General features: G+C 37.1%; 5 protein-coding genes, 1 long non-coding RNA gene and 1 pseudogene across 8 annotated transcripts in view; 5 read left to right on the top strand and 2 right to left on the bottom strand.

Moving 5' to 3' along the window:
- The first annotated feature begins 1,171 nt into the window (after window positions 1-1,171).
- On the top strand, window positions 1,172-3,088 carry LOC132154150 (C-C motif chemokine 20-like). The gene is made up of 4 exons (XM_059562761.1): window positions 1,172-1,435; window positions 1,608-1,725; window positions 2,717-2,794; window positions 2,958-3,088. Exons 1-4 carry the CDS (start codon window positions 1,366-1,368, stop codon window positions 3,046-3,048), a joined length of 357 nt encoding a protein of 118 aa, XP_059418744.1. The 5' UTR covers window positions 1,172-1,365; the 3' UTR covers window positions 3,049-3,088.
- si:ch211-122l24.6 (uncharacterized protein LOC557261 homolog) lies at window positions 2,894-5,147 on the bottom strand. The gene is made up of 6 exons (XM_059562760.1): window positions 4,938-5,147; window positions 4,313-4,420; window positions 3,961-4,102; window positions 3,703-3,817; window positions 3,273-3,520; window positions 2,894-3,206 (listed from the first exon to the last, which is right to left on the bottom strand). The coding sequence occupies exons 1-5, from the start codon at window positions 5,011-5,013 to the stop codon at window positions 3,383-3,385; spliced, it is 579 nt and encodes a 192-aa protein (XP_059418743.1). The 5' UTR covers window positions 5,014-5,147; the 3' UTR covers window positions 2,894-3,206; window positions 3,273-3,382.
- Window positions 5,148-12,093: 6,946 nt separating this feature from the next.
- Window positions 12,094-15,932, bottom strand: ccl34a.3 (chemokine (C-C motif) ligand 34a, duplicate 3). 3 transcript variants are annotated; one of them, XM_059563327.1, is made up of 4 exons: window positions 15,708-15,932; window positions 12,688-12,808; window positions 12,477-12,569; window positions 12,094-12,330 (listed from the first exon to the last, which is right to left on the bottom strand). In XM_059563327.1, the coding sequence occupies exons 1-4, from the start codon at window positions 15,781-15,783 to the stop codon at window positions 12,249-12,251; spliced, it is 372 nt and encodes a 123-aa protein (XP_059419310.1). In that variant the 5' UTR covers window positions 15,784-15,932; the 3' UTR covers window positions 12,094-12,248. The 3 variants fall into 3 exon arrangements, with proteins under 3 accessions (XP_059419310.1, XP_059419311.1, XP_059419312.1); XM_059563328.1 differs by lacking the exon at window positions 15,708-15,932 and adding an exon at window positions 12,896-13,096 and having other exon boundaries at window positions 12,097-12,330; XM_059563329.1 differs by lacking the exons at window positions 12,094-12,330; window positions 12,477-12,569; window positions 12,688-12,808 and adding exons at window positions 15,034-15,222; window positions 15,320-15,376; window positions 15,506-15,620 and having other exon boundaries at window positions 15,708-15,929.
- Window positions 15,933-22,145: 6,213 nt separating this feature from the next.
- On the top strand, window positions 22,146-23,243 carry xcl32a.1 (chemokine (C motif) ligand 32a, duplicate 1). The gene is made up of 3 exons (XM_059563326.1): window positions 22,146-22,293; window positions 22,432-22,546; window positions 22,694-23,243. Exons 1-3 carry the CDS (start codon window positions 22,224-22,226, stop codon window positions 22,881-22,883), a joined length of 375 nt encoding a protein of 124 aa, XP_059419309.1. The 5' UTR covers window positions 22,146-22,223; the 3' UTR covers window positions 22,884-23,243.
- A 14,665-nt stretch (window positions 23,244-37,908) lies between these two features.
- On the top strand, window positions 37,909-38,908 carry LOC132155333 (C-C motif chemokine 2-like; annotated as a pseudogene).
- A 3,119-nt stretch (window positions 38,909-42,027) lies between these two features.
- LOC132154148 (eotaxin-like) lies at window positions 42,028-45,145 on the top strand. Its single transcript, XM_059562759.1, has 6 exons — window positions 42,028-42,146; window positions 43,165-43,318; window positions 44,051-44,168; window positions 44,280-44,455; window positions 44,539-44,617; window positions 44,741-45,145. The coding sequence occupies exons 2-6, from the start codon at window positions 43,240-43,242 to the stop codon at window positions 44,784-44,786; spliced, it is 498 nt and encodes a 165-aa protein (XP_059418742.1). The 5' UTR covers window positions 42,028-42,146; window positions 43,165-43,239; the 3' UTR covers window positions 44,787-45,145.
- Window positions 45,146-69,624: 24,479 nt separating this feature from the next.
- LOC132154147 (uncharacterized) overlaps window positions 69,625-71,354 on the top strand; it is a 3,387-nt gene continuing 1,657 nt past the window's right edge. Inside the window, exons 1-2 of the long non-coding RNA XR_009437085.1 lie at window positions 69,625-69,824; window positions 69,944-70,061. This is a non-coding gene — a long non-coding RNA (uncharacterized LOC132154147). The remainder of the gene's footprint in view (window positions 69,825-69,943; window positions 70,062-71,354) is intronic.

Below are 71,354 nucleotides of genomic sequence, written 5' to 3'. Positions count from 1 at the left end.
TCCTGGAAATAAAGAATAAATTATTTATTAGTCGACAGGAATAGAATTTGCTCACAACAGACAGCTTGCACCTTGCATGAGATGTTTTCTAAATATATACAATTCGTGTCTCATGATTTTTTCAGTTATGCAGCACTTACACAGAAATGCAACCTGCGGCAATTTTACATGACAAAACCTCTATTTCACGATTAATAGTGTGTTACACTCAAAGGTACACATACTAGCAAGATAAACTAAATATATGATCTTCACATTAACTTTCCCCCTTGATGCTTAGATTCCAGTATTGAGATGTTTTCTAGGTCACAGAAGCCGTGCATGTTCATTTGTTCTTTTGCTCAGAGAGGAACAATGCCATTCTCACCACTAAATGGGTCATGGTAAAGAAGAGGTTTAGCTAATCCTCACATTACACAATAAACAACTTCCCCTATAAAAATATTTGGTAGCTTGAAGTAAGGTACACACTGATGTCAATGGTCTCAAAATGTCTAAATCACCTGTAATCATCTAATGTCATAAGATGAAGTAAATTAATCTCAAATATTTGAACAAATGATCTAAAATAGATTAAAAACAATGATATGCACGCCCATATAAATATTAGTCATGAAAGGGACAAAAAATGAATTGCATAACAAAGTAGCAAAAAATAGATCATAATACTAAAGCTACTTTAACTTTTTACAGGGTTTTTTCATGGATTGCATTCCTAGCCCCATTCTGTATGTTGAACCCCTGACAATTTTCAAGCGACAAAACTTGTCTCTTTCATCAGCATTTTACTGCATCCTTAAATAAAAGCTAACAACTGCTCTCTCTTTCATTAATACCCCATTTAATTCTTGTACTAATCTAAATTTTGTCTTGTTGAAACTTTGTATTTCGAGCAATTCCTGTAATGACTCATTTGTTGTATTCCTAAATTGTAAGTCACTTTGGATAAAAGCATCTGCTAAATGAATAACTGTAAATGTATTACACACAGGATGTTGATTTACATCATTCACAACAACGGCAGTTATACTTAAGGCAAAATGTAAACAAAAATGTATGCAAATACTAGCATATGCACAACAACTTCTCACATGGGATGTGCGTAATTGCTTGAGATACTAAAAAGAAACAGTCACAGATCAATCTGCAACACATCTGTGGTTGGAACTTGCCTTGTAAGCACTGTAATATCGCAATATTGGGTTTCCTGTCCTCTTTTTCCATGGCTGCTGCTGTCCCCGTTTTAGAGCCTGCATCTGATTTGTTATTTTAAAATACATGTGCAACTGATCTTGTCACTCATTAGTATATAAGGCCCTGCAGTGCTATAGCAAACATCTTTGACTGACTGAAATCTGCTGCGTAATGTCTCTTCTCACCACCACTCTCATCAGCAGCATTCTTCTAAGCCTGTTTCCACACACTCCAGCAGCATGTAAGTTTCTTATGGAGACCTTACTGCTTTTTTGCATTGTTTTGGTAATTGCTGTGACTTCGGCTAATTTTTTTTCTGTGTCATTTTAATGGGTACTATATAGTACATGCAATAAACTGAGATACTTTATGTGGGTCTATGACTATAAGAAATATGTTGTGTGTGATGTCAGATGGGCCGCTGAATTATGCCTGCTGTGTGAAATACACTCGAAATCCTCTGCCCTTAAGAGTGATCAAGGGCTTCATTGAGCAGAGCTCCCGCGAGGTGTGTCGCATAGATGCCATCATGTAAGTTACTGTAATCTAACCGCAGGAATGAGTCGGGGTTCACCCATTTACCCACACAATGTGGTTACACCAAAAGAAACACATTTTAACCATACATTTAAATATATGAGGGCACAGTACAAAAAATAAATAAAATCCCACAGCATAAACACATACATACACAGTTACTAATTTTACACAAATACATTTGTACAAACAGTCATGCTCTTTGAATCATTCTCAAATCATGCTAAAGAACAAACTTCTGTAGTTACTGCCGTTGAAGAAAACCAAGGAAAAAAAAAAAAATTATCCTTAAATTAACATTTATTAAATCCTTAATAATTCGTGTTAATGTTGACAATATAATTTACAATGAAAACTAAATAATTACATCCACTAAATAAAAAAATTTAAAAACATTACATAAATATATAATACACTACTGATCAAACGGTCAGGGTCGATAAGCCTTTTTAAATGTTTCTGAAATATGTTTTTTTTAATGCTCACCAAGGCTACACTTATTTGATAAAAAATACAGTAAAAACAATTACAATGTGAAATGTTTAAACAATTTAAAATACAAGTTTTCTATTTTAATATATTTTAAAAATGAATTATTCCTGTCATGACAAAACAGAATTTTCAGCAGCCTAATGGCATGATTCTTCAGATAACTATATTATTCTTATTATTAAATATGTTAAAAACTTTATATTTTTTTAAACATTTTCTTTCAGGATTCTTTTGAACAAGAAGTTCAAAATAAGAGCATTCATTTGAAATAGAAATATTTTGTAACACTGTAAATGTTTGATCAATTTAATGCGTCATTGCTGAATAAACAAAGTATTATTAAAATTTATTTAAAATCAGTCTTTAGCTCCCTAATATATTGCAAATACAGAAACAACTGCCTGTGATGTTCAATAATAATCACTATAAACTACCTTCAGAAGAAAGTTTGCCATTATTGCACTCTAAAATCGTCATGATCTTTCTCTTTAAGCTTTTTCACCAAGAACAAGAAGAAGGTATGCGCGAGTGTCGAGGATCAGTGGGTGAGAGCAGCGCTTGCAAGTCTGAGGTAAGAAAGACAGTGTGTGACATTTAAAAAAAAAAGTCAGCTCAAATTTTTTGCAAACATACCATGTATGCAGTAAATAATGTGACAAACTGGAATTCATATTGATTTATTATTTTATGATGACCAATGCAACAAATGACTTGGATTTATATTTTCTTTGTAGGTCAAAAATAAATAAATTGACAGTAAAGGGAGCTCCACGTCTCACCACTGGACTGAAACAGTTGATTCACACAACCACCAAAAGCCCATGAAGCTCTTGCAAATCATATGACTTTAGACATAACATATGCTGGCAGATTCCATTAATTACTGATGCTTATCACAGATCATGCTTTAAATTCTATTCTGATTATATCCTTAACAATAAATAAAAAAAACTGTTTTATACTAACTATATTTTTCTACTTTTATGTATTAAAAAATTATAATACAGTCTGGGATGCTGTATTTATTTGTCTTAAACAGCAATACAAATTTTTTAAACTGAAATAAAAAATGAATAAAAATATTTTTCTTTGCATGCTACTTACTGCAAAACACAACCCCAGTTGGAAAAGAATATAACTACAGTTAAAACTCATTACTTTAGAACAAACCATAGCATATCTGTGAAAAGGTGTAAGCTTCTGATAAATCTGAGACTAAATTCATAATCTCATCTCTGTCGTCTTCAATTCCGGGAGGTCTGGGTACAGGAGTCCCAATGTTAATATTGTTCATCAGCTAAAAGAAAGAGACAGAGAGTGAAAAAGATGTGAGACAAACATAAAGCAAACAACAGCTATATTCTCCTAACTTCTGATTTGCGCTTATTAAATTATAATGTGACAAACTGTTTTTGATGTTAAATGATTCACAGCAAAAATTCGTAATGAAAAATATGTGCTTCAAGGTATTTATATAACCTGAAGATACTCCTCAAAGTTGATGGCGTTGTACTGACGAGTGTCTACACTGTCAAACATCGCTCTGCGCTGCTCGGGAGAAGTGGCATCTTGAAAGACGTCAAGCATCTCATTGCTGTCCCAGAGTTCATGATGGGATGGTACAGAAAGAAAGAAAAGGAGAGTGAGAGAGATCATCAGTATTTCATGATTTTATATAATCTGGTCTATTGGAGTGTGAAACCACTGCTGTTAGAGATTCATGTGACTATCACTTACAAGGTAGCGTAGTGAAGAAGATAGCCTTGATCTCTGACAAAAACCTCAAACTGATATCTAAGGTTCAAGATGTCTTCAGATGTCCACTGTGGGTATTTCTCCTTCAACTTTTCAACCACTTCACTCCAGTGACGTCTATATTCTGAAAAACAAGTGATTTACTGAAAAAAATGTCATCACCATGTGGATCGACATTGTGCCAGTTTCCACGATGAACACCAACAGGAGATTCTAGACATACTTTGGTTTTGTGCAATGCATCATGTACAATAAAATCAAAAGTGCTGCTTTTAGGTTACTGCTGGCAAACTATTAAATGTCCCTCACATTTCAGAAATTGTAATACTCATACCATAAAACATGGCCACTTCCTTTTTGGAGCGCATATTCTGCCGATGCATGGTTTCGCAGAACTTCACATTGATTGTATGACATTCCGCATAAACATCTTCTTTATCAGCTGTAATATCACATTTACATTTACACAGTGGAAGCAATCAAAAACAACAAAAAGAGCAATGATATAGAAGTGCTATAAAAAGTCTCATTTAGCTTAACACAGTACACGTAGCATGGGCTTTTAAATAATATAAATAAATAAAAAGAAAACGAAAAAGAATAGAGCAAGCTAGTGTTATCAATAAGATCAACTTGTAGTACATCAAATGTTATATATCCCAAACAAATCTGTAAGCTTACTTACAGTAGCCTACACTTACTCTTGCTTTACACTAAGCTGGTGTAGCCTACTGTTGATATCTATATTGTTAATAATGATCAATCACTTGTGGTTTACAAATAAGAAAAATAACATGAGGGAAAAAACATGTAAGATTACATTCATAAATTAACTAAACAAATGATTTACAACGGTAAAAAAAAATAAAAAAATAAATAAATAAAAAAATCCAGTAACGTTAACCAACAGCATATTGAACTTTAGTTTCAACGGTTAATTCAGTTTTTCGGTCACTGACCCTCTATAAGAGCAGAATCGGGAAGATCGAATATCTCAGGCGGTTTCGCCAGTGGAAAAGCAAGGAATGAGCCCATTATCCGCTGTTTGTGGACAGTCTGTCAAAATGTTTGTTGTTTGTTTTGATTTGAGAAATCACAATGAATGATACGTGTGCATCTGAAAGAAGAACGCACGTCGAGGAGATCGCGTCCAAGTAACTGCGCGCGCACTTCAAACACGTGATGAGAATGAGACGTTTTTCATTTGCTCTGATGAACTGTACATGTAAATTAGTGAGTGAACGTAATAAGTAATGACTCATTAATGAAAGTGCATCTCGAAAAATTACAAGCAAGGCTGTTTGAAAAAGAAAAATCTACCAAGTTCTTATAAAATATAACTTTATAGCAACTAATATAGGATAATAAACACAAATACAAAACGTGCAGAAAACAGTGACTATAATGAATGAATGAATGCATAAACAAACAAACAAACAAACATACCTATTAATTTAACAAACAATTAATAATAAAAAACTAATACATATTATTAATTAAATTAAATGTAAATTAAATGTATATTAAATTTAAATTAAATTAAATGTAATTAAATTTATTATTCATGAGTAAAATAAATAGGCCTATAGCCTATACAAATAATTTAATCCCAGAACTAATTTACATAAAATGAACAGAAACATCTTCAATGACTAGCCCATAAAAGCATGGCAGCAGTATAGCCAGGCTTTGGAAATTATTGAGGTCCAGGGGTTTAAATAATAACGCCCTTTTTATAGAATTGTGGTATAGTAACCCCCATAACTAATTATATTAACACTTTAAAAGAGACAGAAGTTTGTGAAAGATGTTTTCTCTGTTTAGGAGGGATGAACATTTTTAAACCATGCCCTATTTATTGCATCAAAATCTGTTAATAGGCCTACTTTACTATATTTATGGGTTGGATCATTTTATCAGTTGTTTATTATTCAGGCAACCATCCTACATATTGCTGTTAGAGTTTTTATTTATAACCATAGCCTAGCTGATAACTTTGTCTAGATTTGTGAAAATGTAACTACTAGGCTATTCTGAATAACTTAAATAGCATAGACCTCTTCATGGCTAGTGTTTGCATATTTAATTTCATTCTGTAACCTACTTGTTCTACAGATATCTGCACTAGTGTTAAATGCTACAGATTTTGACAGCTCTTATGACGTTTCTGATAAATAATATAATGATTTTTTAAATCAATTAATTATTATTATTATTTTTTTTATTATTATTATTATTTTGCATTTCCCTTACCGTATGAAATAAAATAACATTTTCCAGAAAAAGCTGGTGTTTATCTGGCCTCATGGCAGATATGGTGTATTGATACGAAAATAAAAATAGATTTTGGTACAAATAGTAGCAGGATTCCTTTAGAAATACTGTAGCAGAGGTATATGGGATTTAAATGCTGCCATGATTCAAAACTGAAAATACAGGTCTGAAAGGTTGAAACTAAGTGTTCGAAAACTCAAAATCAAAAAAAGTTTTGCAAGATCGAAAAATAAGATTTGCAAGCTTGCAAAATGTAAAAAAAAAAAAAAAATATCTCTGCAAACATTATGTTGTTTTTGAGATTTCCTTCTTCAGAACTGCAACATTTTTTTACGATGTTGCGCAAATAATTTTTCAGAGTTTCAAATTTGTCAGTGTTCTCCCACTGTATTAGATTGTTTTCCAGGTTTGAAACCTTATAAATGGTGATCTGAAAACATATACATATATATATATATATATATATATATATATATATAATATATGAAAATACAGATGTTAAGATTATAATTCAGGTTTATTTTTACAAAATATAGATTTTAAAACGTCTCAATACATATAGCCTATAGTGATTGCAGAAAAAAGTTAACCATGCATTCATAAATTTGTAATAGGCAATTATTTATAATTTTACTGAAATATTTTAATAAAAGTACAAAATACACTGTACACCTTTCTGAATATTTCAATATAATATCTAAAAATTCTTTTGGATGCACTATTGAAGTCACTTTAATTGTAATATTCCGTCTCTACATGAAGAGAGAGTCAGTGGTCCACTGCGTGAGGAAAGTGAGTCGTGAGGAAAGTGAATCGTTCGCTGCTTGAGGAACGTGAGTCGCCAGCTGAGGAAAGTGAGGTGAGTGTGTAGTGATGCACCTCCGGCCTATCAGTGGTAAACTCAGTGGCTACTGGCAATTGTATGGTGAATTTCAGCGATAAGTGGGTAAACCTTTATTTTAGAACTGGACCGCGACGGGACCGCCTTGTGGACAGAAATCCGTGCATCCTCTGTTTGCGTATCCTGTGCGCTTTTGTCATTGGCGGAGCAGTCGGTCAATCCCACCTTTACAGTAAATACGACTTGTGATTGGACTGTACGTCAGCAGACAGCAAAGCATTGGCCAAGAGCAGAAGGCCCTCCCTCCAGGCTTTTTTTTAGTTGTGAGGTTGCGAAGCTTCATTTTCGCTCAGTCTGAGTTTCAGAGTTTCAGAGCAGAGCTGCGTGACAACACTGCCACAAATCACGTGGCACGCAAGCTCGCAACTGTGTGTGCGTATCTCCGCAAAGTGGGTGTTGTAAACTCAGCTCTGAAAAAATAGTCTGCAATAGGAGTGCAAATGTAATGTAATGTAATAAGTTTCGCCCTTTCGAACCTCAGTTTTCAGAGTTTGAAAACTTTTTTTCACCTATTCGCTCACCAGTTTTCAGATCACTATTTACAAGGTTTCAAATCTTGAAAACAAACTATACACTGGGAGAACAGTGACAAATTCGAAACTCTGAAAAAATGATTGCACAACACCATAAAAAAGAGTGTTGCACTTCTGAAGAGGGAAAACTCAAAAACAAAATTACGTTTGAAGAGATGTAATTTTTTTTACCACTTTGCAAGCCTGCAAAGCTCTGTTTTCAGAGTTTCAAAAAAAATTTTCACACATTCGCACACCAGTTTTCAGATCACCATTTACAAGGTTTCAAACCTGGAAAACAATCTAATACAGTGCGAGAACACTGACAAATTTGAAACTCTGAAAAATTATTTGCGCAACATCGTAAAAAAATGTTGCAGTTCTGAAGAAGGAAATCTCAAAAACAACATAATGTTTGCAGAGATATTTTTATTTTTTTTACATTTTGCAAGCTTGCAAATCTTATTTTTCGATCTTGCAAAACTTTTTTTTGTAAGATTTTGAGTTTTCGAACACTTAGTTTCAACCTTTCAGACCTGTATTTTCAGTTTTGAATCATGGCAGCATTTAAATCCCATAGAGGTAAGATTGGTAAAGCAGTTTATTGTTTAACCTGTTAACAAATGCTGTACTTTTTAACCCCATATTAATTCTCCACTAGTTCTTAATTGATTTTCTAATCAGACACTGTGCTTCTAACACTATGGTTAAAAAATGTGGGGTCGGTAAGAATTCTTAATGTCCGTTATGCTCACTAAGGCTGCATGAATTTGATCAAAAATGCAACACTCTGAAATATAACAATTTTAAATATCTGTTTGTTCCCCTTCAGGAACTCGAGCTGCATCCGAGAACGCTTTTTGGGAACGCCCTTCAGCGTGACCAGCTCTGAATAACATGTGTAATCAGTTTTATGAATGGGCGTGACGTCATAGGCGGGTGACGTAGTGACCAGGAAGCTATAAAAGCATGTGAGGTGGAACAAGCGTCAGCTTTCTGTCATTCAGCGAAGCTCTGTGTGTGTGTCAGTTATGAAGCAAATTACGTGTCTGTCAGTCTTATTTACTGTTGTCTGTCTTGAAAAGTTGCACAAGCATATCATGGCAAGAAAGGCTGATAGTAAGACGAAGCTTTTGGGCGAAAGTGGATCGCGTTTCAAGCTGTGTGTTCCTCCCTGCTCTCGCTACATCACGAGCGGGGATACACACAGTTTGTGTGTGTACTGCTTGGGAGCAGAGCACGCAGAGTCGGCTCTCGAGGGAGCCGACTGTCCGCACTGTGAACAGCTTCCCCTGTGTATGCTCCGCTCTCGGAGGGCTCTCTTTGAGGAGTGAGTTTTCACCAGCGTTCTTCGCGGTGCTGGCCCCGCTTTCGCCGAGGCAGAGCGGCAGCTGCACTCGTGGGGATCGCAATTGGATCTGGTGGAGGGAATGCAGATGGGTGAGTCCCTATCTTCGTCCTCACCTGCCAGATCCAGCGTACGCTCTCTGGGATCGGAATAGCGCTCCGGCGCTACTTTCCCCCGGGAAGCGGACGCAATGCTCCGCGTATCTGCCTCCGATGAGGTGGACAAGGAGAGCGTCGATGAATCGCCCTGTCAGTCACCACAGTATGAGTTGTTGGAGGTGATAACTCGCGCGGTAGCCAAGTTAAACATTGATTGGTCTGCCGAGAAGAAAAGGCGAACTGCAGAAAAGTAAAATAGATGAGCGGTTTTTACGATCTTATCCACCACCTCCACGCCGGAGCCTGCCTTTTTCCCCCGATCTCCACACCGAGGTGTCGAGATCGTAGGTGAAACCATTCTCGTCCCATTTATTTGTCCCCGCCTCTATTTATTATGCCAATGTTGCACAGTTAGATGATTATGGATATAAATCAATGCCCCAGGTAGATATCTGTGGTTGACCCTGTCTTTGCCTTCTGGTCTGTTCGGTGACGCCGTCAATTCCGTCGTTGACAGATACCAGAAGGCTCGTAAACAGGCGGCGGCGTTCCAGCGGTTCCTCCCTCGCCGTTCTCTAGCTCAGGGGGCTGCTGGGCAGGAGCAGCCCCGGCCGTGTACCAGTTCCTCATACAGAAAGGTGCAAAAAGTGAGCGTCGCCTCTCGTGCTCCCCCACAAAGGGACCGAGGTCAGTGGCGCTCTAAGCAGGAGGCTTCTAAGACGAGGCCCGATCTGAGGGTCGTGCTTCAGTCCAGGAAGCCCTCGACAAAGCGGTCCTGACAACCAACATCAAAAAGCAGGACCGCTGAGGGTGACCCCTACTGGGTAAGAGCGGGATGCACCGCATTATACGGTGTCCATCTCTCCTCAGAGCCCTCAACAGCAGCTCGTTCAGTTGTTTCCTGCCGATCCTCCGCTTCAGGGCACTGAGCTAGCAGCTCAAAGTACATCAGAGACCAGCCTCGAGAGACTGGTTCCCTTAGTAGACTATTTAGCAGCGTGGAAGCTACTGCCAAATGTGTCTCGTTGGGTCCTGCAGACTGTAGAAAAAGGTTATCGAATTCAATTCAGTGCTCTGCCGCCACCTTTCAACAGGGTGTTTCCCACACTAGTGGGCCCCGAGCAGGCTCTGATATTGGAACAGGAAGTAAATACCCTCTTGAGGAAGGAGGCCATCGAGGTGGTCCCTCCTCACGCCAGAGAGTCTGGGTTCTACAGCCAATACTTTATAGTTCCAAAGATGGATGGGGGGTTGTGTCCGATTTTAGATCTGCGTCAGTTAAACCACTCAGTCATGCGACTGAAGTTCAAGATGCTTACTATCAGGCAGGTCGTGTCTCAGATCAGGTCCGAGGACTGGTTTGTCACAATAGATCTAAAAGATGCTTATTTTCATATCTCCATCCTTCCCAATCACAGGAAGTTCCTAAGGTTTGCTTTGGGGAAGTCGTGGCCTAATGGTTAGAGAGTTGTACTTGCAATCAAAGGGTTGTGAGTTTGAGTCTCGGGCTGGCAGGAATTGTATGTGGGGGGAGTGCATGTACAGTACTCTCTCCACCTTCAATACCAAAACTTAGGTTCCCTTGAGCAAGGCACTGAACCCCCAACTGCTCCCTGGGTGCTGCAGCATAAATGGCTGCCCACTGCTCTGGGTGTGTCTTCATGGTGTGTGTGTCCACTTTGGATGGGTTAAAAGCAGAGCAAGTATGTCACTTCACTTTCAGGGGCGAAGCTTACCAGTATTGAGATTTTCCTTTTGGCCTAGCACTCTCACCCCGAACTTTCACGAAGTGTGTGGATGCTGCGCTGGCTCCACTGCAACTCAAGGGCATCCGCATACTAAATTATATAGACGATTGGTTGATTTTGGCTCAATCAGAGCAGATGGTGGTTCGGCATCGAGATGTCGTTCTCGCCAACATAAAAAAGTCGGGGTTAAGATTAAATGGCAAGAAAAGTGTGCTTTCTCCATTACAGAGGACCACTTATCTGGGTGTGGTGTGGGATTCAACCGCGATGCAGACACGTCTGTCCCCTGCTCGTATCGAGTCGATCCTCACGTCAGTCAAGAGAGTCCGAGAAGGCCAGTCACTCACTGTCAAGCAGTTTCAGAAACAATATACAATACATACATACAACCCGCAGTATGGCGGATTCCAAGGCCTTCTTGTCAGGTGTGTCCATGCAGGACATCTGCAACGCAGCTGGATGGTCCACGCCCCTCACATTTGTCAGATTTTAAGATCTAGATCTGTGAGCCACTCCCAGCTCTTCTACTCTCTTGCCTTAGCTATTATTATTATTCAGAGCTGGTCACGCTGAAGGGCGTTCCCAAAAAGCGTCCCTTCGGAGAACCATGGTTACACATGTAACCTGGGACGTTATTTTAGTACGTTTTAAATTGATTTTTATTCCTGTGATGGCAAAGCTAAATCATTTAAATAGATGCTGATTTGGTCCTCATCATTTTTTTTTTTTACTTTTAATTTTATTATTCTTTTTTTTATCAATTTTGAAAACAGCTTTTGGAAATTATTATTATTATTATTTTCAGAATTATCTGATGAATATAAAAACAACAGAATTCATTTGAAATAGAAGTCTTTGTGACATTATAAATGTCTTTACTGTCACTTTTGATTAGCTGTGTTATTGCTGAATTAAAGTTTTACTCGAGAGTCCACATAATGTCTAAATTTCATCAAATCCTAATTTACTCCCTTCAGAAAATATTGCAATATTGATATCACAAATTATATTAAGATTATTTATAATAGATATTTGTCTAGCAGTTGACCCATAAAGTAATGCAGTGAATGACAATGAGACATTGTCATTGTCTGACAATGAGACAATGAGACAAAGACTTTCCACCATCTTCTTTATTTAAATATAATTCTCCTTTTACAGACTTGTGTTGCATAAATATATCAATATCATGACAAAAATATAGATTGTAACTGATGAGAACTGTTGGTCAGTTCATACAGTATAATAAATGGCTTTAGTCATCAAATTATTGCAGCTCCAAATACTTTAAAAAAATCTAATAAATACATGTAATGCCACATTTTTATACAATGTTAAATTACATTGTAATAAATAAAAAATGGTATATACTTTAAAAATGAATGAAATCTATTTATGCAGTCGAAGCAGATGTACTGTAGAGTTGTATGGAGAGGGTGTAGAGTCAGTGCTGTTCATCTTCGTCCCCCTTCTGAGAAAAAGAGAACACATTGGCATTTTTGTATGTAAAAATTTCCATTCTTTCTGATGAGACAGTTTTTATGTTGTCAAATGTATATATATATTTATATTTCATGTCATGTCTCTTGCATCAGTGTGCGTTCATCAGTGACTTACTCTTGAAGTTGAATTTTTTTGAGCTCCTGGATTTTTTGCTTCACCCAGCTCTCCTTCCAGTGGCTACATCTCTGACCTTCAGCTGTGAAGAAACTGTTTGGCAAGAAAGGTCGAGAGATTTAGAAATGACATTTAAAAAAAGAAAGAAAAAAAAGGCGATGCTGTAAAGACAAAATAGATATTATTTATAGAGAATACAGAGAATACTTACATGACAGCATTGACACAAGGAGGATTTCTTTTCTGAAGTCTGAATCCTGTTATAGGTAACGTGATTTCCTTGTCGGAGACGCTTGTGCAGCATTCAATGGGCTTGTTGTGGATTTGTCCATCTAATGAACAGAGGAGTTTGATTAGATACCTTTCTGTAATTCAGCCAGCATACATGAATTCTGAAGTAAAATGCCATAGATACTTACTCGTCCCTGAAAATATCACTGACATAATGACAGCAATGGCAGCAAGACTCATCATCTGGTTGAACTGCATGTTGTCTTCTTCGCTGAGACCCTGAATCTTCCGAATCTTCCGAGTTAGAAATGCACACTGAAACCTCAGTAGCACGACCTTTATATATCATCAAAAAGAGGAACTGTCGGTAAGATTTACCACAGAAATTGCACACATCTTCATGACATTTTCTAGATAAACTCCCTCCCTTAATTCTGCTTACTTCATGTTTTAGTTTTTTTTTCCGGATATTTGATGGTGCAATTATTTGCTTGAGGAACAGATTAAAGGAAAGACCCTAAGTCAGTGATGCAGGCATTTTTCTAAAGAAAAGAAAATTTGAGGATGTACTTTGGTCATGTGAAAAACCTGATGTCATTGAGGACAGTGAATCATGGATATTGCAAGTTGTTTAGTTGCCAATGCAACTTATCTAAGATAAGAAGAACAAATTGAATGATCTTTATCTCAGTGAAATTAACAAACAGGCATCCTTATGTATTTACTGTAGTCATGCTTTTGTTTTTATGTTTTCATATTTTAGTTTTAAACAACACTACCTGGATTTAATTGTCTTTCCAGGTCTGACAATAAACAGCATGCACCTTAAAGCGGCTGGAAGAAACTATACATTTCTAAAATGCCGCTTTGCAGATTAATGGTTTTAAATAATCCATCTGATTATTATTAATTACAGGTGAATATTCTCTACCACTTTAGACCTGGTCTTTTTTAACCGTAGTGTTGGTGCAGTACTTCACATAAATTCTAATTTGAGTATTTACAGTCCTTACCTAACATCTAAACTCACAATGAGATTTATCTTAAATTTTATTAATCATATCTAATCATATCTCAGTTTGAAATTACAATATGTGAATTATGAACAAAACGAGATTTAATTGAATGATGAAAATCTTAGGGCCTTCTCTATCTCACTTTCAGAGTAGTAACAGAAACAACACAGGAATCAAATGTGAAGTTGTCTTTACTTTTATATGAATATCCATAATGCTGCAGTTTAGAGCGAAACTATAGCCCATATGTTGAAGAGTGCTTACTGCATCAAATATTATATCCAGCCACTGGGTCTTTGTCATCCTCAGTTTTACAAGTGTTTTCATTTTAATATCAGCTGTTAGTGAGAAACATCCGTATATAGCCTATATTTTCATTTTACTGGTCAAATATTAATGATGTGGAGTTGATTTAGTTGGTCAGTAAGAAATAAATCAATTTTACATTTTTCTGAATCAGTTCATTAGAAAAGAGATGACTTTTAAGGTTGTAATATTATTACAATATGAAGATCCTGAAAGTTGCTAGCATACCACTGAGTGTCACTGTCAAACATGATCTGCTCTTCTCAGGAGAAGCTTTATCCTGATGAGAATAAGTGCCTCAATACTGAGTTTTATAGGAGTAGATTTAAAGTAATATAAAAACTATTTAAGCTAAATGCATCAAGATAATTATGCACAAAGCTGATTTTTAAGTCACTAGATGAGCATGACAGCTTGTAATATTAGAGAGTGCTGCCTCCTAGAGGTGAAACAGATAAAACACATGAGAAAGCCTTTAACTTTACAACCTCACCACTATTGTTAATGGAATCAAAATTGACCAGTGTCTCTAGAAGTATGTAACTAAAATGATTAACAAGAACTCTTAATGTCTCATTATTAGCCTATAATCGGACCACAGATGTAGTTATTTAAGAGTCAGACATATACATTCAAACTTGGTCTGTTCATATCTGATGGACATCCTCTGCTTGAACATGTTGAAACAAAACCTCTAGTTAACTGAATCTGTAATGCGCAAATCTTCAACATCAGATTCAACATTGCAAAACCAGCAGGGACACATTATCTTATGACAACATATGAATCAAATTTCACTTCAATTTAGTTTTCCTTTGTTGACTTTCCTTGCTTGTGTTCATTTATTTATTTGGGTGATGTGAGTTTGAGTCTAGTTTATCCTGATCACTCATCAGTGTAACAACAAACACAACTTCCACTTTATGTACAACTTTATTTGAGCACAAGCAGTCTTTTGCTTTCAATTTAGATTATAACAGATATGGATTGTGACATACAATAAATGGCTTTTGTGAGCAAAATTCCAAATAAATATTTATGAATAAATACATCAATTCTTCATACAATAAGTTACATCCCTATAAATAACACAATTTTTCAGCAGAGCCCATGATGATCAGTGTAGGTATCTTAAGAGTTATTAAGGAGATGAGGTAGAGAGAGGTGTAGAGACAGTGCTGTTCGTCTTCCGTCTAAGAAAAAGAGAGATAAATAAAAGCATTATTCTATTGAAAAATCCATTTCATCCAACAGTCTTTATTGTTGCATTGTAGTATTTCTCTGTCTTACCTGTGAAGTTCTGAGAACTCCCGTATTTTCTGCCTCACCCAGCCCTGCTTCCAGTGGCTGCATCTCTGGCCCTCAGCTGTCAAGAAATTGTGTGCAAAGAAAGATAGGTAGAATTAAAAACAATACATGAAAAATGATTGATGCCATAAAGACATGATATATATTTATCTAAAAGAGAATACTTACACGACTGCTCTGACACAAGGCAGATTTCTTTGCTGAAGTCTGAATCCTGTTATAGGTAAAGTGATTTCCTTGGTGGAGACGGATGTGCAACATTCAATAGGCCGGTTTTGTCCATCTAATCAATAGAAGAGTTTGATTAAATGATTTTCTGATGGTCAAACAGCACAGATTCATTCTGAAGTTAAACATCAGAGATACTTACTCGTCCCTGAGAGCATCACTGACATAATGACAGCAATGGCAGCAAGACTCATCGTCATAATCTGGTTGAACTGCATGTTGGGTTCTTCACTGAGGCCCTGAATCTTCAGAATCTTCTATCAGTGAAGGGACAGAAATGCTCACTGAACCCTCACTAAAACCACCTCTTTTAATATCATGAAAAGCAGGAAATGACTGTCAGTTTTTTTACACCGGATTTGCAGTTTTTCATTATTTTTTCTAAACGTTTTCTGGAAGAACAACTCCTACATTTGTGCTCACTCAGTGGTCCAGATATTTTATGTTGCAATCCTGTGGTTAAGGAATTAATGGAAGTAAGGACTGTTGTGAAATACTGGATTGCAGCTTTTGCGGTTTACTTTTAGGCAACCATATATTTGTTGTATTCTCTCCCACATTCAGACTCTATTAATTTGTTTTCTTTAATAAATTTCATTCTATAGATTAATAAATATTTTAAAATGATTTTTTTAGACTCATGATGGGGACATCCTAGTAGATGCTTCCTGTTGCTGCAGGATACTGTACCATCAGAGAAGAAAAGAGGAAGGATGCAAAGCTTCCAGAAGAATTATGCATCAGTGTTGGGTAAGAAAGAACCACAGAAACAATGACTGTATCAGGTGGGTTATGCATTCTTAGACTTTATATTCTGAGAAGTCAAGAGTTACTACAAGTACAAATATTTATACAATGCATGAAAGCCATTTGGAAATAAATACCATAATACCATATTAGACACCCATACTATTTACCGTATTAGACAACTGCCATCCAATGTATTGTGCATAGCCCTATGAAATGATCACAACACTAAGTCAGAGATTAAATACTCCACTTTTTTTTTCCTTTTTCTTTTTTTTTTACTAGACTTTAACATTCAGTATATGCACTTTGTAAGATTTTTTTCAGCTGTTTACTCATGCAGTTATTTATTCTTTTTTAATACTCATTATTTATGAAGTTAGTTATACAGTTTATAAAACAAATAGTTCTACTCTGAATTCTGATTGACCTGTTTATTGTCCATCGGCTTCTCTTATCATATTACCATTGGGATCATTTTATAAAAGCAATAAGCTACTGGAGTCTGTGTGTTGTATTGACTTTACCAAGCAGTAAAATGCAATAGCATAGTAAAATTGCTGTAATTAATGGCCTTTTTATGGCTTATTGCTTTAATACACTGTAGCTATATGCTGTCTTTATCTACATATAAGAGGTTAACGCATCTGAATATATTAATTTATGCTCAAGCTTAATCGGTGATCATATAACTATTTATTTTAATTGTACGTTTCTATATTTTTTTTACTTGCTGTCTTCATTATCCATTCATTATCCATGTGTCATCAGTGTGATAGACCAGTATCTTTGAAATAAGGAAACCTCAAGACACCACTTCCACTTCTGGTTTTTGGGTCCAAGGCATAGATTTTTTCATTAAAAAAGAGGATGCGATACTTTATCTGTCTGCCTTTTTAGACTTAATTGGGAAAATAGTAGACTGCTGTCAGAAAATACAGGATGCAAATAGATTTCTTTGTTACCCACAGATACTATGAGATCATGGATTTTTGGTTCACAATGCACAAGTGGCTCTTATGTGCAGATAACCCAAGTTTGGGTCGGTCTTGTGTTGTTTCTCGATCCCATTCTTTTGGAGTCAGTAAATAGTGTTGAATGGCCTCTAAAATGTTAATAAACATACATGCATACATACATACATGTATATACACACACACACACACACACAACGTCTTAACCAATAGCTCTTAAATATTATTCAGAATATGACGGAAGTCTGTTGCGTAATTGTCCTCTCATTTTTAGTCTTGTTAGAGACCATGTGCCTTACATACTTTCACATGAATTGATGCAACAGTTTTGTTCAGCAGTGCACAATGTTTCCGACACATCAAATCAGGCCACTAGGCTCTACTGACCTAGAAAAAAAAAAAATCGTTCTAGTTTCACTTACTAGGGGTCGCCACTGTGTTTCTACCTAAAAGCTTAGCATCTGGTGGATATTGGATGCTTCTTGTCATAGTAAAGACATCTTTCTTCTGCGGAGGCTTATAAAGTCTTGCCAAGATTGACGTTTGAAATGTGCTTTACAATTTTGGTTCACAAGTTTGACCTCAAATGAAGTGTTAAACGATGGGAAATGTGGTTTAAACAAAAACTTCCACTTTCACCCCCACGTCAACCCACATTTCTCATGCACAACCATTATTCAAGAGTTGGCGAATAACAATAATAATCCAGAAGGATGCTGCATTCTGTTAGCTTTTAGGAAATATTCCTTTTTTGTTTTTTTTGGCTTCCCCTTTCTTCCCCTTTTCACTTAGGTTTGTCTGTATAGAAACCCCATTAACTCCAAATCTTTACAGAATATTCTAATTATTGTAAGATTGAATGTGTGTGTGTGTGTGTGTGTGTGTGTGTGTGTGTGTGTGTGTGTGTGTGTGTGTGTGTGTGTGTGTGTGTGTGTGTGTGTGTGTGTGTGCTCTTCCTAACTGCTCCTTGCAATTCCTGGTTTGTTTTACGTCAAACATTCTAATAATAAATGAAAAGCTGATTAAAGGTTTAAATTTTGGTTCACAAGTCTGACCTCAAATGAAGTGTTAAATGATGGGAAATGTGGTTTAAACAAAAACTTCCACTTTCACCCCCTCGTCAACCCACATTTCTTGTGTCTTTTGTATGCAGAGTCATGATTCAAGTGTTGGCAATTATTAACTATAATAATCCAAAAGGATACTGCATTCTGATAAAATTATTAGTAGATTGAGAGTGTGTGTGTGTGTGTGTGTGTGTGTGTGTGTGTGTGTGTGTGTGTGTGTTTGCTTTTCCTAACTGTTCCTTACAATTCTTGATTTGTATTACATCAAACATTCCAATAATAAATTAAAAGCTGATTAAAAGTTTAATAAAATAAATAAATAATAATGTTCAAATCAAATTAAATGTCAAACAGACAGATGCACTACATTCAAAAGAGAAACAGTTTGAGACAAAAAGGCTTTACATTCAGCCACAAAGATCTGATATGTTGCCGATTGCGACAGCAGCAACACGGTACAGACCCCTAGTCTGTGGTTGGAGAAAAAGAGTAGGCCGCCATGACCTAGAAAATCAGGAAATGCATCAACAGGACTAGTAAATATGCTGTTAACACATTTAAAATACTGATTGCATTTGATGTTCTCCTTTCAAACTTTGATAGCTAAACAAATACCAAAATATTTGTCTCACATCTGGGTCACTCACATATACATTATCAGTTTGTTTGACTTTTTGTTTCACATCCACTAAATAAGCATCTTGGCTATTACATCCTCTGTGACATTTGAACGTTGTGATGTTGAGTCTTTACCCTTATGAGTATTCTGGTTAGTTTTGGTATAACTCTGGTATTATTTTGCCTCTGAGGTAAAAGTGCAGCCATGACAGTGTGCGAAAACACATTTGGTTCCTTAATGGGTATTAGTTAAAGACAAGCTTAAAGAGACTGGAAATAACTGGATGACTGAGGGGAAAATACTGTATTTCTCGTCCGTTCTGTTCTGACCTGATATTAAAATGTGTTTGACAGATTCTTATGAGGGGTTTGTCAGTAATATGCTGCTGTTGAAGGTGGGGATGTTAATAATACTACTAATAACTTCTTCATTGATAGTGATTCATTTCCATATACTGTGAAATAATATATAATGTGGATGGATTAGGCTCTCTGACTACTACAGATACTAAAGTTCCTCAGAAGAATCTGCATAGCTACACAATCCAGTGCAAACCCCTTTTCCCTGTGGATGCTGTGAGGTGAGAATCCATTCAGATATTGGCGGAGTAGGTATACAGTACTAGCATTCATCTCTGACAAAGGAGGAATACGAACAATTTATTTTACTGATTACATCATCCTAATGAAGTAAAGATGAGAATATTAAAGGGTCATTACTTCCACATATCTCTGTTTCTATCAAAGATAGATAATTGGATAGGCTTCTCTAGAAACCAAAAGCATTTTGACGGCATGTTCTCTTTCATTCTATAGATTTCTTACAATCAAACAGAAAGTAATCTGCTGGGATCCAACATGGGCCATTAAATCAATGAAGTACCTGGATGCAACTCCAGTCAGTATCAAACAATACAGCTCGTCAATCTGCGACACCAGTTCCTAAGAACATCAGCACAGATGTAACATGGTTAACACACCTTTGAATGATACATTTTCAATGGCCAATAAATGACCTTGTCTGTAATAGAAGAAACCATTTTTCCATGAAAACTAATTCCAAATTTCAAGAAAACAATTGTGCACTATTGTGATTTATTAACCTTTACAATTACGATTCAGTGAAATGTGTATGTTGTTATATTATGGTTAGTCTAAGAATATATTCAAATATTCATAGAAAATAAAAATGTGTACATTTGCTTATTTGTAGCTCTGAAACTGCAAAATGCACTTCTCCAGTGCAGAACTCAGTTTATAATTATATATAGATATATAAAAAATTCAATAATAATATGTTAATCATTAGTGAAAAAAAAGGTGAGTGAAGTGACATGTGGCTGTGTATGGTGACCTATACATAGAATTGGTGCGCTGCATTTAACCCATTCAAGTGAACACACACCCGGAGCAGTGGGAAGCCATATTGCTGTGGTGCAGGGGGAACTGTTGGGGGTTTCGGTGCCTTACTCAAGGGTCTCACCTCAGTCGTGGTATTGAGGGTGGAAGAGAGCGCTGGTGATTCAGTCCTGCCGGACCTGAGACTAGAACCCACAGAAGTCTGACTCTCTAACCATTAGGCTACATGAATAAATATTAACTAACAATCTGTTAAGCATATAATGTTTGTTAATGATCTATCAATTAAAGTTATTATAAAATGTAACCAAATTTTGTCATCAGTAAGGGTATGTTTTGATTATGGGGCATTCCAGACAACTTTGTTTACTGGACCTGTGCACAGTCTGGCCTGTGATGATCGAGCCCAGCCATGTTATATTTTGAATCCAGCCGTGATGCAATATTATGGTGTATAGCTACATATGCCCTAGCATGTGTTTGACTGGAACACATTTTGGAAGTTCAAAATTTAAACTTGGGTATTCCCACTTCTGTCTTCATCCTGATTCAGGCTAATTATATTGAATGCTGTACTATCATGTTCATCAGTAACACTGATATGGTGAAATTGGTTGCCTAGTATGTCTTTCTGGCTAATCTGGTTTACCATGGTTGTTGAAATCAATTGTAACTGTGAACACAAATAATTGTCTTTATAATACTGGACTGAACTGCACATATGTGCTTTGTTTATTCTTGCAATAACCTGGGTGTAAAGTCCTGATTGTGCAGTGATGTTGACGTTTAGTTTTTAGTTTTGCTTGTTTGAATATGAATTTTGTTAGTCCCATTACCGCTTTTATAATGCTGGAAAGATGATATTTATGAGTTGAATTCACGTGAATGGACCCACAGAGTATTAATTATGAGTAGAAAACTCAAAGGCCCAAGATTCGAAGTTGTGGGCTTGTTAGTGAGAAAACATGTTGGGTACAATGAATGCAGTGTTTGTACTGACAATACATTTGTTGAAATGAATACAATTATTATTATTTTATTCTATTCACAATAAAACTATTTAAGCTGCGGGTACGGAATTTGATTGTACAATTTTGCAGTATTGTACAGTTACAATATAATTTACAATATCAGTTATTGTTCATAAATGTGCTTATGAAACATAAGCCTAATGTTTCCTGTCTTCATTTTTGTGTCTTGTCCTTTCATGGTTGGATGTTTAGTTATATTTTATGCTATCTTTGTTTCCTGTTTTTATTATTAATATTAATTATTATTATAACATTAATAAAACACTCTGCGTTAAGTGGTCGTTACACCCATTACTTTCTCATGACTAAAAAAAAAAAAGCATTCAACCACATTTCAACCAATGTGAAATGCACTCTGATACTGCTTACATGGTAAAAAAAAACTGTGTGCGTGGGGTAAGAAGCAGACCACCATGACCTAAAAAAAAAAAAAAAAGAAAAAGCATCACCCAGAGTGAAAAGTACTGCAAAGGCTTGATTTATCACACGTAAATGATACCATTCACATATTAAAATCACCTGTTTCAAATACAGATTGTGTTCTTCTTTCCAAATCTGATAGCTAATAAATGTGTAAATATTGATTTCATATTGTATTTGGATCGCACACAGATAACAACAGTTCATCAGACATTTTTGTTATAGCGTAAAGCAATTAAACATAATGTGACCATGTTAATACTAATACACACCTTGACCAGTGTTCTGGGCATTGGCTTGTCAAGTATTTTCTTCCTGTGGTGGCGTGAGAGTGGAGCTCTGTCAGTGGGTGTTTGTTCCATGTGTCTCACTTCAGGGCTGAGCTTAAACAGACGGCGTCTTTTCTTGTGGGTCACATCACAGGTGACAGTCAAGCTAGAGAATGAAGTCGCAGATGTTGGGTTTCCATGCAGTTCTGCTGCTGTGGCTTCTGGTCTCCCCCTCAGCGCAAGGTGGGTTTCACACATTCTTACCAATATTTAGAAAGTCTTGTATGTCTTGCCACTAGATTCCTTACTTATGATGAAAAAACTGATGCTAATTGCATTTTTTTATTTGTTTGTTTGTGATATTTAAAATTAATACATTAGAGTATAATGTAAACCTATCAGGCTGTCTGACTACCTCAAATACCAAAGTTCCTCAGAGGAATCTGGTTAGCTACAAACACCAGCACAAACCCTTGTTCCCTGTGGATGCTGTAAGGTGAGAAATCATTCAGATTGTTGCAGCTTTATCTTGTATTATTAAGACAAAGAAACACTAAATACAAACTAAATGAAAGCTTTATTTTATCTGATATTGTTCAGACTGGAAAATTGTAATAATAGCTTGTTCTGTTTGATTCTGTAGATTTCTTACAATCAGAGATAAAGTAATCTGTTCGGATCCCTCCTCACCATGGGCCAAAAAATCAATGAAGTACCTGGATGCAAAGAACAAACCTCAGCCAGTATCAAACAATGCAGCACGTCAATCTTCAACAAAGGTTCCTGTGAAAACATCAACCACAAATAAGACTCGGTTATTGGCACAGATTTAAACGCAGACCCTTTGGATGAAAATTATTGATGGACAGTATGATTTTGTATTTTTAAAGGCTTTCTAGTTATTTAACTTTATTGTACATCACACACTTAATAAGTTAATTTTTTTAAGTGTCAATTTATATGATACATTTTTTAAAAGGACTGTATTTGATATGTTTTATATCTACAAAGCTGTTTGCACCGTGTTCTTTTGTCACTTAATATTATATTTTGTCTATTAAATAATTTAGTATGAAACCATGATCTGGACTCACAAAATCGCACTGAAGAAGGCCTTGAGCTGAAATGTTTTTGATTTGTCCTGCTGGTGAATAATTTAAAATAAAACAAAAGAACTTCAGTTCATGGTTTCATATTATATATAACTATAAAATGTTATTGTATTAAAATTATTAAAAGATGCAATTAAGTTTTTATATTATTATTATTATAATTTTACTGTACGTGTAGAGATAATGGTGTCAAATAAACTGAAATCCTCTGAGTCATAATATTTTGAAGTGATTGTTTAATCCATGTAGCCGTAAATATCAATATTTAGTTATTAAGTTATATTAAGTTATTGTTCAGAAAATAGATGGACCGCTGTCTGGGCATTTGAAGAAAACTTAAATGTTATTTTCCACAAACAAAAGCACTCTAGAAAAACGTAGAAATCAATATGTTACAGTAGTGGGCAATGAAACATCATAAACCAAATTTAGATGCCTCTGACTAAATTCTACCCAGTACAGAAAACATGAAAACCCCCAAAGACATCAAGAACTATACAAGACTTTTTTGGGGTAAATTTAGAGGCCTCTTATTATGCTCTTTTACAAAGTCTTGGTTTCGTTTTGGGGGGGTTCTAGAAAAGGCTCTCATACTATGTTGTTCATAAAACACATTATTTTTCACATATTATACATTATTACAATACCTCTCTCCACAGTCTGGCATGAATGGCTCTAATGGTTCCTGTATCAAATGAAGGCACCTTATACAAAATACAAAATGTGCGGTGAGTGATTGGCTACAGTAGGTCAGTGTGTGTTGTGATTGGCAGCACTCTGTGCCTGGTCGGGAAATGTCATGACCCTTACCATAGCCGCCTGCGAGCTTCAGTGTAAATATTGCATCAAAATCAAATCAGTTTGAGCTCGATTTAAACCCAGATGATTGTAAGCACTCTAAGTTTGTCTGCTTTGGGAAAGCTAGTGTGTCTCCGACAAAGTGATAACACTAGCAGCTCAACCAGGTCTCGTCCTATTTGTCTGTATTTGTGATATCACAAAACCCCAGAAAATATGCATTGTAGTCCAAACCGGTTGTTAAAGTTGAAAAAGTGAAAAGCACAAGAATTTGCCTTGAACAGAAAAATAAAATACAGTTATATATTTATATTTTGGTTGTGCATTGTGTTAGCAGCGTTCGTGTTGTGTTGTGGGTTCGATTCCCAGGCGGCACATGTTGGGTAAAAAAAAATAAAAAAAATGTATAGCCTGAATGCAGTGCTTTGGGTAAAAGCATCTGCTAAATTCATAAATGGTATAGTAGGTGTCTATTTCCAAAAGTACAAACAGCCAACTGTACAAATGCTGTTTTGACACATATAAACTAATATATAATTTATCACTATTTGCACTTAGTGTAAAAAAAAGTTTAACTGTTGCTTGGTTCAAGTAGTATCATTTATTCTGAGTGTGCTATACAGCATCTACCTTTTTTACACTAAGTGTAAATTGCTGCTAGTTTTAAATTGATCATGATTTTTGAATATGATTTTTATTATTTTGTAGTAGAAATAAGGAGGCAGAACTAAAAAAAACAAATTCTAACTGTTCTTCTAGCACACAAATAATAAATTAGTATGCGCTTAAGTAGGTCATTGTGTTTATATATACCCACTTCCCCAATTCTGAGGAATAGCGAATGTCCTCGTTTCTTTCCTATGGTTAATTTGGCCAGTCATCATCTTACATACCTCCTTGTGGTTTTCCAGCTGTGCTAAATGGCAAGTAGACAACTTTCTACCAGCTCTCGTTTAACACCCATGGGGCACAGAATGAAGCGAAAGATGAGTATTTTGTCGAAAGTATTATTCAAGTTAAGCAACAGAACAACACACCCAGAATAACACTACTAAAGCTGTATTCCATTCTACTAGACATCTGCCAGCCACAACATTTACATTTATTAATTTAGCAGATGATTTTATCCAAAGTGACTTACAAAAGATGAACATTATAAGCAGTTTATCAAAGATTACCTTATTAATGAACAGTCAAAGATGGGTACAAACTAGATGGCATGATGGAACAGTACATCTTTGGCCTACTGATGCTCCACAATGGCTGAAATTAAAGACTCAATGCTTTCCACAGTAGTAGTATGGAGGTTGTGAGAGAGCAAAACCTCACTGTGAGAGCTCAATATGAGGGTTCATGCAGGGGATGTGGAGCACCTGCCACTGCATGAGTGTTGCAGACCAAATTGTAGGAGGAAGAACCTGCTAATACACAGAGCTAGCTTTGGTTTGGATGGTTTTTCCCCCTTGTTTAGTTTCCACGTGTGTTATTTCCATGACATGTGCTTAAAAATTCTCTTTTAGCTAAGCAAATTCTATCAAATACTATATGACACCAAATATATGTTCTATTTATTGACTTAGTATTCATCATAGCATGTTAATCTAGAGGCATAAAAGACATTAACACATTTTCGACCGATGTTGTATGTGTGATGACACAGGAAGTACAGGTGTAGATAAGCTCAGGAGCAGTTTCACATGGGAGGGCTGCATTTGGTTTAGAGTGACGGTGAAAGTGTACCTGTGGCTTATTGACGGATGAGCTGTTTTACATATTTGGATGTGTTTTTTCTTTTACGCCTCTCATTTTCCTCTCTTGTTGATGGTTCACTCTTTAGTCTTTAGTCATTTAGTCACGAAATGTTATTATTTGACTTTATATATGCAAAACCCATGCTGGTTATTATAAATGTATTGTACTGAGTATCGAAAGGCAACACAAATCACTGTTCACAACTAGTTTTACTTCTGTAATTTGACAGAGACTGATTGGATCAAACATTTGGGACAGTGGTTGGTGGGAAGGGTCGAAAGGTATTGTTTCAGGTCGAGAAATAGGATTGTTTCAGAGGCAGACGATGTAAGGACAAGGACAAAGCAATGAAAAGAGAATTATGCACAATAAGACCCAAAACTTGCATTAATATTGTAATTTACACTACTGTTCAAAAGGTTTGCTCAGTAAGATTTTTTTATTTATTTTAGAAAACTCAGCAAGGATTAATTAAATAGATCAATGGTGACATTAAAGACATCTATAAGGTTAAGAAAGATTTCTGTTTTAATTAAAAAAATATATATATCACAATTTCCACAAAAAAAATAAGCAGCACAACTGCTTTCAACATTTACAGTAAAAAATGTTTCATATTAGAATGATTTCTGAAAGATCATCTGGCACTGAAAACTGGAGTACTGGCTGCTGAAAATACAGCTTTGACATCCCAGAAATAAATTACTTTTGAAGTATATTAAAGTAGAAAACGTCTCAGGTTACGAATGTAACCATGGTTCCCTGAGAGGGAACGAGACACTGCGTCCTCTGAGGGGACACTATGGGGAACACCTCGTTGTGACCAGTGTCTGAAGCATACTTTGAAAAACGCCAACGTGCTGGCCGGCGACAGCCTCTGACGTCACTACCAGCGCGACTATAAATACGCGCCCGTAGGACCCGTCACTATCTTCTTCGTGAAGCTTGCGTCCGAAGCATGGCAGGGAGCTAGAGGACGCAGTGTCTCGTTCCCTCTCAGGGAACCATGGTTACATTCGTAACCTGAGACGTTCCCTTTCAAGGGAACTTCGAACTGCGTCCTCTGAGGGGACACTATGGGGAACAGTATACCCACGCCACCATGCTGAGGGGAGTGCAGACTAGAATCATGGCAAACACTAAGTAACAACTCTACCGCTTTTCTCTTCACCGGGAATCACCCCTGGGACGGTCTGACGGCTGCCTTATGACATTATCCCTTACGGCCAAAGGCCTAAGCTACATACCCAACTTATCCTGTAGGGCCCTGGCCCGGGGTAGAGCTAAAGGCTTGGAATCACAAAGATTCCTTTAAAGGGATACGGCTAAGAGCCTGGCACTTTTTTTTGGCACTCTACCAAGTCTTTGCCTGTCACACAGGGGCTACTGCTAGCTTTCGCAAAACTTGCCGAAATGGCTGTCCCCACAGCACTCTAGTAGTGGCACCCTGTTCTAGATAGGTATCCGAGGATACCTAGGTGGAATGGTGCCCAAGATGAATGGGGCTTAAACCAACTCAAGAAAGGGCACGAAGCAGCAGCGCGAAGCCCTTACCATCTAGGGTTTTTAGAAAGAACGCAGAGACTAGCGTGCGAACTTACCACAATGTGGATTTCAGAAAGTGTGCAAAGACTTCACGTGCACACTTACCATAACATGGATTTACAAATACTGTTCTAAGGAGGGGCTCTCGTGGAACTCTGTCAGAGCAGCTCATAGAAGAATGGCCCGGGAGCAGGCAATTGGAGGCCTCAGCCCCTGCCTCAGCAGGATGCCTGCTCTCACAGAGCGTCTCAAACAGTATGTGGTACTGGAGCGCTCTGAAGAACCAGGAATCAGTCTCCCAAGAGAGGAAGACTCCGAGCTCCGAGCAGCATGCTCATAGGTGATCCTTTCAGAAAAGGGGAGCGCTGCTAAACTACCCGAGAATTGCCCACACAGCCCCCCCAAGTTGAGGGGGCTTGGGGTGTACAATCAGTACACACCGGTTGGATGAAGCCCAAGGAACACCGGGGCAAATCATCCCAAGAAAGGGAACGAAGCGGAGCGCGTAACCCTTACCATACAGGATTTTAGAAAGTGTGCAGAGTCTTGCGTGCACACTTACCACTTTACGTGGATTTCAGACAGTGCGCAAAGCGTTAACGTGCACACTGACCCCCATGTGGATTTGAGAAAGGAACACCGGGGCAAATCATCCCAAGAAAGGGAACGAAGCGGAGCGCGTAACCCTTACCATACAGGATTTTAGAAAGTGTGCAGAGTCTTGCGTGCACACTTACCACTTTACGTGGATTTCAGACAGTGCGCAAAGCGTTAACGTGCACACTGACCACCATGTGGATTTGAGAAAGTACACAGGCCTAGCGTGTGTACTGAAAGGTACCTGACAACCACCGTATGTGGGAGCTCACATTCAGAGAGGCCTGTGAAGCCTGCTACCTGATAACCACAATATGTGGGAGTTCACCTACAGAGAGGCCTAGAGAGGCCTACTATCTGTTACCAGATAACCACCTCAGTGGAAACTGAAAGCAATATGGAACTCGACTCCAGGGAGGCCTGGTGAGGCCTACTACCTGACAACCACAAATCGCGGGAGCTCGCTTTTTAGGAAACGCACAGTATGTGGGAGCTAAATCTCCAGGGAGGCCTGGTGAGGCCTACTACCTGGCAACCACAGTATGTGGGAGCTCGTCTTCAGAGAGACCTGATGAAGCCTACTATCTGAAAACCACAATGTGCTATTTAGTGGAATGCACAATATGTGGGAGCTAAATCTCCAGGGAGGCCTGGTGAGGCCTACTACCTGGCAACCACAGTATGTGGGAGCTCGTCTTCAGAGAGACATGATGAAGCCTACTATCTGAAAACCACAATGTGCTATTCCGTAGAAACGCATAGTATGTGGGAGCTAAATCTCCAGGGAGGCCTGGTAAGGCCTACTACCTGGCAACCACAGTATGTGGGAGCTCGTCTTCAGAGAGACCTGGTGAAGCCTACTATCTGAAAAAGCCACAATATGCTATTCCGTGGAAACGCATAGTATGTGGGAGCTAAATCTCCAGGGAGGCCTGGTGAGGCCTACTACCTGGCAACCACAGTATGTGGGAGCATGTCTTCAGAGAGACCTGGTGAAGCCTACTATCTGAAAAAGCCACAACATGCTATTCCGTGGAAACGCATAGTATGTGGGAGCAAAATCTCCAGGGAGGCCTGGTGAGGCCTACTACCTGGCGACCACCGAACGTGGGAGCTCACCTTCAGAGAGACCTGGTGAAGCCTACTATCTGAAAACCACAATATGTTATATAGAGGAGACGCACAGTATGTGGGAGCTAAATCTCCAGGGAGGCCTGGTGAGGCCTACTACCTGGCAACCACAGTAAGTGGGAGCTCGTCTTCAGAGAGACCTGATGAAGCCTACTATCTGAAAAAACCACAATATGCTACCCCGTGGAAACGCATAGTATGTGGGAGCTAAATCTCCAGGGAGGCCTGGTGAGGCCTACTACCTGGCGACCACAGTATGTGGGAGCTCACCATCAGGGAAGCCTGATGAAGCCTACCACCTGATAACCACAATATGTGGGAGTCCACCCAGCCCCTCATGTTGAGGGAAGCGATGCTTGAGGTGTATAACAAATACACACTGGTTGAATGAAGCCCATGGAACCCAGGGCTAATCATCATAAGAAAGGGAGCGAATCGCGTAACCCCTACCGTACAGGATTTTAGAAAGTGCGCAAAGTCATGCGTGCACACTTACCACTTTACGTGGATTTCAGAAAGTGTGCAGAGTCTTGCGTGCACACTTACCACTTTACGTGGATTTCAGACAGTGCGCAAAGCGTTAACGTGCACACTGACCACTATGTGGTTTTGAGAAAGTACACAGGCAAGCGTGTGTACAGAGAGGTTCCCAAGCATCGCAGAGGCGCTGGATCGCACCAACCCTCTTTTCTAGGCGAGGGGAGCACCACCTGAGGCAGTAAATACAGAGCTTCTTGCCATAACCACCACCTCCCCGGATGCGCCAAGCGGCCAGGCGGCCCCTCAGGGTGACCTTGCCGGACATCTATGGAATTCCCTGCAGTGCTGTGCCAATTCTTTGGCCACCTAGCTACTGTAAAGGAAACTCACAGAGATTGTTAGTAGACATATAACCACCAGCAACATAACGTCCATAAACAGGTAGAGCAAGGGTTATGTACTCACCCACCCTCCTGTACTGGAGTCCCGCTTGCGGGGCGCCCCCTTCTGGTCCGGACCGTCAATAAGGTGGTTGCTATGAACATAGACCCAACCAAAAACATCATCGGTCCAGGTAGGAGACTGTTATGTGAGAGACTGTCCACCTAACCTCGATCAGGTGGAAAGCTGGTGGCTACAGGGGAATTATGCAGGGGAGGACAAAAAACAGAGGTTAAAACAGAGGTTAAAACATCCGGAGCTACTAGGTCTTCCTACCGCTCTGACCCGGACGAGGACGCAGCCTTGCTTACCACACCGTGACCCGTGGTTCCTCTTGCCCCTGCCCGTAGGCGGGGGAGGAGCGCGAGCCACAACACTAGCCTTCTGTGCCCATCTAAGATCCTCAGATCGAGATGGGTCAGGACCACTGTGTTGTTCGGGCTCGGACCTGGACTCCTTTCTTTCGACGGTATCCAGGTCCTTCAGCAGGCCAGCCTGGTAAGCCTGAAGCACTGCCATCATGTGCAACGAAGCCACCGCCTGACCTGGTGCTGCGTAAGTTTTGCCATTTAAGCGGGATCTAAAAAAGGGGTAATTGAGAGAGGACGTTTCCCCCACAGAGAGATAGCTAGCCAGCATCTCCCTACAGGGGGCATCCTCTCATAGCCGCTTTCGTGCATGCCCCCGATATCAGCATAACTTGTATGCTGAAACCGATGGATGTGAGAGAAAAACAGCCTCTTCCATTCCCTTTCGACTTCTGCAGCTAACAGCTCCCCATACGCAGGGCAGGAGGATTGAGAAAGGCTCAGCCTCAGCTTCTTCTCCACTCTCAGACATCTCCTGCTCTTCCTGGGAAAAAACCCAGCAGAGCACTAACTTCAGTACAAGAAAGGGTTAATGACAACGCATCTTCCTCCGGAAGTTCCTCCCTCTCTACACTCCTCAGCGAGATCCACCTGTAATCCCCCCGAGCTCATCCTCCTCCGTGCCTCGGCAACGGTGGGTCCTGAGCCGCGGGATCCAGATGGCTGTCCCTCTTTCCTCGAAAAGAGAGGCAAACGAGAGAGGAGCTTTTTCACCGAAAAACGCTCGCAGTGCACGCAGATTGCCCCCTCGAGGACATCACGCGCGTGCTCTCCGCCCAAACAAGAGACGCAAAGAGTGTGTGTGCCGTATAACACTGACACGGATGTACACACTGTTTAAACGCCTGCTAGTGGATGCCATGACAACAATAATAGATCGCTCTTACCATTTTGGTCGTTTCTCAGATGCACGCTTCAAACAAAACAGTCAATGAAGAAGAAGAAGATAGTGACGGGTCCTACGGGCGCGTATTTATAGTCGCGCTGGTAGTGACGTCAGAGGCTGTCGCCGGCCAACACGTTGGCGTTTTTCAAAGTATGCTTCAGACACGGGTCACGACGAGGTGTTCCCTATAGTGTCCCCTCAGAGGACCCAGTTCGAAGTTCCCTTGAAAGGGAACAACTATTTTGAATGATAGCCTAATAATATTTCAAAATATTACTGTGTGGCGAGGGGGGGCATGGTTTGGCGGACTCTGTAGCGGGAGAGAGAGGACGGAGCAGAGCGAGGCATAAGTAGGTCAAGTGCAGATGATGAACACCTGTGTCTGATTTCAGTAATTGGCGTGGAGAGACCGGATATAAGCCGGAGCACGACAGAGAGAGAGAGAGAGACAAGCTGGGACCTCGTTGGCGCTGCTGGGAGTGATTGCAAGAAAAGAAGTTTGAGTTATTTTTGTGCATGAGCACGCTGATCACGATTGATGCGCATCGTTTTTTTTGGGTTAAAGAATAAAAGAGAGTCCCAGCCTCAAGCCGACCCCTGTCTTCTTTCGTCCTTATCAAAACTGAGCCGAACCACATCACACTGGTGCCGAAACCCGGGAAGGAAGAAGATCGCCGCCGCCATGCAGTCCCCGTCAGGTACACCATTTGCGGACATCATCCAGTCGCTCGCTGGTCTTCACCAGGAACAACATCAACATATGCTGGCGATCAAGGAGGAGCAAGACAAACGCTTCGAGGCGCTCCTCCGAGCCCAGCATGAAGACCGTGAGCTGTTCCGGAGCTGGGTGGACCGGGAGGTTCGGGCCATCCCCTCATCCAAGGACAGCACGTCTCCTCTGCCGCTCAACAAGATGGGGCCTCACGACGATCCGGAGGCCTTCCTGGATCTATTTGAGAAGTCGGCAGAGGCTCGAGGATGGCCCACCAGGGACCCATGCGGCTTATCCCCCTTCTGTCAGGAGAAGCGCAGGTAGCCGCCCACCAACTGCCAGTCCAAAACCTCCTGGTCTACCAGGACCTCAAGCGTGCCATCCTCCAGCGGGTCGGTCGGACACCGGAGCAACATCGACAGAGGTTCAGGACCCTGACACTGGAAGAGTCTGTCCGACCCTTCGTGATGGCACAGCAGCTCCGGGACTCCTGCCGCAAATGGTTGATGGCCGACAGTAGCGACGTCGAGGATGTGATCGATCGTGTGGTACTGCATTTATATTGCAATAAAGACAATATAAATATTTTAATATGAAGTTATCTTTGCTAGAATAAATGAGCTCTAATTACAAAGTATCCTTCCTTTCCAGGATCCAGACTGTATCTGGGAAAAGACTCTGTTCTGATCCTTACAATGCCTGGACAAAGAGAGCCATGCGGAAGGTGGATGAAGCAAAGATGAAGCACAGAGAGCAGGATCCTGTCCCGGCAGAAGGAGCATCATCGGAAAGGAGAAGAGGAAGGGCAGAACCGATAACAGCAACAGAGCTGCCACTCAATAGGCAGTGGAACAGAGTGACAACCAGAAAGACAGAAGAGTATACGGAAAAGCCAAAGACAACCACATATATAAGGGTCCCAAAGAAATGAGATCAGATTGTAAAATGGAAGAAAAGGAAGTGTGAGGACAAAAACTGTGGAAAATGTTGTTCTAAATGTTTTTATTATATATAACTATAACTTTAATAATTTATTTTCTTAATTTATTATTATTACTATGAACATAAAAATATTTATTTAATGAAATAATAAACTAAAACTGGCAATAGGTGGTGGTAACTGTCTTAATGATTAAGTTATTGAGTCATTTTTTCATTTATTTGATTTGTTCAAATTGCTGATTCATTCAGGAGTGACGTAAATGGTTCTTTATGAATGGTTCATTGAATCATTAGGCTTGTTGAACTTGAAGCAGGTCATCAGACCATTATATATATTATATAGACCCATAATATATATATATATATATATATATATATATATATATATATATATATATATATATATAGGCTAGTAATTTAGTGCGTTACTTAGATTAATTAATTATGGAGAAAAATTATGCATTAAAATTATTAACGCATTTAACGCACTTGCCCTGCCCGAGACCTATGTGGATCATCTGCCATTTCATACAGTCGACTGATGACTAATATGAGGCAGAGCAACAACTTACTGCCTGATGGAGCCTAGAGAATATCCCTAAAATTCAAGATATGGAGCAAAATGCCTAATTGTGTCTCATACAGTATTTACATCACATAGTTCAGAAACATCACATGAGCTGTAGACTAAGTGCAATATCATACTAGTGCAAATGTTATACTCATCTTATACAACAGTTCAGAAGTTAATATTTTTCTATTTTAGACACAAGTTTGTCTGTTTTGCATAATTTTGCCAACCAAAATATAAAGACAAATCAGAACCTTTCATCTCCGAGCAACCCACATTAGCATTTAATTTCTTAATCCACGCTTTGAATGAATTGGTGAACCATTTGGTACACTGAACCATTGGCCATAGTCACGTTGGCTTTGAAGTGCCAAGTACCTAAAGTGGCGCTGCACAGACCGATTGGTGTATGACATCAAAGTACCGCGAGAATGATTCAAAAGCACAAGGAGTTGTCTGCTCTCTAAGCTCTTGCAATACTTTGAAGTCACACACGGATCTGTCTGATGCTGATGACCCGCTTCAAGTTGAACAAGCCTAATGATTCAATGAACCATTCATAAAGAACCATTTACTTCACTCCTGAATGAATCAGCAATTTGAACAAATCAAATGAATGAAAAAATGACTCCACTTAATCATCAAGACATTTACCACCACTTACTGGCAGTTTTAGTTTATTATTAATGAAAATTATTGATTGACCAGAATGATTTTGTATTTTTTAAGGTTTTCTATATTTTATATGTTTTATATCTACAAAGCTGTTTGCACCATGCTCTTTTGTCACTTAATATTATATTTTGCTGTATCAGTCTATTAAATCACTTAGTATATGAAACCATGATCCGCACTCACAAAAACGCACAAGAAGGCATTAAGCTGAAATTTTTTTGATTTGTCCTGCTGGTGAATAATGTAAAATAAAACAAAAGAACTGCAGATCATGGTTTCATATTATATATATCTATAAATGTTATTTTATTAAAATTATTAAAAGATGCAATTAAGTTTTTATATTATTATAATTTTACTGTACGTGTAGAGATAATGGTGTCAAATAAACTGAAATCCTCTGAGTCATAATACTTTGAAGTGATTGTTTAATCCATGTAGCCTTAAAAATCAATATTTAGTCAAATGAAATTATTGAAGTGATTGTTCAGAAAATAGATGGACCGCTGTCTGGGCATTTGAAGAAAACTTAAATGTTATTTTCCACAAACATAAGCACTCTACAAAACGGTAGAAATCCATATGTTACAGTAGTGGGCAATGAAACATCATAAACCAAATTTAGATGCCTCTGACTAAATTCTACACAGCACAGAAAGCATGAAAACCCCCAAAGACATCAAGAACTATACAAGACTTTTTGGGGTAAATTTAGAGGCCTCTTATTATGCTCTTTTACAAAGTCTTGGTTTTGTTTTGGGGGTGTACTAGATGATTCTCTCAATAGGTTGTTCAAAAAACATTATTTTTCATATATTATACATTATTACAACACCTCTCTCCCCAGTCTGGCATGAATGGCTCTAATGGTTCCTGTATCAAATGAAGGCCAGCCTTTACAAAATACAAAATGTGCGGTGAGTGATTGGCTACAGTAGGTCAGTGTGTGTTGTGATTGGCACCACTCTGTGCCTGGTCAGGAAATGTTATGCCCCTTACCATAGCCGCCTGCGAGCTTTAGTGTAAATATTGCGTCAAAATCAAATCAATTTGAGCATGATTTAAACCTGGATGATAGTAACCACTCTAAGTTTGTCTGCCTTGGGAAAGCTAGCGTGTCTCTGACATAGTGATAACACTAGCAGCTCAACCAGGTCTCGTCCTATTTGTTGGTATTTGTGACATCACAAAACCCCGGAAAATATACGTTGTAGTCCAAACCGGTTGTTAAAGTTGAAAATGTGAAAAAGCATAATAGCTCAGTAGTAAAGCATTGTGTTAGAAGTGCAAAAGGTTGTGGGTTTGATTCCCAGGGAACACATGTTAGGTAAAAAAAAAAAATTGTATAGCCTGAATGCACTGCTTTGGATAAAAGTGTCTGCTAAATGCATTTAATGTAAATGGTATAGTAAGTGTCTATTTCCAAAAGTACAAACAGCCAACCGTACAAAGGCTGTTTTGACTAAGATAACAGATATTTAACCTTTAGAACAAATAGCATGTTACTTTTATTTACACATTTATACATAATTTATCACTATTTGCACTTAGTGTAAACAACTGCTGCTTGGTTCAAGTAGTATAATTTACACTGAGTGTGCTATATAGCATCTACCTTTTTACAATAAGTGTAAATTGCTGCTAGTTTTAAATTGATCAAAATATGATTTTTATTCTTTTCTAGTTAAAATAAGGAGGCAGAACTAAAATAACATTTTCTAACTGTTCTTCTAGCACACAAATAATAAATTAGTATGCGCTTAAGTAGGTCATTGTGTTTATATATACCCACTTCCCCAATTCTGAGGAATAGCGAATGTCCTCGTTTCTTTCCTATGGTTAATTTGGCCAGTCATCATCTTACATACCTCCTTGTGGTTTTCCAGCTGTGCTAAATGGCAAGTAGACAACTTTCTACCAGCTCTCGTTTAACACCCATGGGGCACAGAATGAAGCGAAAGATGAGTATTTTGTCGAACGTATTATTCAAGTTGAGCAACAGAACAACACACCCAGAATAACACTACTAAAGCTGTATTCCATTCTACTAGACATCTGCCAGCCACAACATTTACATTTATTAATTTAGCAGATGATTTTATCCAAAATGACTTACAAAAGATGAACATTATAAGCAGTTTATCAAAGATTACCTTATTAATGAACAGTCAAAGATGGGTGCAAACTAGATGGCATGATGGAACAGTACATCTTTGGCCTACTGATGCTCCACAATGGCTGAAATTAAAGACTCAATGCTTTCCACAGTAGTAGTATGGAGGTTGTGAGAGAGCAAAACCTCACTGTGAGAGCTCAATATGAGGGTTCATGCAGGGGATGTGGAGCACCTGCCACTGCATGAGTGTTGCAGACCAAATTGTAGGAGGAAGAACCTGCTAATACACAGAGCTAGCTTTGGTTTGGATGGTTTTTCCCCCTTGTTTAGTTTCCACGTGTGTTATTTCCATGACATGCGCTTAAAAATGGTCTTTTAACTAAGCAAATTCTATCAAATTCTTTATGACACCAAATATATGTTCTATTTATTGACTTAGTATTCATCATAGCATGTTAATCTAGAGGCATAAAAGACATTAACACATTTTCGACCGATGTTGTATGTGTGATGACACAGGAAGTACAGTCAGGTGTAGATAAGCTCAGGAGCAGTTTCACATGGGAGGGCTGCATTTGGTTTAGAGTGAGGGTGAAAGTGTACCTGTGGCTTATTGACGGATGAGCTGTTTTACATATTTGGATGTGGTTTGTCTTTTACGCCTCTCATTTTCCTCTCTTATTTAGTCACGTTGGCCGTCAGTGGACAGTGAAAGATGAAATGTTATTATTTGACTTTATATATGCAAAACCCATACTGGTTATTAGAAGTTTATTGTACTTATCGTAAGGCAACACATATCACTGTTCAAAACTAGTTTTACTTCTGTAATTTGACAGAGACTGATTGGATCAAACATTTGGGACAGTGGTTGGTGGGAAGGGTCGAAAGGTATTGTTTCAGGTCGAGAAATAGGATTGTTTCAGAGGCAGACGATGTAAGGACAAGGACAAAGCAATGAAAAGAGAATTATGCACAATAAGACCCAAAACTTGCATTAATATTGTAATTTACACTACTGTTCAAAAGTTTTGCTCAGTAAGATTTTTATTTTTATTTTCGAAAACTTATATTCAGCAAGGATTAATTAAATAGATCAATGGTGACATTAAAGACATTAATAAGATTAACAAAGATTTCTGTTTTAAATCAATTTTCAATAATTGCTGTTGTTTTGCAGTTTACTTTTATCAAGAATCCTGAAAAAAATATATCACAGTTTCCACAAAAATATTAAGAAGCACAACTGCTTTCAACATTTATAATAATAAAATATGTTTCATACTAGAATGGTTTCTGAAAGATCATCTGGCACTGAAAACTGGAGTACTGGCTGCTGAAAATACAGCTTTGACATCTCAGAAATAAATTACTTTTGAAGTATATTAAAAAAGAAAACAACTATTTTGAATGATAGCCTAATAATATTTCAAAATATTACTGTTTTTGCTGTATTTTTGATCAAAACAAATTCAGTCAGGTGAGCATAAGATACTGCTTTCAAAAAATATTATAAAATGTTGTTGTTTTTTATAATATTTATTATATAATATTAGCCTTTATTTTATTTATTATACTTAGATTTATTGTATTATCACAGCTTTCATTCCAGTCTGTTGGTAAATGAATTACCAGCATATAGTCATGTCTTCCACTGGGCAGCCATGTTACCACAAATACTATTTGTCTAGCAGGTAGGCAGCTGTGTGGTTTCCTCTTTAATAACACATTTGTCTAAGTTGGTCAAAACAGTTGAGCAGTCGACTTGATCAAGGTGATGCTGATTTTCACGGCTTGTGTTTTTTGGGTCAGTTTGGGGTCCTTCAGTGCATTCGCTGGTAAGTTTTTCTCTGCGAACAAGTTGCCTTTATGACTTGTAGAATGGTGCACTTGAAATAGAAAGAGTAAAGTTAAAGCTTGCAAATGTGGTTTTGAGACTTTACCTCCGTAGCTCTGATGTAGAACCGAGTGGTTTTGTGTATATGTTGACTTGTGTGAGAATAAAATGAATACTCACTAAAACATTACTACTAAAACATTCAATCAACATGAAGTATGAACGATAAATAATCAACCATTGAAATTAATTTGTCATTATTGTGTTTACATGTACAGATGGACCTACATTGAGTTGTTGCCTCAAACTAGGTCGCAGCAGACTGCCTTTGGACAAAGTATTGAGCTACAGGATACAAACTAAAGAACTATGTCCTATAACAGCAGTTGTGTAAGTAAGTCCCTAAAAGGACAAAGTCATAAGATAAACTAGACTGTCCATTTGACTTTGCTAAAAAATACATAAATTGCAATAAAGGCAATATAAATATTTTAATATAAAGTTATCTTTGCTAGAAGTACAGAAAAAAATTAATCTACTAAAATGAGCCCTTTCCATGCTTCCTTTCCAGGATCCAGACTGTATCTGGGAAAAGACTCTGTTCTGATCCTAACAATGCCTGGACAAAGAGAGCCATGCGGAAGGTGGATGAAGCAAAGATGAAGCACAGAGAGCAGGATCCTGTCCCTGCAGAAGGAGCATCATCGGAGAGGAGAAGAGGAAGGGCAGAACCGATAACAGCAACAGAGCTGCCACTCAATAGCCAGTGGAACAGAGTGACAACCAGAAAGACAGAAGAGTATACGGAAAAGCCAAAGACAACCACAAATGGGTCTCATATAAGGGTCCCAAAGAAATGAAATCAGATTATAAACAGGAAGAAAAGGAAGTGTGAGGACAAAAACTGTGGGAAATGTTGTTCTAAGTGTTTTTATTTTATATTTTCTATGTATTTTTCTTTCTTTTTTTAAAAAAAAGCTAGGCTTTATTTTAAATGTAAACTTTATGTCTGTCACTGGTAATGTTATTTCTGAGTAAAAACAAACTCTTTCATAATTCCTGGCAGCGAGAATTTTTACACTGGTTAATAAATCACAATAATAAAGTAATAAAGTATATGATATATTATTATGTTAAATATATATACTACTTAGAATCAGAGGTGGAAAGAGTACAAAAATATTCTACTCAAGTAAAAGTACCATTACATTAATGAAATTTTACTTAAGTACAAGTAAAAGTACCAGTCTAAAAAATCTACTCAAGTAAAAGTAAAAAGTAGCTCATTTAAAATTTACTCAGAGTAAAAATTACTTAGTTACATTTTAACAGTGGGAGGGAGTCAAAAATGGGACAGGCCAAGGTTGTCAAACTCAGTTCCTGGAGGGCCACAGTCCTGCACAGTTTAGATATAACCCTAATTAAACACACCTGATCCAGCTAATCTAATCATTTAGGTTTATTTGAAAACTACATGATATGTGTGCTGGAGCAGGGTTAGAACTAAACTCTGCAGGGCTACTGCCCTCCAGGAACTGAGTTTGACACCCCTGGGATAGGTCTATTAATCTCAAACTACAACCCGAATTCCGGAAAAGTTGGGACGTTTTTTAAATTTTAATAAAATGAAAACTAAAGGAATTTCAAATCACATGAGCCAATATTTTATTCACAATAGAACATAGATAACATAGCAAATGTTTAAACTGAGAAATTTTACACTTTTATCCACTTAATTAGCTCATTTAAAATTTAATGCCTGCTACAGGTCTCAAAAAAGTTGGCACGGGGCAACAAATGGCTAAAAAAGCAAGCATTTTTGAAAAGATTCAGCTGGGAGAACATCTAGTGATTAATTAAGTTAATTGATATCAGGTCTGTAACATGATTAGCTATAAAAGCTTTGTCTTAGAGAAGCAGAGTCTCTCGGAAGTAAAGATGGGCAGAGGCTCTCCAATCTGTGAATGACTGCGTAAAAAAATTGTGGAAAACTTTAAAAACAATGTTCCTCAACGTCAAATTGCAAAGGCTTTGCAAATCTCATCATCTACAGTGCATAACATCATCAAAAGATTCAGAGAAACTGGAGAAATCTCTGTGCGTAAGGGACAAGGCCGGAGACCTTTATTGGATGCCCGTGGTCTTCGGGCTCTCAGACGACACTGCATCACTCATCGGCATGATTGTGTCAATGACATTACTAAATGGGCCCAGGAATACTTTCAGAAACCACTGTCGGTAAACACAATCCGCCGTGCCATCAGCAGATGCCAACTAAAGCTCTATCATGCAAAAAGGAAGCCATATGTGAACATGGTCCAGAAGCGCCGTCGTGTCCTGTGGGCCAAGGCTCATTTAAAATGGACTATTTCAAAGTGGAATAGTGTTTTATGGTCAGACGAGTCCAAATTTGACATTCTTGTTGGAAATCACGGACGCCGTGTCCTCCGGGCTAAAGAGGAGGGAGACCTTCCAGCATGTTATCAGCGTTCAGTTCAAAAGCCAGCATCTCTGATGGTATGGGGGTGCATAAGTGCATACGGTATGGGCAGCTTGCATGTTTTGGAAGGCTCTGTGAATGCTGAAAGGTATATAAAGGTTTTAGAGCAACATATGCTTCCCTCCAAACAACGTCTATTTCAGGGAAGGCCTTGTTTATTTCAGCAGGACGATGCAAAACCACATACTGCAGCTATAACAACAGCATGGCTTCGTCGTAGCAGAGTCCGGGTGCTAACCTGGCCTGCCTGCAGTCCAGATCTTTCACCTATAGAGAACATTTGGCGCATCATTAAACGAAAAATATGTCAAAGACGACCACGAACTCTTCAGCAGCTGGAAATCTATATAAGGCAAGAATGGGACCAAATTCCAACAGCAAAACTCCAGCAATTCATAGCCTCAATGCCCAGACGTCTTCAAACTGTTTTGAAAAGAAAAGGAGATGCTAAACCATGGTAAACATGCCCCGTCCCAACTATTTTGAGACCTGTAGCAGAAATCAAAATTGAAATGAGCTCATTTTGTGCATAAAATTGTAAACTTTCTCAGTTTAAACATTTGCTATGTTATCTATATATATATATATATATATATATATATATATATATATATATATATATATATATATATATTCCCTAGTGTCCCACTTTAGGAAATATGGTTTCGAAAAGTGGGACAGTATACCTAATGTGGGACAGTCCTTCAGTCAGTCAAAAGTGTGAGAGGTAGGTTTAGGTATGGCAAGAATTTATATTTTGCCTTCAAAAAGACCTAGCCTATGCCTGTTGTTAAATGAACTAGAGAACAGTCAAGAAATTTTGACTGTGCATTTAACACTTTTCTATCTACATGACAACATAGGCTTTTCATAATAGTTTCTTAATGTCTTTATAATAAATTCATTATTGCATCATATTGTATTATTTGTCTGAGAATGTTCAATTACCCATGTTTCAACCATACCAAAAGCTTTTTACTATTCCACATGAATCAAAGTAATTTTGGCCTTTTATCATATACTTTTCAGTGTCCCACATTTTATGAATATGCTATCTGCATTTTCTCTTTTTATTTGATTAGGACACATCCTGGGGTTTTTAAAAGGGTACTGAGTGTGCTTAACGTTTTGGCTTCACATTGCAAGATTTCACAAACGTCTGAAATGCAAAAAATGTATTTTTTTATTTTATTTTTATTTTTTGTATGCATGCATGCAGCAGTTGAATGACGTGCCAGTGAACCTCTGAAAGACCTCCCTCAGCAGACCTTTTCAACCTTTTCAAGATGAAGTTCACTAGTATTTTTTTTTTTTCTGTTTTTATTCTTCACGGTGGATGAATGCAGTGTATGGTGAGTTTTCACTATTTAAATTACATAAATATTGAGGTTTGGCTACAGTATAAAAATAACAATAACAAAAACATATTATATATCTCCTCATTGTGTTTAGCCCCCCGTCCCCCCTCCTCCTAAACCGAGCGAGCATAGGCACGTGCCTAGAATGCCTATGCGTAAATCCGGTCCTGGGCCCACCCACATCGTTGCTGCTTAGTATAACCTATTATTCATGGAATTTGAATCCTGAACTTTATAGTCCATTTCTGTTGATTCATCATACTTCGGCTTGACAGGTAATCAGATCACTTAATAGTGTAGTGGGAAGGTTTAAATGTAATAGACAGCGATGAGCAGTTCTAAATAACCATCCGATCGAAATAACCTAACTTAACTGGAGCGCATAAATACGCGAACAAAAATATACTAACTTAATACCTTCTTATGCTATATCCACTTTGAGTGCCACATATCATGTGACACACACCCGAAGTTCGTTTATTGAAGATACTGTTTTGCTCGGAATGTGACATTTGTTCTTAGATTAAAATCTGCACCTTCTTTCTTTCGTTTTCATTTTCTTATTTAAGACTTGGGAAAGCGTTTGCAACCCAGTCTCAAGGCAGGTTGTGAGTCTGGCATAGGCCTACGATGTTCCTGAACTCAAATCTACTGTAATAAGACTTGTACTCTCATAATGTTATTATAATGCGATTAAGGCAATACTGCGATTAAATTGTATTAAATCTTTCGATTATGTTTATAATGGAAGTAAACATACTAATCGTTAACGTTTTTATTTGTTTTTGGTGCACCAGGGTACAAGGGAATAATTGCAAACACCACATCTAAAAATAACAATAATTGCATTAATAGAAAATTTAAATAGAAATAGAAAAATAATAGAAATTGCATTTTAACTGGTTATTGCAAATGTTTGCATTTTGGTAACATGCCACATAGCTATAAACATATTCAGTCGGAGCGACTCAAGGTGCATCATTTATTGTAAGTATTTCTGTATAAATTGTTTAACACTACATAATGAAAGTAAATCAGTTACTTAATTAGATGAGTAGTGTTTTCTTCTTCTTTGAAGAATGGGTAAATACTAAGCTAAATAAATACTAAGGTAAAAGCTAAATACTGTAAAATTAAAGTTTTTTACTTTTCTGTCTTAACAGCTTTAAAAAATTGTTAACACTTTAGAATAGGTAACACCTATAAGTTGCTTATTAGCATGCATATTACTAGAATATAAGCCATGTAGTGCTAATAAAGAACATATTTATGCCTTATTATTTGTCATTTCAGGTTGTGACAGAAGACCTGAAAGACCTTCCTCGACATAGAAACTTCATCCCAACCAAGAATTCCACCATTAGAAGCATGAAACAGAACAAGATGAAGTTCACTCTGTTTACTGCTATTCTTTTCTCTATGGGGTGGATGAGTATTGAAGGATCAGGTGAGATTTATTTAACTCTTTAGAGTAATATCATGTTCTGGCCTCAGTAACTTTTGAGAAGTTGAGCTGCTGCTTTATGAGAGAGTGTACATGTAGGTGCATCTCTTGTGAATGCCATGGTGACTCACCTGAATACTATTACTGATGTTCTTTTCCAGTAGATGATGAGACACCTCCATCATGCTGCCTTAAAGTGTCAAACACCAGAATACCAGTTGAAGACATTTTGAAATATAGCATACAATATGTGGGGATATGTCCTGTTAGGGCTGTAAGGCAAGTTCATGGTTTTATAATATATGTATGTACACAATATACATTTTTAAACAGATTCAGTAATAAAGGGATAAATAATTAAATTATAAGATCAGTGTTTTTTCCCCATGTGTAGGTTCTACACCAAGAGAAGTAAAACTATTTGTTCAGATCCAAATGACAGTTGGGCTAAGAGAGCAATCAAGTCGGTGGATAGTAGAAAGAAACTGACAAATGAATCTTCCAAAGAGCCTTGTACAGCAAACTTGATCCCAACTACACCTACAGCACAAGGAAGGATCTCCACTGGGGGCAAGAAAACATAACTCTTTGGTTATATATTGTGGCTTGACCTCAGTGACTTCCACTTGACTGAAAAGTTGATCTGAAATTATAGCTTTATAAGAGAATGTATATGTGAATCTTATACTGTTAATGTAATGATTACTCACCTGAATACAATGATGTTTTCTACAGTAGAGGATGGACGTACACCAAGTTGCTGTTTAAAAGTGTCAGACACCAAAATTCCAGTTGAAGACATTGTGAATTATTCTATGCAAACTGCACCGCTATGTCCTATCAAAGCAGTAAGGCAAGTTCAAAGTTATTATCTATTACATCTATTATTATCTATTTACTCAAATTCAGTAATCAAATGGTGGATAATTAAATATTGACAGTTAATCAATTCCCCCCCTAACAGATTTCACACCAAGAGAAACAAAACTATTTGTTCAGATCCAAATGACAGTTGGGCTAAGAAAGCAATCAAGTCGGTGGATAGTAGAAAGAAACTGACAAAGGAATCTTCCAAAGAGCCTTGTACAGCAAACTTGATCCCAACTACACCTACAGCACAAGGAAGGATCACCACTGGGGGCAAGAAAACAGACAGAAGTTTTTAAATATTTTGATGAGTGACTGTATAAAATGATATATATATATATTTTTTTCTCCAACAGGAGATGGGTGTTCAGTAAGCTCCTGCCATTCCACAAAACAAACTGGTCACATTCCGTTCCATCTCATGAGATCTTTAAAGCAAGTTCAGAGTTATCACAATATGAAGTTTTGGTTCAGTAACGAATTGGTAGATAATTAATTAAATAATTAATTAAACCATGACTTTTTAAAATTTAAATATACATTTCTTTTCATTAACAGGTCTCGTAACAAGAAAAGGCTCCGCAAGATTCAAATGGGGAATTGATTTTAAGAATGAGTGAGCTAAATACTCTAAAGTTTTTACTTTTCTGTCTTACGGTTTTAAAAATTATTTTTTGAAAACTTATATATACACAGTGTATACTGATGTTATCAGGATGGCTGAATGACTTTTAAATATGATAAATGTATAAGGTGACTATAATGAAAAATCAACAAAGTTTTCACTCTAATGTTTGTCTCTATTGTGCCATGTAAAATCATTTTATTAATGATTTAATAATGACTGTATGTATTGTTTTAATATACATACAACTTGCTCATATTGTTTTTGCGTGTATGGTTCTGACATATCAAGTTCAGAATAAATTCATTTCATTTATACGGAACAATTGGCTAGCAATGTTAAGGCATGGATTCAATTAAATATATATACCTTACAACTTTTCAAAATTTCTTATCTGTATTTTCTGTCACTTAGACAACTGGGGATTCATTTATCAATTTGATTGAGTAATTCCCATCTGTGGCTGAAGCCATATTCTAGTCACGTCTCTCATTCAGCCCCATGTAACCACCAGTAAGAATATTGGTTAGGAAGGGCAAAAAACAAACAAAAGGTCCAACAATTTCAATAGAGTAGTGCATAAAGGAAAAAGCAACAACAAAATTTATTCATTTATAAATGAATAATTATTCCCAGTCCTAGATAAGACATTTTGTTGTGTTTTTCACTCTGACCACTGGAAATGTATTATCACAGCTTTCATTCCAGTCTTTTGGTAAATGAATTACCAGCATATAGTCATGTCTTCCACTGGGCAGCCATGTTACCACAAATACTATATGTCTAGGCAGATGTGCGATGTCCTCCTCCTTTAATAATAAAATTGTATAAGTTGGTCAGAGCGGTTAGGCCAGTCGACTTGTTTAAGATGACGCTGATTTTCAGTGGTTTTTTTTTTTTGTCTTTTGTCATTTTCAGGACCTTGAATGTAGAGTGTAAATGTAAAGTAATTGTTAATTACTTTTTCCACTATGTCACTGTGTATTTATTATACAAACATTACATTATCATTGGATATTATGTTAGTTATTATAATTATAATCTTTTAAATCATACTGTATAATGCTCTACAGTGAAAAAAAAAAATCATATATGGTTTGAGTTGTATTTTGGTAGCTTCAGGTTACTTTTCAGTACAAAGCTTCTCTTAATCCGTTACTGTAGTTTTCATTAATTGTGATTCTTGGAAGTCCCAAGTGTTACCCTTGCATTTAGAAAGAAATTCTGGCATAGGCACATATTATGTATGTTTCGAGGAATACTCTTATGTCAGTGGTTTTCAATCTGTGGTCTGCGCGGTGGTATTGCAGGTGGGCCGTTAATTTCTATTAAAATAAATAATATTGTTAATATATGTAAAAATGTCTAAGTCATAACATAATATCATTTCATATATATATATATATAATTAAATAATAATAAAAAAAAAAATATTAAACTGTTACTATGCTTCCACTATTCGAGCTCACTGATTGGTTTAAGAATAAACCACCAATTTATCTTAGATATTTTGCTGCATATGCTACAGAACAACAAATTCAAACATGCATAAATGGCTGTTGTGTTTCCTCCTGACTGCTTGCTCCGGTGACTATCTACCCGCTGCCGAGCTCTGCCTGGATCTGGTTTTCCCGTTTTGCTGTGCGGTGCCAGCCCGAGTTATTTTCCGTTAATTTCCAGTCCATTCTAGGGCTGTGCGATTAATAGAAATACTCATAAAATCACGATTTGAGCGCGCAATTTCTAAATCGTTTTATAGCACGATTTTCCGCGGCCCTGACCTCCCGTAGTATGCTATCCGATCCAATCAGAATGCATTGCGCCTAGCGCAAGAACAGAACAGACTGGGCATATGCCTGTAACTCCTTACTCCAGGTTCACACTCTGTCTGTGATGCGCCTTTTTTCCGATCCCATGTTAACAGATCAGAGCATTCACACTGCACGCGGTAAAAGGCGAGAAATAAAAAAGTGCGAAAATAATTAATATCTAACACATGAGCATAGAGAGAGTTGTGAGCGCACAGGATGCAGTTTAAGTGAGAGGAGACACGTCTTAAGTGCGCACACTCTCTCCGCGCAGAGCAGCGTGTATCTGAGCAAGTATGTCTGGTTTTGTGACAGAGCAATGGAAATCTGCGTGCGAACAGAGAGATTCGCGCTCGTGTATTATTTTAATGTGCTTTCACGTTATATTTATGCGCTCTCGCTGCTGACCGCATACACATACTGTATACACACTGCAAACACCTGAGGCACTGCTACAATTAATGAGTCCATACATTTTATTACATCTTTACTATAGTGATAATTTTGACTTATGTCTTTTCTAGAGACGTTACAATTTTTGATAAAGCTCTAATTGGTTTTCTTTTGGAAACATGTTTCAAATTAATCCTGGATGCATTTATGACTGTAAAAGCATATCGGTGTGTGTCACAATCGCAAAATTGATCAAAGAAATCGCGATAGGTTTTTTTTTTTTGTCCATATCGCACAGCACTAGTTCATTCAATAAGTACAGTTAACAATCTAGCTTCTGAGTACTTAGTTATTAACCCAACAATAGCGGGGTCAGTAAATCTTTTGAGGTGGGTCGCGTAAATATATGTGTGTGGTTGTGTGGGCCGCGAGCTGAAAAAGGTTGGGAACCACTGCTCTATGTCCTCAGACCCCCTGCAGTACCTTCATTGATCCCCAGGGGTCCATAGCCGCAATGAAGTTCGACCAGTTCGAATTGTGGAAAACAAAATGCAGTAACTACATGCCTTTTATTACATTTTTGTTATTACCCAAATCATTCTATGTGTCTTTCTATCCCAGGACTCTGCTGAACAGTTTTCTCACAGTTTTTCTCACAGCCTTAAGACTTGAAATGGAAAAGCTTGCTTAATATAAAGGAAGGGGACAATTTTTTTTAACATCTCATTGTCCTAAAGTAAATGGTTAAAATACTGAATGTTCAATATTTACTTTATAAATATCACTGTCTTTACTGTATACAAACAGATAGGCTAGCAATGTTAAGGTCATTGATTCAATTACTTGAAAATGTCTAAACTGAAAAAAGATATACCTTACAACGTAATTTGCTTTTGTTCAAATGTCTGTTATCTGTATTTATTTTCTGTCACTTAAACCACTGGGTATTCATTTATCACTTTGATTGATGAATTTTATTCCCATCTGTGGCTGAAGCCACATTCTAGCCATGTCTTCAATTCAGCCCCCATGTAACCACCAGTAAAACTATTGGTTAGGAAGGTGTTATTTTTTCATTTTCTGCATTAATACTATCACCAAAGTCCAGTCAGTGAAGTTGTTTTTAAATGATTGTATTATATTACACAGATTAGCCTAGGTGCTGTCACATTAGCAAAATTTTACAGGCAAAAAAAAAAAGGTATAAATTGAGGGCAACAACAAAATTTATTCCTTTATAAATGATTATTGATTCCCAGTCCTAGATTAATCATTTTGTTGTATTTTTTACTCTGACTACTGATTTATTATCACAGCTTTCATTCCAGTCTGTTGGTGAATGAATTACCAGCATATAGTCATGTCTTCCACTGGGCAGCCATGTTACCACAAATACTATATGTCTAGCAGCTGTGTGGATTCCTTCTTATTTAATAACAGAATAATTTATGTTTGTCAGGTCATTTCAGGTCTTTTAGTGTGTTTGCATGTAAGTTTTTCTCTGTGAACAAGATCCCTTTATGATTTCTGGTATGGTTTGAAATAAAGTGAGAGTAAAGTTAAAGTTTTTGCAAATGTGGTTTCGAGACTTTACCTCCATCTGTTGCAGAGCCGAGTGTTTTGTATGTTGCCTTCTGTGAGAATAAAATTTAAACTTGGTACTGAAACATTCAATCAATATTAACCTACAATGAAAGGAGCACATTCAGAAATCAACTCATTGAACATGAAAAGAGGTATTTATGCACCGCAGACTTACCTCTGTTCCTTGACAGTTTTCTAGCATCCCTCTACCACCCCATATCCTCACTTCTATTAATTCCTATCTCAACCAGAGGGGTACTCTGGGTTTAAGTCAAATTTCAAGCTCAGAGCTTGGACAGCATGCCAAATGCGCATAACCTTTACTCTATTTATTATTTGCAAGTGTGAACTCATAAATTTGTCATTATTGTGTTTACATATACTGAAGGACCTCCAGTGAGTTGTCACCTCAGACTAGGATGCTGCAGATGGCCTTTGGACAAATATTGAACTACACTATACAAACTAAAGAACTGTGTCCCATAACAGCAGACGTGTAATTAAGTCCCTAATAAGACAAAACATATTTCTCAGACATAAGATGAACTACACTGCAGCATAAATTTACTAGAAATAAAACAAAATATACTTTTAAAATATTTTTCACTTTAAGTCCATACAAAGATACAGAAAACAAATAAATTAGCAACAAATTAACACTAATAAACAAGAATCCTTCCGTTTCAGGATCCAGACTGTATCTGGGAAAAGACTATTTTCTGATCTTATACAGTGACTGGACAAAGAGAGCCATGTAGAAGGTGGATGAAGCAGAGGTGACGCTCAGGGAGCAGGATGCTGTCCCTGCAGAAGGAGCATCAGGGGGAAGTAAATGATCTATTATTGTATAATGCTCTACAGTAAAAATGTATTTTTATATATGGTTCGAGTTGTATTTCTGTAGCTTCAGGTTACTTTCTAGTACAAAGCTTCTCTTAATCTGTTCCTGTCGTTTTGATTAATTATGACTCTTTGAAGTCCAAAGTGTTACCCATTAAATTTACATTTAGAAATAAATTCTGGCATATAAGCACATATTATGTATGTTTTGAGGAATATGACCCCAGAGGTCCATAGCCCCCCATTAAAACCCTAGTGAAAAAAAGTATACTTTATTGTATTTGAAATATATTCCCTTTTTCAATAATACATTGCAAATATATTTAAAATAAATATACTATCTTTAAATATACTAAAAGTATATTAGCATCATGCTTTTTATCTATTTTTAGAATACAACTTTTAACACACTTTAAAATAATAGTACTTTAGTATATTTTCTAAAAATATATTTAAAAGCAAGCATACTTTTAACATATTTTCTAACAAGTGCACTATAAGTACATTGGTAATAAATATATGCTTAATTACACTTTTAAGAAATATGCTAAAAACAAGCATACTTTTAATATATTTCTAACTAGTGCACTATAAGTACATTGGAAATAAATATATGCTTAATTACACTTTTAAGAAATATGCTAAACACAAGCACACTTTTAACATATCTAAAAAGTACACTACAAGTACTTTTAAGTTTTTGTGTATATAAAGAAAACATACTTATGATGCTCTACTTAAAATAGATTTGAGTATGCAGTGTACAAATGGCTACTTTTGTAATTGTGATTTAAGTATTTTTTTATTTAAGTTTATACAATGTTAAAGATAGGCACAATGTACAATAAACACAAATCCATTACAAATTTTACATCAACATCACACCATTGGAACACACAAGAAAATGTGTTTTCTACTGTACAGAAAGTGGCAGCTACTGGATTGTGATGTCACAAGTGGCCGTTTAACCACTACAGCCAAGTAAACACTGGCTATATTGCATGGCCAAAAATGGAAGTTCACTCACACTCCATTAACACAGAAGCATAATCAGTGTTCAAAAAAAATTAACAAATCATTATTGACTTTAGGGAGAAAAGCTGAAAAATAATTGGCATTGATATCTGTAAAGCTGCAGAAGTAGTTCCCCAGGAATCAGTTTTTAGTCTCTTTCAATATTGTTTGGAAGTGGAATGACATACAGTTTGTCCTTAGACCTAACCATAACACATTTACGTTTGAGTGATTGAGGATGGACAGCAAATACATAATTGGTATGAGACACTTCATTTATAAATGTTGAGGATATATTGAGCTGAACATCTCTATACAACTTTCCTCCACTCTTGGCAAGCTCTTTAACTAAAACACAGAATCTGTTTGTGGTGGATGCAGAAGATGACCCATTCTCGCACGTGAAATCCACCAGGGTCATAATTTCACAGAATGTTCCATCACTTAACTGTACAACAGAATTATATCTCTTTTTAAGAGCTGTGTTATTACAAGAATGATAAACAACACCGCTACAAATGAAACGGTCGTAAAATAAACCCGAATTAACTTTGTTGCCTGTAAAATCTTCAATAGCCATCCTCTGCAGCACAGATGTGGTACCTTTCTTTGGGCAACCAAAACCTCTGACATTATCTTGAAACTTCTTTGTTAAGCCAGACGTACTTTGGAGTTTGTCAAATAATTTCCGTATGTTGTCATTGGCGTTTGCCATGGTAGTCCCTGCTTTTGTTGAGAGAGCCCTCCACCTAAGGAATGTCTTCACTATTTGATCTTGCACATGTGTTGTTCCATTGAAAAACTTAAGCAAAGTGCCATTAAATGTTTCAAATGGAAATGTGGATGTTGCCCAGAGTGGTCCCCAGTTGCGCACACTTGCTGCTAAGTGCATTAACAAATGCACATTGAAAGAAACATTAGTAGCACCATAAAGTTTCTCAAAGTTACACACAAACTTTCGAAGAGCTTGTTCTGCCATATTCACATGGCTTAATTTGATGGCATCCTGAAGAAGAGTGTGCATTGAAAAAACTAATAAAAAAAGATGACTCCAGTACTTCTTTTTCAAAACACCACTTAATACAGGCGAAGCATAAAACAACAAAAAAGACCTCCATTCAGATGCTTTCCAGAATTTTCTATCTTTCAATGATCTTGGAGACCTTGTGACTTCCAAGGGTGGGTTAATGGCCATCAGTCCCTGGTCTATGTCATTGACCTTTGAGCCCAGGTACCAGTCTTCCTTATGGTGCTTACTGTCTAGCCACAGGGATGTAATTTGTTTAGTGACACCAAGGCAGACACTGTGCTGGTATTCTGGAACGAATCCATTGATCATGTGGAAGCTCTCAAGTTCCATCAAAGGGGATGGTCCTTTTACACCCATTACTGGTTTAGCAGGTGTTGCCAGCATAGCATGCCGGAAATGATCTGTCTCCGTCCTTAAAGGTGGTTCTGGTGTTTCCCAGATATATGGGCCACCACCGTGGTGGAGGCAGGAGTCACACCCATATTTTCCATTGAACTGCTTCGTGTTTCTCAGGAGGGGGCGGGCAACTGAATCTGAGGAGCAGAGAAGGCAATGAACTTTGGCTGTATGCTCTACGTTTTCAGAGTCCCTCCATTTGATTCCAACCTGTTCTAGTTCCTTGAGCTGTGACACAAAAGCAGTTAAAAATGTGACCATATTTGGCTTGCTGTTACCAACCCATAAGCATGGTATGCATATGTTCCTTTGACGATCTTTTGGTGACAGCTCAATAATTTGACACTGGATTGGCCATATCTGAACATTATTACTTTTAAAAACAGGAATTCCATCACAATTCCACAAGATGGATATGTCATCAGCTCCCATTACTCCACTCTGTTTGATCTTTTGATATTCTGCCCCACACTGAATATCAGAAACAATGCCTGGAATTGATTCCTTTTTATTCAAATGTATCTCCGGCTTTTCCAAAACATCAACTATTTGGGCTGATAGACTAAGTACAAGAAAGTAAGATCCAGACCTTAGGTTGTTCTCTATGTCAAATTCAGCTTTACAAGAAGAACAGTTTTGTGGTGCTGTCTCAGTAGCTCCCATGTAGTTTTCACAGTTGATACAATAAAAATGTGGCACATACTGGCCAAATTGTCCATATGCTTTATGAAAAAGATATGAGGTTGCTGGCACCAAGCCAGGGAAATGTTCATTGAACATAGTAAGAAGATCCTGAAGAGCTACTCCTGTCAAATTGTGCCTCAGTACATATGACATGAGTAAAAGCAGACTCTGTCCCTTTGTGAGGGGAGCACCAGGGTATACAGGATCATCACCATGTTGATTCTGTAATAAAAGATAAGGCGGATCACATTAACAGCTACAAAACTCTATAAAACATAGAAGAAATATAACAAAGTGTTGTTCTTTGAAGAAAGATGGATTACACAGTCAACATAAATTAACACCATGCATATAGATAATCTATAATTACAGACCTTCCTTTGGTTTGAATCTTCATTTCCTTGGTTCCTCTCTTTTCCTGCTCTCTGTTCTTGTCCATTTACATCTTCTTCCTCTCTGGACTCTTGTTCACTTCCACCATCTTCTTCAAGGTGTTCTGGTTCACTTTCATCATCTACCTCTCTGTCCTCTTGCTCAATTCCATCATCTTCCTCACTTTCTTCATTTACACTTCCATTAATTTCCTCTCTGTCCTCTTGCTCATTTCCATCATCTTCATCTTCTTCCGCATTCACACTTCCATCGTCCTCCTCACCTTCCTCATTTACACTTCCATTATTTTCCTCTTCTTCCTCATTTACACTTCCATTTTCTTCCTCTTCTTCCACATTTACACTTCCATTATTTCCCTCTCTGTCCTCTTGTCCATTTCCATCATCTTCCTCTTCTTCTTCATTTACACTTCCACCGTCCTCCTTACTTTCCTCATTTCCATTTCCATTATCTTCTTCTCTGTACTCTTGAACATTTCCATCATCTTCCTGTCTGTCCTCTTGTTCATTATCTTTTTTGCGTTCAAGATTGCTCTTCTCTTCATTAGGATTTGTAAAAAGAATCTGAAACAAATGTACACAAAAGGTAAGTGCAGCTTCACAAAACAAGTGCAAAAACCAAGCATCAGTATTTAGATATAGGCCAAATGTAATTCAATCAAAATATCATTGTATAAAAAGCCCACCAACACAGTCTGAGGTGTGCAAGGCTCATTCATTTTTTTTTTTCATTAACGTACCTTTTTATAACCTTTTCTTCTAAACAGAGTTGTTCGTGTAATTGGAGATCCATGAAGAAATCTCTTGTACAATTTCATCTGTTTCTGTGGATACAGTGCCAACAAAATTAAGTAACTTAGACTCTGTTAAACAGAGCTTAGACTAAGCTAGGACTAGTCCTTAGTTAAATTAAGGCATTTAAGTAACAATTTTAAACATGCCCTAGAAAAAAAAAGACATTAATAGTGTGCATCTTGAGACAAAACAATGGCTATGACACATTTTAAGATATGTCAGTGCAAGTTTATTTCAGTTAAAACTGCTCAAATGAGTTTGAATAAACATTTTATTTCCATGCATATTTTGTCTGGGCAAAAGTTTATTTTATTTATTTTTTACATAAAAGTTATAAATAGTAAAATAGTTATAAAAAAAAGTAATAAATAATAATATCCTCCTGGGACCCAGGAATATACTTTTGTCCACTGTAGTGGACATTATATTTTAGTGAATTTTTCTGAGACCACATGTCACAGTTTTACAGGACAAGAGGAAGTCCAGTAAAGATAACATTCAGGGCTTTTCAGAGATACTAAATAATACTAATACAACAACTTCTCATTTGTCTTTAAAAAATGTCTGACAATAATTTGGTGATGTACCACTCAATAATATTTTGTAATTATCTGAATTAAATCTGAATTATTTTAAACATGTTTGTCATTCATCAACATCTCAGGACAATTATATGCTGTTTCTAATCAAAATATGACATATACAGTACATGTAGACATTTATGCAAATAAGATATAGCATATAGATCAATTTTTTTCGATGGGAAACCCCATTTATGGCCATTTTACCCACATATTGCATAAAGTCAAATGGTATATTAATTCCTTTATATATTTTATAACATGACAATTAAAAGTAGCCTATACAGACTTTGTTAAAAAATATATATCCTGAAGCATAAAAATTGATTGGTGATAAAAAAAGTCATGTCTTAAGTACTCTAAAGTAAACATAGCTGTACATATGAATAAAAAAATCTAAATAACATCAACATCTTTACATTTGTTTCTTATGCTAACAATGAAGACACAAATACTATGTTAAAAAAAATGTCTGGGTTTTACAAGGATACCCTTAATCATTACGATTGGTAATACTGTAATAAAAATATAATGCTTTTTGTTTACCTGATTCTGTTGAAGTTTTCTGTGTTTTGAGGTTCTTGACATATCTGGTGGAGTCCCAACGGAATTCAAATGTGTCTTATACTTGCGTTTTGATGCCATGATTATTTCAGGGTACACCAAAATGAAAATGTTATATCTGTATTATGGGTTTGAATTTGCGAAAAATTGGCGCTACGGTATTTGACCAATCAGGTCTCGTAGTGTTGAATTCAATTGAGCCAATCAGAGCTGCAGAGTCTAATCTAATCATTTTGCGTGAAGCTCCCGCGTTAACGTGACACGTGAGGTTTTTCATAGCAGGAGAGGAGACGTTACGAAGACACGATGGTGTTTCAATTCGCAATTTATTACTTGTTTGACAAGTCGTTAAAAGTGGAGAGCACATCTATTCTTCTATACAATGTAGACCAGCTAAGTCAAATTACATCAAAACCTGACCTGGATGGAGACGACGATTGGCTTGAAATAAAATGTCCAACACGTAAAGAACCGGAGAAAACGGTGCCTGCTAAAGTCCTGCTATTTGGAGGTAAGTTGACGTTAAGCCTGTTTTTATTTAAACACTTTCAACTATTTAATTGCGTTATTGAGTCACTTTATGTGTAGCTGTTGTAGGCTAAACTTCTTTACTCTTATATTAGATTCTTTAAAAGATCTCGTCTCAAAGAAAAATTTATTCCTTTTGGGAAGCGATATATGGAACAAAGACGAAAACAGGGGTGTTCGCATTAAAAAGAAAAGGTTGGACACCAACAACAACATGGTGAAGGCTAAAAAAGCCAGGCTGGTGAGTGGATGTGCATAATTATTAACTGTATATTAACAAACTATAACTTACATCTTTAGAAAGGTCAAAGATTCAGTTGGATATTATAATAAATATTTTATAATGGCAGTAATTTCCTATTTTGCCACATGCTATTCTAAGAGTCCATACATTAAATATTAGCCTCTCTATGCAATCTGTACACTTGTCATCAGGGTCCCTTAACTCTCTACCTCATGTGTTTTAGTCCACAAATGTGCTAATTTGAAGTAAAATGAAAGATTTTTTTAATATAACATTTATTTATAAAGTTGTCAGGTTAGTACTTAGTTTCTTTCTATTTTTTAACTCAAATTGGAGTATTGTAATGTAAGCAAAAATATTTTTTGTGAAGGCCGCCTAAACTATTTTTTAAAACAGACATACTGCATCAAATTTCAGTATGTCATCATGAATGTGACATTGTGAAGATGTTAACAACTGTTTGATTTATTTCTCACTTACTTTTTTCAGGGAAAGCAAACCAACATCAAAGAGGCAGCCAGAGACCAGATATTACAAAACCTGAAGATTTCCCTTTCTCAGAACAGGGCCCTGGCCCTAGCCACACAAGATCAACACACTAGCTCTGATGATGATTTTCCACAATGTCTTAATAGAGTAATGCAGGCTGTTTTCTTGAGGATTTGGCTACATTTTTATATGCTTTATAAACAGAATTAGGGGACATTTACTTAGAAACAATGAAGCATTTCTATAGAGCTGGTAAGTACCGCCCATCCGTAAAACCCCAAGTGGACCTCTAGGTTGAAAAATTGTCAATGCAAGTGAATGAGAGAAAATAATTATTTTCTGGTCCCGTTTGAATTGTGCCATTAATGTGAACATATGTTGTCTGAATTTTTTTTAATATAATTTTTAATGTAACGAGTTTGACAGTATACTGTATGATTCTTTGGCTAGCAGTTGTGGAAAAGACATAACGAGAAAGACTACATGTCGCCTATGTGACGACGTCACCCCATAACACATTTTACCTCCACAAATCACGGTGCGATAATCTATGGAGACCGATCGCGAAGCCTGTGTGTTTTGTACCCAAATGTCACCATTCAAACAAAATAGGCTGTTCACAAGTAGTCCACAAAGTGCTCTCACACAAAGTCTAACTGTATCAAAATTCTACCCGCTAAATTGTAGCATTCTTTACACGAGAAATTATATAAAAAATTCACAGACAACATATGTTCACATTCATGGCAAAATTCAAACGGGTCCAGAAAATGATTATTTTCTCTCATTCACTTGCATTGACAATTTTTCAACCTAGAGGTCCAGTGGGGTTAGCAGAAGGGGCGGGACTTACCAGCTCTATAGCATATCACTTTAATATGTACTCTTCTACACCCAAAGCTTTACAATCATATCAGGAGTCTCTCCTCACTCTACCACTTATTAACATTTTTGTCCAGGTAAAGCAAGCAACGATTAAGAAGGCTGCCAGACCCCTGGCATTCACTTCTGATCATCATACTAGATCTGATGAGGCCACAAACATAGCGACCAATCTCTGTCAAGATCATCACACCAGTTCCGATGATGATACAAACATAGGGAGTCCTGAAATTGTAAGTCCTTTGTTTTTTTCTTTAAAATTTTCTCTATTGATTTTCGAGAGGGGGTAAAATCTTTGCGTGACAGGGGGACCTGTCACTCAACCCGTCACCGCTAGAGGCAACTGTCACTCGACCAGCCACTGTTTTATGCGCCTGCCACTCGACCAGTCACGGATATGTGCGCCTGCCACTAGACAAGTCATCGTTTTAGGCGCCTGCCTTGCGTTCTTACACAATATGTAAGGTGTTTTTGAACAAAATCGTATCCCCAGTGAGTAGGAGCCAGAACAGAACGCACAATGTCAATATTCACCATTTAATAAACGCGCTTTGCTACCAGACATTTCGACTGCTGCATATGATCAAGTAGACATGCATCCCGCTTCTCTTATTTATCCAACTTATTTGCCCCTGCTGTTTTAATCCGGAGCAAGAGTCTCGTGACATAAGCCTTGCGCCTGTCTCAAGATCTCTCTGTTTACATCTAGACACTCCAAACAAAAATTGCAACGATTTACTTATTTTCCTATGTGCTATTTTATCTTATTTTTTATTCGCTCGTTTGACCATAATGGAGCGTGTCTTAGCACCTCAGCATCTCTCACTGTTTTCATCTACCAGACACTCGGACAGATGCATATGATCAAATATCCCGCATTTACTACACTCGTGAGAGATCTTGAGGCAGGCGCTTATAGGAGCCAACACGCGCGCTCCATTATGTACAAAGAGAGGGAATAAAATATAAGATGAGATGACAAATAGATAAACAATAACAGAATTGCATTGTCTGTTTGCACATGTCCATCAAGTGTCTGGTACATCAATTAAACAGTGAGAGATCTCGTGGCAGGCACGACGCTTCGGTGGAGCCGACACACTCGCTCCATTATAAACAAAAAGAGCAAATAAAATGTAAGATAAGATGGCAAACAAGAGCAGTATTTTACTGTGCATTTTACATGCATCAAGTTAAGTGTCTGGATTTTCACAGATTTTCACTGATCTCTTTTCGTTTTTTCAAAGTTTCAGGCCAATGACTCGGATGAAGAGTGTGGTTTACCCTCAACTCAAACAAAGGCAAGTTGACTTTCTCCAAAGGTTATTTCTCCATTTCTGTCACCTGATGGGGTTTGGTTTCCTTGTAGGGCTGCCCTCGACTAAAGACTTTTGCAGTCAATTAGTCGTTCATTTAAGCAACTAGTCAACTAATATTGCGTGTTAATATTAATAATCCATCAATCTTAATAACAAGCCTTTAATTGTCTATATAGCCTATTACATAGCATAATCAGTGCTTAAACGCACGCATAAAGCTTGCTACAGTGTACCAGCAAATGTAATGATTATGAATGTGTCATGAAAAAACAGAAGAAGACTGTCTAAACATTTTTATAATTTATTGTTAATGTTTTCTGTTTTTGGCTGCAGTAAAAAATACACATAAATTATTAAATGTGTTCTATTATTAGGTCCAAATTCAGTAAGCGCACTTTCCAAACATTTGAATATGGACCTAATAATAGCACACATTTAATCATTATGTGTATTTTTTAGATTTGCCAATTTAAACATTAAGTTTCAAGAACCTCAATTAGGTAGTAGCACTGTGTGAATTTCAAACAAAAATAATATTCGAAGATCGCTGGGTATTATTTGATTATTATTCAAAAATCACTTGAAATTCCCATCCCTGATATGTATTTCAATGCTTTACAGGCTTTAGTGTCAAGTATATTTATATAGTGCTTTTCACAATACAGATTGCATCAAAGCAGCTTCACAGCATTAAACCAAATTACACAACAAGGTTTGTTTCTAGTGTAAATTTTTTGATTGATAAAATTAAATTAAATATCCCCAACTGAGCAAGCCAAAGGCAACAGTGGCAAGGAACCGAAAACTCCTTGTTTAGCCTATTATTATCATTATAAAAAATAATTTGTCAAAACAACCACCGCGCCACCGCCAGTAGTTGAGGAAAAATTGAGGAAAAACGAAAAATAAATGAATGAACTGTAATAAATAAAGAACATGCTAATCAGCATCACAAACAGATTAAATGACATGACGTAAAATGTCAAAAGCTCATACATTTCGCAGTAGGTTAATTTAGATTGATAATAACGGGTAAAAAGGCTAATACATTTTGTTTCTATTATTCTAACCCTCTAATAGCTTAACCCAAAATACAAGCTCAGGCATGCACTTCTGTCCATACAAACTCTGCTGTTCTGCTCTAGCCAGAGAATACTCCAGTTTGAGGAACACTTTAGTAGGCTAAGAAGAAGCAAATATATTTATTAAGTATAACGAGGTTGGGTTCCTTCAACTGTCCAGCCTATTAAAAATGGCTATGCTATATAAGATAATTAAAAAAAATTGTATTGTATTTTGCCAGATTTTATAGTGTAAAACATATTCAAGTATGAATGAGAACCGTTTCGAGAGGGATGCCAGGTGTGCAAAAAATAATAAACAAATATTTGAATGTTCAATTTTAAAATAGAATACCAACCCACCGAACAAATATTTGAATATCTGAATATACGGGTCCAGCCCTACGAATTACATAATCTGAGAATATTTATTTTCCATTTGAATTGCTTCATTTTAAAGTAGACATTTCAAGCTTTCTATATATCTATTTCTCATGTCTGTAAGGCAAGTGTACGCTGAGTTTCAGCTCACTGAGAACGGGACGGCAGAAACGCATCCTGATTGTTTTCTTTTCTTTCTTTTTTTTTTACAAAAGCTCAACAATTTGTTGTTAAATATAAGTAGACCCTTTACATTACTCTGATCTGTATGATAAAAAATGACAGAGAATTTTAAGTTAAATGCAGTAGCTAAAGTCCTTAGCGTTAAGGCCTGCCGCTGTTTCAATGCAGAATTAAAATGAGAACATCATTTATTGTTACTTTTCTGTTACTTTCCCATGCTGATGATTATTATTATTATTTGTATTGTAACAAACATGTAAATGTGGTATAATGTTACTGTAATCAAAGGTTTCATTGTGCTTGTTTGTTTGTTTGTTTGAGCTCCCGGAAATGGTTAAATTAATTAAGGAGTGTGTGCAGTGTGTCCGGTCATTGATTTGCTCACCTGACGGAACCCCCTTATCGGCAATGTCATCTAATACAGTGGTCAATGAAATTGATATGGTATGTTACAATTAAGGGCTAATGTGTCTATCACTTAACCGCCATCATGAATTCATGGGTGTTTAGAATGTTGAATTTCCACCATGTAACTTTATGGTAAAATAGATCAATCTTAAAGTGATTTATCTGTCGGAACAGCAAACAAGTACCGAATTCCCTAGCGAGTCCCTTTCCCATTTAATTGAATTTGAATGGCTTATAGTTGACTGAAAGTTTAAACTGGCAAGGTTAAAAAAAACATGACAAAAACATTTCAAAACCAAGCTTGATTTAAGCATATTTTCACATTGGAATAATATTTATTCCTCAGAGATGGATGTCCCAACTATGTATTAATTTGTCAGTGGACTCTCTTTTCTCTCCCTACACATCTCTCTATACAGCACCCCTTGGCTGGAACTGCAGTGATAGTCCCAAAGAGGGCCTTTCAGCGGCTGAACAGATCTCGTATGACCATTTTTGCCCAGGAGCTGGCTGTTCTGGTTTTCACTAAGGAAATCCTTGCAGAGTCCACCCTGACAGGGAAATCTGGGAAAGTGGACTCCCAAAAAAGTCAGCTTGATGTTGCCAAAGTGCAGGCTATAGGTACAGGTTTGTAATTCTCTTGAGTTAACCCACTGGTGTCTGAGGTGTTATCTAGGCCCTGGAGGTGTTCTGACATGCTCTGACATTTGTGCTTATTTTTGTTACTTTTAATATTTCTATGGATAAAGTCTGATTACACTGTATTCACCACAAACTCTGCTACAATAATATCTCAGCAGCATGTATGTAAAAGTTTGTAGCGATCTATTCAGAACTGATGTCCTGCGTTTGTGGTAGATACTATAACGTGCTGATGTAACTTACCCAGTGGGACACGAGTTGGCATGCGCTGCATGTCTCATTTCTCATCTTTTTGTACGCAACCGACCCGACCCGAAGCGTGCAGCCATACCTATACAGCGCATGAGTACTGAATTGAGCTCTGTTTCATGTCTGAATGGACAAATACACACAACATTGTCTAAATGTAGGTTTTGGAGAGTATTCACGTAAATTATGTCGGTTATGTCTTAAAAAGTTGTGAGTGTATCGGATGTACAGTGCAATTCTGGATCCGCATGCCATTTGAAATGATCCGATGTCTTAAAGTGACAGTGTGTAATAAACCTAATGCGGTCTGTGTCCTTAATATTGATCAAGCAACAAAAGAAAACCATTCACTGCTCGTTAATAGCTTTAAGGATGAATTATATTTTATTCATTTAAATATGTCTGCTTGAAAGAATAAAAAATGATGTATGCAAGTAGTTATAAAGAATGCATATATCTCATTAATTAAAAGATATTGTTTCAGTCACAGTAGTTAAATCTGTACATATGTTCAAACGTTAAAATCAATTATATTAACAGGTTAATCGATGTTTTATCCGGGAGTATATGGGATTGGAAATTTTAGAGACATTCTAAATTAATGCATTACAATTTAACTAAACCCATTACATTTTAGTTGACTAAAACTAGACTAAAACTAAAACAATTCAAGTGATTAAAATATGACTAAAACTAAATCAAAACATATGATTTTTTATGAAGGCTATATCTTGTCTTAAGAGATGAGCGAATTGAAAATCGAGGGGGGGGGGGTATGGGTTGAAGAAACGCGTCACCTTTTTCAGACCTTCTGAGTTTGCAGGTATGCACATAAGGTGGCCTTCTGCTGCTTGCAAACTGACTCTTTTGAGGAGACAGTGAATTTCCATTTATTTTGGTGCCCTGATTCTACGCGATATGCGCGAATACACTGTAGGCTCACTCTCGCTCGTATCCAAGGTAAATCATCAACATTATTATCCCTTAAATGTGTTTTATATAACTAAATACTACATAATCAGCTAAAACGCATACGAAGGTCACTTTACTTCCTGAACAAGTGTGCACCCGAGTCCGTGTTGCTTTCACATTCACGCGAGCCGCAGCACGGTTCCGGAGCAACCGGACTCAGACCACCTCCTCCAGTTAGTCTCGGGTTCGGTACCCCAGTACGCACCCAGGGCCGCATGACGGCGTTCAAATTAGCGATTTTTCATGCAAAGTGCCCCGTTCCAAACTAAACTGCCAGTGTGAAAGCACCCTAACAGAATGGATTTATTTACAACACAACATAGTCCTAAGATACAAAAAAACAGAGAGACGTGAACAGTCACACATCTTAGTTAGCATTTCCAAGGTATTTGCTTCAGGTTAAAAACACAAAAATTTGTGTGAATGTTTTAGTCACCAGGGCTCATCAGTGCCATCTGGTCCCTGTAAAAAAACTAACAAAAGTAACAAAAGACAAATGTGAACATGCTGATATCAAGAGAAACCTGCAAGATTTGTCGAAGAAACTTATTTTAGATCTAATTTAATTTTTCTGATTAAAATTGCTATTTAAAAAAAAAAGAAGAAAACACCCGGTTTGTTGTGCCTTGTAGGCATATACTTATACGGCTGCATAAAATAATAATAATATTAATTTTACATAAATACAGGCAGCCTATGGCGATATATCAATAAAAAGGAACACTTCAGTACACTACACTAGAGAAACCTATATGGATTATCATGTTACTTCAAATGTTTTCATTCGTTATGATGTTACAAAATGAGATTGGAGTAAAAACATGAAGCCTAATGTGTGATGCGTTTTGCTTTTGAAACGCACAGCGCGTGCAGAGAACATTTCCTGAAGCGACCGACCGACCGCTGCAAACTATGAAACATTATTGTTACCACATTATACATATCTACGTTTGAGCAGATATCCACAAACAATATTTAACAATAAACACTGGTCTAAACATTATAAAATTCATCATGTTAGAATAAACACTCATATCAACCTAATTTTATATCATGCTGTTTAATTTATATTGAACATAAAACAACCTTGTATTATACATGTATATTTATTTATCATTGAAAGGTTGCCTCCCTGTCTATTGTTCATATTTTAAAATGTTTCCATATATTTTATAAGTTCAGTCTAGGGATGTAAACGGTTAATCGATTATCGATTAATTGTCGACAAGAATTTACTCGATTAAATAAAATTATTGTCGGTTAATTGAACATTGCGAACGTGCACGAGATTCTCGCGGGCAGCGAGAGACCCAACACAAACTTGAGGCGGCAAAAAAAGAAACCAAACATGAGGCGGTCAAAACGGAGTGGAGTGTGAGCATTTCAGAAACAGAGCTGTCAGCCGTCACGCATCACGCCACACATCCATTTTCTCACGCACAGAAAAATCGCGAAGCTAGACAGAGCTTCGCGATGATATAAAGCTTATATAAGCTTAGTTATGATATAAAAAAAACTGTCAATTTTATTACGAAATTCAAACAATAAATACCGTTTTGGGGCTTGTAAATGTGACGTGACAGATCCCTATAGCGCACGTGAACCGATCATCTCTAACGTTACTAGCTAATAGTAAAAAACACGAACACTGTTGAAAGATACAGTACAACTTACCGAAATGTATATTTTTCATACATAATATCGATCAATCAGTGTTTTTCATCAGCGTGAAGAGGTCAGTAACACAGCTGGAGAACAATCATGTCACATTTACCTCAGGAAAGTCATTTAATGAACAGGCTACAGCACGTAGTTGGCAAGAAAAGAAATAGCTATAGAGTATTTTGCTAATGTGTTCTATATTACATATTTATTATATTTTTACTTGTTTCATTAAATAAAGTTATTATAATAAAAAACGCATCATATTTAATTATTTTTAACCTTAAATAATAGCCTACTACCAGCTGATAGGGCTTTCTGTATGTTTACAGCATTAGGTGAGTTATTTTTTTTCTTGAGAAAAATTAAGGCCTATCATGTGTAGCCTACCTAATATTTTTCCAAATGAGTCAATATTAAATAAAATCACAATAATTGAATTGAAATAATAAAAAAGCGTAGCTCACCAGAAATTGTACCATGTAAACATTGTAACATGTTGTCACTAAACCTAATAAAATTCAGTTTAGTTAATAAAATGTTAGTGACAATCACAATACACTTATTGTGATGCAATTTTTTTTTACAATTATATTTACATTTATTTTTTTTTATGTAGGCCTATTTTAATTTTCTGTGCATAATTTATTTTGCCATAAATGCCATTATCTGTACCGTATCCTAACTGTTACAATAAAACATCAGTTGAGCAATATAACATGCATTTTTATTCAGTATATAAGCAATATTTAGCTTTTTATGTTAAAGACACTATTGATACCGTGAGAACTTTACATTCTCAGGAAAATAGCCGCTTATCAATTAATCGTTAATCGATCGATAAGGTCAATCAACTAATGATTAATGAATTAATCGATAATTTGCATCCCTAGTTCAGTCTGGCACCAGTTCAACTAGTACAATGTACAGTTTATGCACCAATAACACTCTAGCTAATATATGTGAGAATACATTTTTTACCGTCAAAATCGTATTGTCAAACCGCATTCTTCTTCATCTGAGGTAAACCCAAGGTAAACTCATAGCGTTTCTTCCAAACTCGATGAAAAGCAGAGGAATGAAGTTTCTCTTCTCTCTTCATGCTTTGTTTTAAACTGATGAGGGAGTTTACAGGTTTTGTGTTCCTTCACGTGGACGATTAGCATGTGAATCACTTGTGCGCATGTGGGTCTGGTGACATTAGAGATAATGAGCATGTGTTTGAGAAACTGTACCTCTCGGTGCTTTCATACGGATTACTTAAACAGAGAATATTTGGTTTTGATATGATTTACGTCATTTAAAAATATAGACTTTAAGACAAGTTACAGTTAATTTTCTGTTGCGTTTCAGAATGTACCTAGTAGTAAAGAGGAAGAGATGATTTGGTTCACATGCCACATGAACTGAGGCACTACAGCAATCTGTCAAATTCATAATGAAATTGACTTTTCCTTAACAATAATAAAAAACACAACTGTTATTGCCATTTTTTAAATAAGAGGTACACTGCAATTTTTGTCCATTCATCAAGTAAAAAAAAACGCTAGACTGAAAAATGTATTATTGGGATTTTAAAATGACATTGGTTCATCAAAATGATCTTACATGTGTGTACTCGCTTTTGTTGCATACAGTATGTGTGACTACCGTATATACTGAAAGCATTATTGACATGACATACTGATAAAATTCCTCACTGCTAATCCTCGTGTACTTTTTATTTAGTAATACTTGTTTAAAGGGATAGTTCACCCAAAAATGAAAATTCTGTCATCATTTACTCACCCTCAAGTTGTTCCAAACCTGTATGAGTTTCTTTGTTCTGCTGAACACAAAGGGAGATATTTGGAAGAATGAAAGAATCAAACAGATCTGGGCCCCCATTGACTTCCATAGTAGGAAAAAATATATACTATGGTAGTCAATGGGGGCCGAGATCTGTTTGGTTACAAACATTCTTCCAAATATCTTCCTTTGTGTTCAGCAGAACAAAGAAACTCATACAGGTTTGGAACAACTTGAGGGTGAGTAAATGATGACAGAATTTTCATTTTTGGGTGAACTATCCCTTTAATACAGGATTTTAACAGACTGAAGTAGTGGGAAAAAAAAGTTGTATGAACATGCCCTCTGACCTTAGCTCGTTCACTTTAACAGATGCTGTTCTTGCAGAGTTTCCACACACAAGTGTGTCTGATGTGCGAGCAGCCATCAGGCGCAAGTGTAACAACGAGCATTTCAGCAAGAAAAAAGTAAATAATTTGTAGTTTGTGTGTGGCCGCTGTTCCAAAATGTTTTTTTTTTCTCTTTGTTTTTCTTTAGTGTTCTTTTAATTTAAAAACATGGTTGGTACATTTTATTATGTTTTAATAAAACCGTGTGAGATTTAAATAAACACTGTTTGTGTTGTCAATACCATGTGTCTCTGTTATTAAAGTTATGTTATTTATTGTACTAAGGGCCTTGAAAACAAGTGCATTCAGTATTGTGTAAAAAAAAAAAAAAAGTCCCCCAAGAAATTCAGTGTTCTGGTAAAATTTTTAAAATACTGCATTGTGACCATGTAATGTTTAAAGTATATTGTACAAAGTATAGCTAAGTAATATTTGTTTATTAGTGTGCATTTGTTATTGAAGACAAAGTGTGCTATTTGTAGTATTTGGATTAAGCCAAAGGTATTACGGAGAATATCATTTTTACTCAAAAATAATAGACGTGTATATTGCTCGTAATGATTCTGTAATGTACTTGTAACACAGATAAAGTACACTTTATTATCAATATTCAAGTATGTAAATAGTCCCTACACAGGCATATACTTAAAGTATACTAAATATACTTAAAGTTGTTCCAATTTAGCACACAAAAGTACACTAAATACACTTAAAAGTTATGCTTTACTACAATTTAAATACAAATAAAATATACTTAGTACAAAATTAGTTGTTTCAAAATAGCACACTTAAAGTTAACTAATCATTAACACACTTGAAGTATAACTATAAATTAGTGTGGCTGCAAGTATACTTAGTATATATTTTTTATAGATTTACGGTATATTTTTTGTAGGTTTCGAATACACTTGTAATTAATTTGTAATGTACTTGTAACACAAATAAAGTACACTTTAATACACTAATCAAGTATGTAAATAGTCCCTACACAGGCATATACTTAAAGTATACTAAATATACTTAAAGTTGTTCCAATTTAGTACACAAAAGTACACTAAATACATTTAAAGTTATGCTTTACTACAACTTAATTACTACTAAAATATACTTGGTAGCACTTTATTTTACAGTCCTGTTCCTCATGTACATACTATGTACATATTATAGTAATTACAACAACTATGTAATAACTAGGTACTAACCCTGAACCTACCCCTAAACCTAAACCTACCCCATGTAGTTACCTTGTAATACCAGAACTTTCTACGATAAATACACTGCAAGTGCACTACAAGTACATGTAAGTACACGTACTGTAAAATAAAGTGCAACCATAATAATTAGTCTGGCTTCAAGTATACTTAACATATTTTTTTTTCACCAGGGAAGCCCTGAATGTTAATGATAGCAATCTGACATTTAAGACTTGGCAGATATTTTTCATTATGATTGTTGGATTGCTGTTGTAGAGGAATGTATGAATTAGTTTAAGATGGCATGCAGTGTATTTTCTATCCACAGGTTCACCACTGTGTGACAAAGACGTATATGCAAAGTACCTGGACCAAATGGGATGTTACAAAAAAGATTCATAAACATGAATGCCTTGCAGGAAACACAGACCACATGCGGTACATCTACATGGAACAACACAGGTAATTTACCGCCTTCATTGGTGTAAAGGTGAGCATGGGAGAAAGTAGATGGGTGAGGTGAACAGAAAAGAATAGTTAATAGCAAGAGCACTGTTCCTTCTCTGTGTCCTCCCATTTACTTTAGCAGGGCCTCATGATGACTGTGTTGACATGCAAAGACAAAATGCAGTAACTGCATGGCTTTTTTTACCCAAATCAGGGGCCTTGTTCAAAAGACATTTTCATCTTACCACTTCGAATTATCCTAAATAGCAGAAAAAAGTTCTTAGGTAAGAAAGTAGTGGCTGACAAATATGCAAAAGATGCTTGAAAAACAAATAATTTGTGGGACCTGAAGGATTTTTCTGAAGAACAGCAAGCAGTTTAACTGTTCAAGACAAACAAGAGACTCATGAACAACCATCATGAAAAAAATGGCTTATTCAGGTAACAACACAGTATTGAGAATCAAGTGTATTTAAACTTTTGAACGGGGTAATATTTATAAATGTAACTATTATTTTCTCTTGTGGACTATATAGTCTTTTTTGTGAAATATCTTATTTGATGCAGTACTACATAAACTATAACATGCATTTGTATGATCCCTCTTATTTTGATAAAATAAACATTTTGCAGATTCTGCAAGGTGTCTGTAAAATTTGGACCAAAACTGTATGTATGTACATATATACATATATACGGTGTGTGTGTGTGTGTGTCTGTGTGTCCGTGTGTGTGTGTGCATGCATTGTCTATATTTGCTTATTAAATTCACCACATATACAGATTCACAATTATGAAGACCAAAAGTTTGCTTTCCCCCCAAAGAAGAGTCGGGTCCAGGATTACGCAGTACTTGAACAGAACAAAAGAAACAGAAAAAATAAAAAGAAATAAATAAATATATATATATACAGTACAGACCAAAAGTTTGGACACCTTCTCATTCAAAGAGTTTTCTTTATTTTCATGACTATGAAAATTGTAGAGTCACACTGAAGGCATCAAGGGCTATTTGACCAAGAAGGAGAGTGATGGGGTGCTGCGCCAGATGACCTGGCCTCCACAGTCACCAGACCTGAACCCAATCGAGATGGTTTAGGGGTGAGCTGAAAATATTGTGAATTATTTTATGCAAACTGCACCATGTCCTATCAAAGCAGTAAGGCAAGTTCAAAGTTATTATCTATTACAATAAAATTTTTACACAAATTCAGTAAATGGTGGATAATTAAATATTGACAGTTAATCAATTCCCCCCTAACAGATTTCACACCAAGAGAAACAAAACTATTTGTTCAGATCCAAATGACGGTTGGGCTAAGAAAGCAATAAATCATGTGAAGGACAAAAGGAACCCTCTGAAACCTTATGAAGAGCTTATAAGTCATACAAGTGCAACAAACCTGATCTCAACCAGAACTACAACAAACAAAACAGGAACAGAGACAGAAAGCAGCACGAGTACACCTGTTACACCAATAGTGACGACTATCAAAACATCTGGCTATAGTAACTTTCACTCACCTGAAATGTAGAGAAGTTAAGCTGACATTACATAGCTGTGCTGTATGATGATGTTCTTCTTCAACAGGTGATGGACATCCAGTTGACTGCTGTAATACTGTGACAAACACCAGAATACCAGTTGATGAAATTTTGTATTATGACATACAAAATACAAATCTATGTCCTGGAAGAGCTGTAAGGCAAGTTCAGAGTTATTTTAATGTATACCAATTTGAAGTTTTACACAGACATGGTAATAATTGTGTACTTAAAGAATGTGAGCTAAAACGTCAAGTGTTATTCTTGTGTTCAGTACTGTATTATTCTGTATTATAATATTGTATAATCCTGTATTATTCTTATTCTTAATGTTCAGATTCTACACCAAAAAAACATAACTATATGTTCAGATCCAGACAACATCTGGGCTAAAAAAGCAAAGGCGATAGTGGATGGGAGAACAAGAATCAAAACATCTGAACCAGAGACAAGCAAAACAACCATTAAACCAACTTCAGTGTCCAAAGACAGCCCAGAATCCTCTCTGAGTACTGCAACAACACGCAAGACAGGTGAAACAGTAACATTTAGAAGTTGGTGATATGTTGTTGTTGTTTTTTTGAGAGAGAGAGAGAGAGAGAGAGAGAGTTTGTAGGCTCATACTGACATGAAAACAATGCTTTATAAATAATAAGTCTTGGTTTTATTACAGTCACATCATCTGCGACCATGGACTGCTGCTTAGCAGTAACTAAAGATAAACCAGCGTTTCATGAAATTGTGGACTACAGAGTCCAAGAAACACCCCTTTGCTCTGTCAGAGCTGTGCTGTGAGTTTAGGACTCAAATCTAATTCTTTTTTTTTTTTATCCCTCCAAATTTATATGGACACCATAACATTTTGTTGTCATTATATAAATATTAAAAAATATTAAAATATTTATATATACAATTTATTTACTGTCACACACCTGGACTCATTTTGTGTTTTTGCCCCTGTGACCCAGTTTCTGTCTCTATGTGGTTTGATTAGTTCCCAGGTGTGTCTAGTCATTTCCGCATGTGTTCCATGTCCCTGTTAATTTAGTCATTCCATCCACCTGTGTTTTCCCTATTATCCCTTGTATAAAAGCCTTGTCCTTTCAGTTCTGTTTTGTCGGGTCTACTCGTTACTAGTTACTTGTCCACTTGTCCATTTGTTACTTGTCACTTGCCACTTGTCACTTGTTACATGTTACTTGCAACTTGCCACTTGCCACTTGCCACTTGCCACTTGCCACCAGTTATTTGCTACTTACCTTGCCTATGTTTGATATAATAAAGCCTTGTTTCGTTTATCCTGCGGCTCCGTGTTCCTTCCAGCAGCGTAAGCCGTGACAGAAGACCCGACCTAAAAAGTTAAAAACTGCGTGTTTTCCCTCCGTTTTGTTTTCCGTTTTTTCACAGTCTTTTTCTTTCCGTAGTGTGTCATGGATCCCCTCTATCGCCCCGAATACCTCCTCCTCCTGCTGGAGCAGGAGGGACTGTCTCTCAAGGACCATACCAGACGGTTTCTCTTGATAGCTAATGCCACCAGCTACCCGGACCACGAGCGTTGTCGCCCGAAGATGGTCCTCGGGAGGATTTCGCCGCATTCATAGAGTGGAATCTGGTGAGAAATGGGTCACCTCTCACGGTCGGCCCAATGGAGGATCTCGCCAGGTCCACTCTGGACCCAGAGCCCAGCCTACAATCTCCCCACGGTACGAGGCATAAGCCCGAGCCCACCGATGACGGAGAGCCAGAGAGCAACCCGTCAGACCAGGTGCGAGAGCCGGCGACACTGCCCACCACGAGGGAGCAAAATGTGGAGCGCCAAATGGACGGGCTCCTGATCCTCTGTTAAGCCCAGGACGATCTCCTGATCTTCCGTTAAGCCCAGGACGGGCTCCTGATCTTCCGTTAAGCCAAGGAAGGGCTCCTGATCTTCCGTTAAGCCCAGGACGGGCTCCTGATCCCCCGTTAAGCCGAGGACGGGCTCCTGAACCCCCGTTAAGCCCAGGACGGGCTCCTGAACCCCCGTTAAGCCCAGGACGGGCTCCTGATCCTCCGTTAAGCCCAGGACGGGCTCCTGATCCTCCGTT

The sequence above is a fragment of the Carassius carassius genome, chromosome 12, assembly GCF_963082965.1.
Source record: "Carassius carassius chromosome 12, fCarCar2.1, whole genome shotgun sequence".
In the NCBI taxonomy this organism is placed as follows: domain Eukaryota; kingdom Metazoa; phylum Chordata; class Actinopteri; order Cypriniformes; family Cyprinidae; genus Carassius; species Carassius carassius.
The sequence above is the reverse complement of the archived record's forward strand: the minus strand, read 5'-3'. Positions and strand labels throughout refer to the sequence as shown.

What these genes read in the sequence shown, in the direction of transcription:
- LOC132154150 (XM_059562761.1), top strand. Translation starts at nt 1,366, where the DNA reads ATGTCTCTTCTCACCACCACTCTCATCAGCAGCATTCTTCTAAGCCTG. An exon ending in TCCACACACTCCAGCAGCAT is followed by an intron (nt 1,436 to 1,607) that starts GTAAGTTTCTTA and finishes GTGTGATGTCAG; the next exon opens with ATGGGCCGCTGAATTATGCC. An exon ending in GCAGCGCTTGCAAGTCTGAG is followed by an intron (nt 2,795 to 2,957) that starts GTAAGAAAGACA and finishes TTTTCTTTGTAG; the next exon opens with GTCAAAAATAAATAAATTGA.
- si:ch211-122l24.6 (XM_059562760.1), bottom strand. Translation starts at nt 5,013, where the DNA reads ATGGGCTCATTCCTTGCTTTTCCACTGGCGAAACCGCCTGAGATATTC. An exon ending in CTTCTTCACTACGCTACCTT is followed by an intron (nt 3,818 to 3,960) that starts GTAAGTGATAGT and finishes ACTCTGGGACAG; the next exon opens with CAATGAGATGCTTGACGTCT. An exon ending in ACTTTGAGGAGTATCTTCAG is followed by an intron (nt 3,521 to 3,702) that starts GTTATATAAATA and finishes TCTTTCTTTTAG; the next exon opens with CTGATGAACAATATTAACAT.
- ccl34a.3 (XM_059563327.1), bottom strand. Translation starts at nt 15,783, where the DNA reads ATGCAGTTCAACCAGATTATGACGATGAGTCTTGCTGCCATTGCTGTC. An exon ending in CCTTGTGTCAATGCTGTCAT is followed by an intron (nt 12,570 to 12,687) that starts GTAAGTATTCTC and finishes CTTGCCAAACAG; the next exon opens with TTTCTTCACAGCTGAAGGTC. An exon ending in AAAAAAATTCAACTTCAAGA is followed by an intron (nt 12,331 to 12,476) that starts GTAAGTCACTGA and finishes TCTTTTTCTCAG; the next exon opens with AAGGGGGACGAAGATGAACA.
- xcl32a.1 (XM_059563326.1), top strand. Translation starts at nt 22,224, where the DNA reads ATGAAGTCGCAGATGTTGGGTTTCCATGCAGTTCTGCTGCTGTGGCTT. An exon ending in GGTCTCCCCCTCAGCGCAAG is followed by an intron (nt 22,294 to 22,431) that starts GTGGGTTTCACA and finishes TTAATACATTAG; the next exon opens with AGTATAATGTAAACCTATCA. An exon ending in TTCCCTGTGGATGCTGTAAG is followed by an intron (nt 22,547 to 22,693) that starts GTGAGAAATCAT and finishes TTGATTCTGTAG; the next exon opens with ATTTCTTACAATCAGAGATA.
- LOC132154148 (XM_059562759.1), top strand. Translation starts at nt 43,240, where the DNA reads ATGAAACAGAACAAGATGAAGTTCACTCTGTTTACTGCTATTCTTTTC. An exon ending in GATGAGTATTGAAGGATCAG is followed by an intron (nt 43,319 to 44,050) that starts GTGAGATTTATT and finishes TGTTTTCTACAG; the next exon opens with TAGAGGATGGACGTACACCA. An exon ending in AGGAAGGATCACCACTGGGG is followed by an intron (nt 44,456 to 44,538) that starts GCAAGAAAACAG and finishes TTTCTCCAACAG; the next exon opens with GAGATGGGTGTTCAGTAAGC.